Consider the following 72,089-nt stretch of genomic DNA (forward strand, 5'->3'; position numbering starts at 1 on the left):
TGGGTGGGAAGATTATAAACACCCTACGAAGATGTTTATTTTGTTTTTTCGGAAGCGTATTTAATAGAGTACGAAATTTTGGTTTAATTGAAATAGAATTGAAATTGAAATTATTGCATCGGAGAAATTCTAATTTAGAGTTTTCTCAATTGATTAAAAACCAATGCGCCACCCAGGTTTCGAACCCAGGCCATTCGGCTTGGCAGTCGAGCGCTCTATCACAGAACCACCGATAGCAGCTTAGCTTCACTGAAAATAAGACACTCATCGTAAGCAAAATAGGTAATAAAGTCTTGAATTTTTTATGAATGAATTTATGAAGGCCTAATCTGGTTTTTTTACGAATGAAATTATGTTGATTTAATCTTGTTAAAGTCTACATTTTTTACGTATGAAATTTGAAAGGTCAAATCTTGTTTTAAAATATAAAAAGTATCTGGGTTTCAGGCAAAGTAAGGGTTTTATGTTATTTTTACTGATCGAGATAACGTTGTTTTTTTGTCTATTCTTGGGTATTGTTGGTTTTTTAAGCTTATTTTTCGAAATCGTTCAGTTTTAGTGGAACCTTTAAAGTGGTTACATCGTGGCTTAAAGCTTATCCGGTTTCATTATAATAACGTCGAAAATTCGTATTTGTGAATGGTAAGGTGTTGCGCTTCTTGATTTTCTATTTTCTATTGCTTGGTTTTGAATTAATTTATTACTCGACTGCGTAATAATATTTTTCTATGAGCTATTTTGATCCTGAAGTCTGATTGATTGGGATATTATTATAAATTTTTTCTATTCCTTATTTTTGCTCTGAAGCCTGATAATTTGGGATATTATTGAATATTTTTCTATTCTTATTTTTGCTCTTAGCCTGATCGATTGGGTTGTTATTATATATTTTTCTACTGGTCGTTTTGGCTCCAAAGTTTGGTCGATTGGGTTTTGGTATTTTAATTTTTTGATTGTGTTGAACTTTTGGGCGGTATTGTTGGCTTTTAATTATCATTTTTTCGTGTGAAGTGGTTTAAAGAAGGTTTTTTTGTGTTGTTATTTAGTAAGCGAGAAAAATACAAATACCCTCTGTAGATATTTATTTCATTAAAATTTGCTTCGTATTACATTTAACTGATAAACTTGTTCTGTAAATAGGGTTAAATTCAATTGTGCGTTGTTCTAGTTCGTCTAACTCACTGTTGTAACTACTTAATTTATAATATTCTGAATAAATTAAACTCGGTTATTTCGTCTCAATTATTTTAATTATAATTAAATTATATACCGTGCGGGATTGAACCGGGATTACGTTTTCAGTAAATAACTCTGAATTGCGGAGATATATCATTAAGGGTCATCTCGATAAATTAATACAACTAGGGACAATTCTTCCGAGGAGAGGCATATTTTGGCTTGCCAACTTGTTATCAATGCGTCGTGTGTTTGTATCGTAGTATTGAATGATATTTGTGTTTTGTATGTAATAATAATCAGCTAGGCTAATACCCAAGGCACCGTAGCCTAAGTCATCAAGCGACTTTTAAAGCCATTAATTCAGGTGGCCGGGTTACACTGTGTAGGAGGGTGGTGGCAAGCCCTTCACGCCACGCGAGTCAACAGTTCCCTACACTAACTATTCCCGGTAACCTCGACAAGTTTTGATGGAAGGGAAAACTGAAGTGCTCGGAGAAAAACCACTTAAACCAGTGGGGAGAGAACCCAAAAAAAATATAAATTTGTAGTTTATAAAACGAAATATTAAAAAAAAACTTTATATTTTTGAAATTTTTTAAATCTGTGATTTTCCGATGTTATTTTAAATGACAAAAATCTCAACCATACATGTCAAAAAATATTGGTTGCTATAGCAAAACGAAAGCCCATGGACAAAATTCCCTCGAAATAAAGGTGGATCAACGTAAATTATGAGTTTACCCAGTTTTCCCGGATGTTGATGGACTAACCGCAACTCCTTAATTCTACCTACTGTTGTTATTTTTCCGGAAAATAAATTCCTTAAAATTTTCCGCAAATCGGAAAAATAAAAAATTTAAACATAAATTACTTTTTAAAGATTTTTAATGTTTTTAACTTTTTTCGATAAAAAATGTCTAATATCAGTAGTGGTCGGCATTATCCATCCGTTATCCGCATTATCTAGAGTTATTTACAGAAAATTTCGATATTCAGTTATTTTTATCCGTTTGGATAACTTTATGACATTTGTAAATAGATTTATTTATGGATAATATTTTTGCACGTTCTAACCATTTTATTTTATCCACGGACAAGATTTCGCGATAAATCTCTATCCATTAGTATTCGTTAAACGTTTTGAACGTTAACTAATATATCGCGACATCTTATGCCGGATAATTTTATTTGATTAGAACGTTCAAGGGTTTTATCCAGAAACAAACTTCTTTGTAAATGAAATAAATTTCTGCCAAATTATAAAAGTATTTGAAATTAAAAGATTATCCGTAAATAAATCCAGATAATGCGGATAAGGGATGCAGTGGCACAACCAGGCTTATGGTTGTCTGCGGCGGAAGACAGAATTTACTTCCCTTCCGTAGGGCCCAGCAGAGGGCGCAGGGGGCCAAATCGCCAGGGCTCAGCTGAAAAGGGCCCATGAGGAACTGATTAGAGGGAGCGCAGTCGTAGGGGTCGATTGTGAAAGTTCAAGGGGGGCGTGGTGATATTCCGACAGATTTGAAAGAGGAATTTATAGGTTGAGGGGGGGGGAATCGAAGTGACATGAGTATTTTCGAAGCGGTCACTTAGTCAAAATATAATATAAATATATAAACCCGTAAGGGGACGTCTAATTTAGTTGTTTCGTGTATATTTTTAAATATTCCCTGTAGGTTTCACTTAAAGGGCTCCATCAGTTTTTGAAAAATCCACCTAGCTTTCCCAATGTCCGCAATTCACGCGGGAAACTGACGAAATTCAAACGCCGGTGGGGCCCTTTAACTTAATGGGTTAGGTGAGAGCAACCCAGGAAAAGTAACCTTTAGGAGTTTCAATTACCCATCTAAAGATTGTAGACAGTTTTGATTAGATACTAACTTACTGTAGGCTTAATTCAACAACACTTAATAATAATTCCACACTTTACTTAAGAAATAATTTGACTGTTACTGTGATAACCAACACCTTTTACATGGCATACTTACATATCGCAATGTTTGCATATGGCTATTCCTCCATCGGTGGTGTAATGAGCCCAGACTGGGCTACGCCAAATTCGTTTCTTGACTTCTTGCAACGTAGGTTCATCCGCCATAATTTCCGAACACGTTTATTCGTTATAGCAACAACAACGCTTTCATCTACGGCGCTTTACTCACGCTGAACGTCCTATTATACTAGTAAACTAAATTCCTATTACTGACAGATAACTAACAAATAATTCAATTATCACGCTTTCTGACACGGAGAGAATATCTAGTTTGAAGACAAAAGTTGGTATGACGCATCAATCAAAATATAATCACCGATAAAAAAATAGACGAAAGTCGAATAAACAAGTTGGCAAGCCAAAATATACCTCTCCTCGGAAGAATTGTCCCTCGTGGTATTAATTTCTCGAGATAACCCTTAACTCTAAATTGCGGAGATATATCTTTATTTGTTAAAAATATTAACCCATTTCTATCCCGCCCGGTATAAAATTTTAATTATAATTAAAATAATTGAGACGAAACGACCAATTTTAATTTATTCAGAATATCATAAGTTAAGTAGTTACAACAGTAAGTTAGACGTACTATAACAATGCACAATTGAATTAAACCCTTTTACAGAACAAGTTTATCAGTTAAATATAATACGAAGCAAATTTTAATGAAATATCTACAGAGGCTTTTTGGAATTACTCGCTTACGAAATACTTGCCGCATCTTTAACGCTCATTTTATTTCAACACTCGCCCTTGATGAAGATACCGTAGATATCTGGTAGTGGACGACTCGTTCACTTCCTGTTGACGTTGTGACGCATACCACATGAAAAAGACCAATGCCGTCCAATTTCCAATATCATATAATGACTCGCACACCCAAGAAATCATTGACTGCGTTAGAAATCGTAGATATCCAAATATCCACACCAAATGTATTTACAAGAAGCAAAAACCTTACCATCAACAAAGCACAGAGAGCCACTTGACTAACCGCCAGCTTTTAAAGCAATTAACGTTAAATTATCTCCTTTGAATTAACAGAACTATATATAGGTCGTTAAGAAAGTGGACCACCCACAGGGTCTACCCTTTAACCCTCTAATCTCGGCTGACTGCGCTAAAACAAGATTTAACCTTTAAAAAATACCAGATTAGGCCTTCATAAATTCATTAATAAAAAAAGACTTTATTACCTATTATGCTTACGATGCCTGTCTTAATTTCAGTGAATCTAAGCAGCTATCGGTGGTTCTGTGGTAGAGCGCTCGACTGCCAAGCCGAATGGTCTGGGTTCGAAACCTGGGTGGCGCATTTGTTTTTAATCAATAGAGAAACGCTAAATTAGAATTTCTTCGATGCAATAATTTCAATTTCAATTCTATTTCAATTAAACCAAAATTTCGTACTCTATTAAATACGCTTCCGATAAAGCTGAAGGTCTAATTTTCAATAAGGCGTAACAAGTGTCGGTGGTTCTGTGGTAGAACGTCCGCCTGTGAATCAGGAGGTCTCGGGTTCAAATCCCGCCCGATGCGATCGCAAATTGATACTAAGACGAATACCGTGTACAACTGGTGGAAACCCTGCCATTGGACGTTGAGAGGTAGCATTACACTCAGCACTCGGTCCGTCCCAAAGTCATTAAGAAGAAGTTGGAGAGAAAACGCCCATATAAACACAACAGACTCAACATGCACATCCATCAGAACACAAACACAACAAATTCAACACTCACAACCTACGCATAAACATTACAAAAACCGTAATACACCAAACCGTCACGACGGTGAGCGAAAAAACACCATCCAAACCAAACCGCAAATGCATCCGTTAACGCTCACCGTCACACGGTGGTTTTGCCAACCCTTTGAGAAACTGCGTACGCAGTGATTACACTTTGCACCGAAAATGCGAACGCGTTCGCAGTCCTGACAGACAGACACACCCACAGACCCACCCACAGACAGACACGGTCGTTGTATAACCCCTCCTAGGGGACTTTGTCCCCTCGGAGAGGTAAAAATTCCACTTACACCTAGTCTGTAGACAAACTCAACCGAAGTAATGAAGTTGGGACAAAAAATGGTTAATTAAAAAAACATGCCGGCGCTTTGAAATCAAATAACTTTCACCATATTGGTCGTGGATAAGTTTTTAAATAATGCGCTATGGACAAATTATTTTAAAATATTTATCTATGGATAAAACTTGCATACTTTATCCGTGGATAACGGTTAACCGATCGCCGATCTCTAAATATCAGTAAACATACTACCCATCATTAATAGTGTTACATTGTTAATCAGTTTAAACTAGTCTAGAGGTTTAATTTTACTTTTAGATTCGAAAAAATTAGGCGAAAATGTCGCTTTATTTAAATTTGCAAACAATATATTAGACTAATCATGGAATGAAAATATTTAATTTTTCCGGGAAAATACGCCAATTTTTCCGGAAAAAAGAGCTCCGTCATTTTCCAGAAAATTATCCAACTTACAACTCTAATTCTACCCAAAATGCTTGAAATTTTTACAATTTATTAGAATTTGTTTAATTTTCCCAATAAACCTAAATTTAAAAGAATTACCCAGTTTCACCCATTTTTCATAAATGTATTGGATTTCACTCAAATTTAACTAATTTCACAAAATATAATTGAGTTTCATATATGTTTTACCTAATTTTATCCAAAATATATCACTATAGAGTAGTATCGCTCTGTAGCTTTGGGCTATGGCCGCCATTTTGAGGGCAGTTTTTTATCTATAGGAAAAAGCATGGGTGACGTCGACATACGTCACGCCGATATTACTCTATTCCTCATTAAGCTGTATTTCTATTTATTAACATTTATCAGACATTATAATAATTATTATAATTTACCTAAAATGGCACAATTTACCCAATTTTTGCTGTTTTAAATGGCCAAACTCTCAACCTTAGTAAGTTGTCAAAAACATTTTTGGTTGCCATAAGACGAAATTCCCTTCGGCCGTAATCAGGTTACATAAAGGTCTACCAATCCCCGGAGTTTCATCACAATCGGAGATAATCACGTCGGGTAGTTTCCTTGTTAGTAGTCTGGAAAACTTAAATGGGAAAATATTTAAAACCTGAAACTTGGCTGTTTTTAGTACCTTACGGCCAAATTTAATTTGAGGAAGATTTGCAAAAAATTACAAATACTGTGTTTAGTAGACGTAAATCCAACAGTATTTACGTAATTCCATGTAAACAAAAAGTCAAATGGAGAAAATTTGATAAAAATATAATTACCAAAATTATTTAGTTTAGTATTTTGATAGCACTTCTTTTCTCCGTCGCGAGTCCTACCTTATGGGTAAAATTTCTCAAGTAAAATAGTAAATACCCTTGAGCCGAAATTGCCGGGATTCGCGGACCGAGATCAAACTGCCAGAATTCTGAAACTTGGAAAAGATAATATTTACGGTGCGTGGGAGTTTTAAGAACTAAGCTATGGTCGTAACTACGGCGTAAAACATTAGAAACTGCTTTTAAACTTTAATAACATTACGTAAAAAATTATCTAACGCACTAAAAACCTTGATTAGTATTATAAATAAGCAAAAAAAAACAGAGTTATCTAACAATACGAGGAAAAACAAAAATTACAAATAAAACAGATGGCACTATTACCGGTGTCTTACATTTTTCGACCGTGTTTTTTAAAATTTCCTTTAATTTACTAAAATTTTGCATCGGAAATGTGACTGAAATAAATATAATTTTATTGGAATTAATATCAGTGATTCTACAATATGTGTTTAATTAAATGAATATGAAAAGTGATTGAGATTAATATTATTTTAATATTATAAGGGTAATGATCAATTAATTTGGGTGGACGGATCTCCTATACAAGATGAAATATTTAACATTAAACCTTACCAGATTATTCCGCGACAATGGCGTCTAAGACGTTTCGGGTGTGATATTTAAACCCGATTTAATTAAATATGACACGGTTAATCATAATTATATCACCACCATTTATAATGTTAAAGGAAAATTTAAAAAACGCGGTCGAAAAATAAAAGACATCGGGAGGCCATCTGTTTTAATTTTATTTGTAATTTATGTTTTTCCTCGTATTTTTAGATAACTCTGGCTTTTTTGCTTATTAATAATACTAAACAAGGTTTTTAGTGCGTTATACAAAGTTTTTTCAGTAATGTTATTAAAGTTAAAAAGCAGTTTCTAAAGTTTTACTCCGTAGTTACGACCATAGCTTAATTCGGTTTCTTCGGGTATTCCACGGTACCATAAATATTATCTTTTCCAAGTTCCAAAATTCTGGCGAATTGACCCTTGCCCTCGGTGATTCGAAGCTTTGCCCAATGTCCATTAGCTTTCAAAAATAAAGATTATTACTCTTAATTTAAAACAAATACCTGTACAAATACAAAGTATATCAATTTACTTAAATAAAGGTAAGCAAGATTAATATGTCCAATTTGTTGGGATAAATCTAATAGATAAGTATGAAAAGTTGCAAAACTTAAATAATTTTGTAGCTAACCCAAGGCTTCTTCACGAACCAGTGTTTCCACTCTGCGGTAGAGATTTTCGCCTATTTTAGGGGCAATTTTACCAGTTTTCGCCGGTTCTATAGTCGATTTTCGCCGCCGTTTTCGCCGCAATTTCCCCCCATACATTTACCTTAATTTTTTTAGTGAGTGTAACTGCATATTTTACTTATCTTTATTTCCAATCTTAGATTTGGGCAATATTTTTTTATATAAAAAATACATTTTATTTCTTCAAATGTTATACATTTTTTATTCGTATATATAAAAATTGAATGGGTGGAAATAGGGGGCAGAGTAGAGGGACTACAGAGACGACGATTTTTTAGTTTTTCTGACGGAAAATATCGAAAAATATTTTCGCCGCAATTTGCGCCGTTTTCAATGGTTTTCGCCGCTTTTTCGCCTTTTCGCCGGTTTTAAAATTTATGGTGCCCACCGAGACAGTTTTCGCCGAAAACGCCCTTTTTCGCCGCAAAGTGGAAACACTGTCACGAACCGCCGTCAATTCGCCGAAAAAGGTTCCAGGAAAGAGATTTTTGAATACAGTAGAACTCACGAAACTCAAAAGAAAAGTATTCGAATGTTAGACAATACTAAATCTCGTATAACTTTCTTAGATGGCACCAGTTTCACTATTCAAAAGCAATTAGAACTAGACTAGCTTCATATAAACAAAAAGATTAAATCTAAGCCTGAATAACGCAAAGAACTCTGAAATTAACAAAATAATGATAAACAAACTTTACAAATATTTAAATATAACGAAACCTGACAGTAATTGATCAAATTAAAAACTGAATACTACCAAAAAAAGTGAAATGAACAATATAATCAAAAGATAATATTAACGAATTAACATTAATTACACCAAAGTTCTCGAGAAATATCGTCTTGAAAATCGGGGAGAAAAACGACTAATCTTTGTTTTTCCTACAAATTGGTGACATAATTTCGCGTCATATCTCGCTAGAAATATAAGAGTCTAATTTTTCTTTTAATCGAAAGGTTTACTAACGTAGAGTAGCATATATCAATATGAACGAGCTCTACAAGGTCGTTATGGAGATATGACGCGAAGTTACGTAACCTACTTGGATGAAAAACGAAGATTTATAGTTTTTTTTTCCCGGTTTTCAAGGCAATATTTCTTTTGAACTATAGGAGTTACCAGTCTAATTTTTCCTTTAATCGAAAGGTTTACTAACGTAGAGTAGCTTATATCAATATGAACGAGCTCTACAAGGTCGTTATGGAGATATGACGCGAAGTTAGGTAACCTACTTGTATGAAAAACGAAGATTTATAGTTTTTTTTTTCCCGGTTTTCAAGGCAATATTTCTTTTGAACTATAGGAGTTACCAGTCTAATTTTTCCTTTAATCGAAAGGTTTACTAACGTAGAGTAGCTTATATCAATATGAACGAGCTCTACAAGGTCGTTATGGAGATATGACGCGAAGTTACGTCACCAATTTGTAGGAAAAACAAAGATTAGTCGTTTTTCACCCCGATTTTCAAGACGATATTTCTCGAGAACTTTGGTGTAATTAATGTTAATTCGTTAATATTATCTTTTGATTATATTGTTCATTTCACTTTTTTTTGGTATTATTCAGTTTTTAATTTGATCAATTTCTGTCAGGTTTCGTTATATTTAAATATTTGTAAAGTTTATTTATCATTATTTTGTTAATTTCATAGTTCTTTGCGTTATTCAGGCTTAGATTTAATCTTTTTGTTTTACATGAAGCTAGTCTAGTTCTAATTGCTTTTGAACAGTGAAACTGACGCCATCTATGAAAGTTATACGAGGTTTAGTATCGTCTAACATTCGAATACTTTTTCTTTTGAGTTTCGTGAGTTCTACTGTATTCAGAAATATCTTTCCTGAAACCTTTTTCGGCGAATTGACGGTGGTCGTTTTAATCCAAAAGGTGGCGTGGCCAATGTGAAGAATAGCCCCCCCCCCTCCTATTATTTTTCGGTTTTTTTAACTATTTATTGATAGCATTTTTTTACGCTGAATTTAATGGTGTATTAATTATTATCCGCAAACATGTAAATAAAACGTTATCGGGAATTTGAGATTTCACTGTTATTATACGCAGATTTCACTGGCTGTTCTATACTTCTGCACCCCAGATAGAGTAGGACACACGAAAACCAAATTTCATTTTGGTCTATACTAATTGAACACCAATGAATTATTTGGGCCAATGTGAAGAATTGAACATCAATAGGCGATATTATAAAGTCAGATATGCTTGCTCAACATGTTAAAATGGGATAACGAAATAGTACAGTTAAAGCCTACGGATGAATTCATAGGCTCTTTGGTGGGAAAGCTAATGGAAGCATAGTGGAAGGTGGCTTTTCCCATCAAAACAAGAAGGCCACGTTACTTTATTATATCGCCTATTAATTATTTTCGTTTTCCGCGTATTGAGCACTTGGAAAAGTTATCGGGAATTTTTCGTTTTCGGCGTATTGAACACTTGAAAACGTTATCGGGAATTTGGACAATACTTGATGCGTTATGGCTAGGTACTGTCCTCTAGGTCGCGTTATAAACGGCCCATCGTGATAGCAAGAATGGGGTTGGGGTGGCGCCGCGCGCCCCCAGCGCTCGAGCGAAGTGAGTGCGCGGCGCCGTTAAGCGCCAATATTCTGTTTTCGATTGCACAAGTTGAGATGTTTTTTTCTCACTTTGTCACTGTTGTGCATTAATTCTTTGGCCAAAAATTTTCTTTCAATAAAATGCTTTGAAATTGTATATTTTAGTTAACTTCACTAAAAACATTTGCGGAAATTTAAAAAAAAATCCAGCTAAATGTCGATGCTCAAAAAACGGCACGTGCATAACGTGTTCCAAGTGCTCAAAACGCGGAAAACGAAGTACTTTGAGGTACATATCATTTACATATTCAGTTAACACCGAAATCCCTTATTTGTAAGAGTTAAGTATAGTCTACACACTTATTTCTACGTCATGTAACCTACTACCACTACAAATTTCATTTTCAGTATTACTACTTACAAGGAGACGATCCGAGGTGATAATCACCGATTTTGTTCAAATTCGGGTATAGTGTACACCTCCATGTACATTCAAAAACCTGCAAGGAAATATTTGCGACGGGCTTTCGTTTTGCCATGGCAACCGAAAACGTTTTTGACAACATGATTTGGAATTATTTCCATTGAAAATAACATGGGAATCTGAAGGATTTTAAGGGTCCCCCAATTGACCAAATTGCATTTAATCTTGATAAAATTCAATTTTTGAAATAAATTAAAATGTTTTTTAAAGGTTTCAGATGGGGGACCCTTAAAATCCATCAGATTCCCATGTTATTTTCACTGGAAAAATCCCAAATCATCTTGTCAAAAACGTTTTCGGTTGCCAAGGCAAAACGAAAGCCCGTCGCAACTTTTTCCTTGCAGGTTTTTTAAGGTAGATGGAGGTGTACACTATACTCGAGTTTGAACAAAATCGGTGATTATCACCTCGGATCGTCTCCTTGTTAGTACACACCAAACACATTTTGATTCGGGGGAAAAAGTATAGAACTTCCATTAAACTAGTTACGAAAATGCATTGAAATTGGCGATTTTCAAAACGCGTTCACTTCACTAATTCTCATTTGCGGTACCTGAAAAAAATACCATCGTACTCCTTACACACTGGGATTTCATCTAAAAACAAACAAACAAAAAAATGTGGCTGGACTGTTCTTCACTTTTGCCGGTGGTGGCGTTTGGAAATCAGTGTCTATTTGCCAGAATTCCTAAAGGTAAATTGTAGGATAAAGTCTGAAAAGCGAAAAACAAACTTTAAATATGGACGTATCTAAACAACGAAATATTTTAAATTGGTTTTCCTTTTCACCTTTTATTTTGAAATACTGTTATCATTTTAACCGGAAAATATAGACTAGTCATATGCTGGACAAAGACTAGATAAGCTAGCGATAGCTTAAATAGTCTGGGTTAAAAATATTTGCACTTCTCTCAGTAGTCCGCTCCTACTCTGAACACAAGATATTTCTTGCCAACAAATAATAAACCATTCCGGGATAATTTTCATATAAAAAGACATAAAAATTATTATTATTCGCAAATTTATACTCTAGAACAGAACCGTATTTGTGCGGTTTCTGACTCGTGTTAGCCAACCATGATTGTGAAAAATGTTGGCTCGGAGAGTTGAACGTAAATGTTTTATTTTGAGACTTGCAAAGCCTGGTCGCCAAATCGGTTTTAACGAAAAATTGTATTATTTATTTTGTTTAAATTTTTCCGTTTTTTAGAAAATTCTAGAAGTGGTTTTTTTAGATACCAAGATACAATATTTCCGGGTTGTATTGCGAAACCAAATTCACAATTCAAAAAGAAACTTTGAACCAAACTTGTAAAACGTGACTCTGACAAAATGAGTGGCCGAGAAGAAAATAAGTTCCAGTGCGCAGAGTGCGTTTACGCAACGAGCCACAAGGGTCAATTCATTCGCCACAGAAGAACTCACTCGGGTGAAAAACCTTTTTCAGTGTGATCAGTGTACCTACGCATCTGTAACAAAGGCTCATTTGATTATCCATAGAAGAACTCACTCGGGTGAGAAACCTTTCCAGTGCGGCCAGTGTACCTATGCATTTGCAAGGAATGGGGATTTGCTTCTCCACAGAAGAACTCACTCGGGTGAGAAACCTTTCCAGTGCGACCAGTGTACCTACGCATTTGCAAGGAATGGGGATTTGCTTCGCCACAGAAGAACTCACTCGCGTGAGAAACCTTTCCAGTGCGGCCAGTGTACCTATGCATTTGCAAGGAATGGGGATTTGCTTCTCCACAGAAGAACTCACTCGGGTGAGAAACCTTTCCAGTGCGACCAGTGTACCTACGCATTTGCAAGGAATGGGGATTTGCTTCTCCACAGAAGAACTCACTCGGGTGAGAAACCTTTCCAGTGCGACCAGTGTACCTACGCATTTGCAAGGAATGGGGATTTGCTTCTCCACAGAAGAACTCACTCGGGTGAGAAACCTTTCCAGTGCGACCAGTGTACCTACGCATTTGCAAGGAATGGGGATTTGCTTCTCCACAGAAGAACTCACTCGGGTGAGAAACCTTTCCAGTGCGACCAGTGTACCTACGCATTTGCAAGGAATGGGGATTTGCTTCTCCACAGAAGAACTCACTCGGGTGAGAAACCTTTCCAGGGCGACCAGTGTACCTACGCATTTGCAAGGAATGGGGATTTGCTTCTCCACAGAAGAGCTCACTCGGGTGAGAAACCTTTCCAGTGCGACCAGTGTACCTACGCATTTGCAAGGAATGGGGATTTGCTTCTCCACAGAAGAACTCACTCGGGTGAGAAACCTTTCCAGTGCGACCAGTGTACCTACGCATTTGCAAGGAATGGGGATTTGTTTCTCCACAGAAGAACTCACTCGCGTGAGAACCCTTTCCAGTGCGGCCAGTGTACCTATGCATTTGCAAGGAATGGGGATTTGCTTCTCCACAGAAGAACTCACTCGGGTGAGAAACCTTTCCAGTGCGACCAGTGTACCTACGCATTTGCAAGGAATGGGGATTTGCTTCGCCACAGAAGAACTCACTCGCGTGAGAAACCTTTCCAGTGCGGCCAGTGTACCTATGCATTTGCAAGGAATGGGGATTTGCTTCTCCACAGAAGAACTCACTCGGGTGAGAAACCTTTCCAGTGCGACCAGTGTACCTACGCATTTGCAAGGAATGGGGATTTGCTTCTCCACAGAAGAACTCACTCGGGTGAGAAACCTTTCCAGTGCGACCAGTGTACCTACGCATTTGCAAGGAATGGGGATTTGCTTCTCCACAGAAGAACTCACTCGGGTGAGAAACCTTTCCAGTGCGACCAGTGTACCTACGCATTTGCAAGGAATGGGGATTTGCTTCTCCACAGAAGAACTCACTCGGGTGAGAAACCTTTCCAGTGCGACCAGTGTACCTACGCATTTGCAAGGAATGGGGATTTGCTTCTCCACAGAAGAACTCACTCGGGTGAGAAACCTTTCCAGTGCGACCAGTGTACCTACGCATTTGCAAGGAATGGGGATTTGCTTCTCCACAGAAGAGCTCACTCGGGTGAGAAACCTTTCCAGTGCGACCAGTGTACCTACGCATTTGCAAGGAATGGGGATTTGCTTCTCCACAGAAGAACTCACTCGGGTGAGAAACCTTTCCAGTGCGACCAGTGTACCTACGCATTTGCAAGGAATGGGGATTTGCTTCTCCACAGAAGAACTCACTCGGGTGAGAAACCTTTCCAGTGCGACCAGTGTACCTACGCATTTGCAAGGAATGGGGATTTGCTTCTCCACAGAAGAACTCACTCGGGTGAGAAACATTTCCAGTGCGACCAGTGTACCTACGCATTTGCAAGGAATGGGGATTTGCTTCTCCACAGAAGAACTCACTCGGGTGAGAAACCTTTCCAGTGCGACCAGTGTACCTACGCATTTGCAAGGAATGGGGATTTGCTTCTCCACAGAAGAACTCACTCGGGTGAGAAACCTTTCCAGTGCGACCAGTGTACCTACGCATTTGCAAGGAATGGGGATTTGCTTCTCCACAGAAGAACTCACTCGGGTGAGAAACCTTTCCAGTGCGACCAGTGTACCTACGCATTTGCAAGGAATGGGGATTTGCTTCTCCACAGAAGAACTCACTCGGGTGAGAAACCTTTCCAGTGCGGCCAGTGTACCTATGCATTTGCAAGGAATGGGGATTTGCTTCGCCACAGAAGAACTCACTCGGGTGAGAAACCTTTCCAGTGCGACCAGTGTACCTACGCATCTGTAACAAAGGCTCATTTGATTATCCATAGAAGAACTCAGTCGGGTGAGAAACCTTTCCAGTGCGACCAGTGTACCTATGCATTTGCAAGGAATGGGGATTTGCTTCTCCACAGAAGAACTCACTCGGGTGAGAAACCTTTTCAATGCGACCAGTGTACCTATGCATTTGCAAGGAATGGGGATTTGCTTCGCCACAGAAGAACTCACTCGGGTGAGAAACCTTTCCAGTGCGACCAGTGTACCTACGCATCTGTAACAAAGGCTCATTTGATTATCCATAGAAGAACTCACTCGGGTGAGAAACCTTTCCAGTGCGACCAGTGTACCTATGCATTTGCAAGGAATGGGGATTTGCTTCTCCACAGAAGAACTCACTCGGGTGAGAAACCTTTCCAGTGCGACCAGTGTACCTACGCATTTGCAAGGAATGGGGATTTGCTTCGCCACAGAAGAACTCACTCGCGTGAGAAACCTTTCCAGTGCGACCAGTGTACCTATGCATCTGTAACAAAGGCTCATTTGATTATCCATAGAAGAACTCACTCGGGTGAGAAACCTTTTCAGTGCGACCAGTGTACCTATGCATTTGCAAGGAATGGGGATTTGCTTCGCCACAGAAGAACTCACTCGGTTGAGAAACCTTTCCAGTGCGACCAGTGTACCTACGCATCTGTAACAAAGGCTCATTTGATTATCCATAGAAGAACTCACTCGGGTGAGAAACCTTTACAGTGCGACCAGTGTACCTATGCGTTTGCAAGGAATGGGGATTTGCTTCTCCACAGAAGAACTCACTCGGGTGAGAAACCTTTCCAGTGCGACCAGTGTACCTATGCATCTGTAACAAAGGCTCATTTGATTATCCATAGAAGAACTCACTCGGGTGAGAAACCTTTTCAGTGCGACCAGTGTACCTATGCATTTGCAAGGAATGGGGATTTGCTTCGCCACAGAAGAACTCACTCGGGTGAGAAACCTTTCCAGTGCGACCAGTGTACCTACGCATTTGCAAGGAATGGGGATTTGCTTCGCCACAGAAGAACTCACTCGGGTGAGAAACCTTTCCAGTGCGACCAGTGTACCTATGCATCTGTAACAAAGGCTCATTTGATTATCCATAGAAGAACTCACTCGGGTGAGAAACCTTTTCAGTGCGACCAGTGTACCTATGCATTTGCAAGGAATGGGGATTTGCTTCGCCACAGAAGAACTCACTCGGGTGAGAAACCTTTCCAGTGCGACCAGTGTACCTACGCATCTGTAACAAAGGCTCATTTGATTATCCATAGAAGAACTCACTCGGGTGAGAAACCTTTCCAGTGCGACCAGTGTACCTATGCATTTGCAAGGAATGGGGATTTGCTTCTCCACAGAAGAACTCACTCGGGTGAGAAACCTTTCCAGTGCGACCAGTGTACCTACGCATTTGCAAGGAATGGGGATTTGCTTCGCCACAGAAGAACTCACTCGCGTGAGAAACCTTTCCAGTGCGACCAGTGTACCTATGCATCTGTAACAAAGGCTCATTTGATTATCCATAGAAGAACTCACTCGGGTGAGAAACCTTTTCAGTGCGACCAGTGTACCTATGCATTTGCAAGGAATGGGGATTTGCTTCGCCACAGAAGAACTCACTCGGGTGAGAAACCTTTCCAGTGCGACCAGTGTACCTACGCATCTGTAACAAAGGCTCATTTGATTATCCATAGAAGAACTCACTCGGGTGAGAAACCTTTTCAGTGCGACCAGTGTACCTATGCATTTGCAAGGAATGGGGATTTGCTTCGCCACAGAAGAACTCACTCGGGTGAGAAACCTTTCCAGTGCGACCAGTGTACCTACGCATCTGTAACAAAGGCTCATTTGATTATCCATAGAAGAACTCACTCGGGTGAGAAACCTTTCCAGTGCGACCAGTGTACCTATGCATTTGCAAGGAATGGGGATTTGCTTCTCCACAGAAGAACTCACTCGGGTGAGAAACCTTTCCAGTGCGACCAGTGTACCTACGCATTTGCAAGGAATGGGGATTTGCTTCGCCACAGAAGAACTCACTCGCGTGAGAAACCTTTCCAGTGCGACCAGTGTACCTATGCATCTGTAACAAAGGCTCATTTGATTATCCATAGAAGAACTCACTCGGGTGAGAAACCTTTTCAGTGCGACCAGTGTACCTATGCATTTGCAAGGAATGGGGATTTGCTTCGCCACAGAAGAACTCACTCGGTTGAGAAACCTTTCCAGTGCGACCAGTGTACCTACGCATCTGTAACAAAGGCTCATTTGATTATCCATAGAAGAACTCACTCGGGTGAGAAACCTTTACAGTGCGACCAGTGTACCTATGCGTTTGCAAGGAATGGGGATTTGCTTCTCCACAGAAGAACTCACTCGGGTGAGAAACCTTTCCAGTGCGACCAGTGTACCTATGCATCTGTAACAAAGGCTCATTTGATTATCCATAGAAGAACTCACTCGGGTGAGAAACCTTTTCAGTGCGACCAGTGTACCTATGCTTTTGCAAGGAATGGGGATTTGCTTCGCCACAGAAGAACTCACTCGGGTGAGAAACCTTTCCAGTGCGACCAGTGTACCTACGCATTTGCAAGGAATGGGGATTTGCTTCGCCACAGAAGAACTCACTCGGGTGAGAAACCTTTCCAGTGCGACCAGTGTACCTACGCATTTGCAAGGAATGGGGATTTGCTTCGCCACAGAAGAACTCACTCGGGTGAGAAACCTTTCCAGTGCGACCAGTGTACCTACGCATCTGTAACAAAGGCTCATTTGATTATCCATAGAAGAACTCACTCGGGTGAGAAACCTTTCCAGTGCGACCAGTGTACCTATGCATTTGCAAGGAATGGGGATTTGCTTCTCCACAGAAGAACTCACTCGGGTGAGAAACCTTTCCAGTGCGACCAGTGTACCTACGCATTTGCAAGGAATGGGGATTTGCTTCGCCACAGAAGAACTCACTCGCGTGAGAAACCTTTCCAGTGCGACCAGTGTACCTATGCATCTGTAACAAAGGCTCATTTGATTATCCATAGAAGAACTCACTCGGGTGAGAAACCTTTTCAGTGCGACCAGTGTACCTATGCATTTGCAAGGAATGGGGATTTGCTTCGCCACAGAAGAACTCACTCGGGTGAGAAACCTTTCCAGTGCGACCAGTGTACCTACGCATCTGTAACAAAGGCTCATTTGATTATCCATAGAAGAACTCACTCGGGTGAGAAACCTTTCCAGTGCGACCAGTGTACCTACGCATCTGTAACAAAGGCTCATTTGATTATCCATAGAAGAACTCACTCGGGTGAGAAACCTTTCCAGTGCGACCAGTGTACCTACGCATTTGCAAGGAATGGGGATTTGCTTCGCCACAGAAGAACTCACTCGCGTGAGAACCCTTTCCAGTGCGACCAGTGTACCTACGCATTTCCAAGGAATGGGGATTTGCTTCGCCACAGAAGAACTCACTCGCGTGAGAACCCTTTCCAGTGCGACCAGTGTACCTACGCATTTGCAAGGAATGGGGATTTGCTTCGCCACAGAAGAACTCACTCGCGTGAGAAACCTTTCCAGTGCGACCAGTGTACCTACGCATCTGTAACAAAGGCTCATTTGATTATCCATAGAAGAACTCACTCGGGTGAGAAACCTTTCCAGTGCGACGAGTGTACCTACGCATCTGTAACAAAGGCTCATTTGATTATCCATAGAAGAACTCACTCGGGTGAGAAACCTTTCCAGTGCGACCAGTGTACCTATGCATTTGCAAGGAATGGGGATTTGCTTCGCCACAGAAGAACTCACTCGGGTGAGAAACCTTTCCAGTGCGACCAGTGTACCTACGCATCTGTAACAAAGGCTCATTTGATTATCCATAGAAGAACTCACTCGGGTGAGAAACCTTTCCAGTGCGACCAGTGTACCTATGCATTTGCAAGGAATGGGGATTTGCTTCTCCACAGAAGAACTCACTCGGGTGAGAAACCTTTCCAGTGCGACCAGTGTACCTACGCATTTGCAAGGAATGGGGATTTGCTTCGCCACAGAAGAACTCACTCGCGTGAGAAACCTTTCCAGTGCGACCAGTGTACCTATGCATCTGTAACAAAGGCTCATTTGATTATCCATAGAAGAACTCACTCGGGTGAGAAACCTTTTCAGTGCGACCAGTGTACCTATGCATTTGCAAGGAATGGGGATTTGCTTCGCCACAGAAGAACTCACTCGGGTGAGAAACCTTTCCAGTGCGACCAGTGTACCTACGCATCTGTAACAAAGGCTCATTTGATTATCCATAGAAGAACTCACTCGGGTGAGAAACCTTTCCAGTGCGACCAGTGTACCTACGCATCTGTAACAAAGGCTCATTTGATTATCCATAGAAGAACTCACTCGGGTGAGAAACCTTTCCAGTGCGACCAGTGTACCTACGCATTTGCAAGGAATGGGGATTTGCTTCGCCACAGAAGAACTCACTCGCGTGAGAACCCTTTCCAGTGCGACCAGTGTACCTACGCATTTCCAAGGAATGGGGATTTGCTTCGCCACAGAAGAACTCACTCGCGTGAGAACCCTTTCCAGTGCGACCAGTGTACCTACGCATTTGCTAGGAATGGGGATTTGCTTCGCCACAGAAGAACTCACTCGCGTGAGAAACCTTTCCAGTGCGACCAGTGTACCTACGCATCTGTAACAAAGGCTCATTTGATTATCCATAGAAGAACTCACTCGGGTGAGAAACCTTTCCAGTGCGACGAGTGTACCTACGCATCTGTAACAAAGGCTCATTTGATTATCCATAGAAGAACTCACTCGGGTGAGAAACCTTTCCAGTGCGACCAGTGTACCTATGCATTTGCAAGGAATGGGGATTTGCTTCTCCACAGAAGAACTCACTCGGGTGAGAAACCTTTCCAGTGCGACCAGTGTACCTACGCATTTGCAAGGAATGGGGATTTGCTTCGCCACAGAAGAACTCACTCGCGTGAGAAACCTTTCCAGTGCGACCAGTGTACCTATGCATCTGTAACAAAGGCTCATTTGATTATCCATAGAAGAACTCACTCGGGTGAGAAACCTTTTCAGTGCGACCAGTGTACCTATGCATTTGCAAGGAATGGGGATTTGCTTCGCCACAGAAGAACTCACTCGGGTGAGAAACCTTTCCAGTGCGACCAGTGTACCTATGCATCTGTAACAAAGGCTCATTTGATTATCCATAGAAGAACTCACTCGGGTGAGAAACCTTTTCAGTGCGACCAGTGTACCTATGCATTTGCAAGGAATGGGGATTTGCTTCGCCACAGAAGAACTCACTCGGGTGAGAAACCTTTCCAGTGCGACCAGTGTACCTACGCATTTGCAAGGAATGGGGATTTGCTTCGCCACAGAAGAACTCACTCGGGTGAGAAACCTTTCCAGTGCGACCAGTGTACCTACGCATTTGCAAGGAATGGGGATTTGCTTCGCCACAGAAGAACTCACTCGGGTGAGAAACCTTTCCAGTGCGACCAGTGTACCTACGCATCTGTAACAAAGGCTCATTTGATTATCCATAGAAGAACTCACTCGGGTGAGAAACCTTTCCAGTGCGACCAGTGTACCTACGCATCTGTAACAAAGGCTCATTTGATTATCCATAGAAGAACTCACTCGGGTGAGAAACCTTTCCAGTGCGACCAGTGTACCTACGCATCTGTAACAAAGGCTCATTTGATTATCCATAGAAGAACTCACTCGGGTGAGAAACCTTTCCAGTGCGACCAGTGTACCTATGCATTTGCAAGGAATGGGGATTTGCTTCTCCACAGAAGAACTCACTCGGGTGAGAAACCTTTCCAGTGCGACCAGTGTACCTACGCATTTGCAAGGAATGGGGATTTGCTTCGCCACAGAAGAACTCACTCGCGTGAGAAACCTTTCCAGTGCGACCAGTGTACCTATGCATCTGTAACAAAGGCTCATTTGATTATCCATAGAAGAACTCACTCGGGTGAGAAACCTTTTCAGTGCGACCAGTGTACCTATGCATTTGCAAGGAATGGGGATTTGCTTCGCCACAGAAGAACTCACTCGGGTGAGAAACCTTTCCAGTGCGACCAGTGTACCTACGCATCTGTAACAAAGGCTCATTTGATTATCCATAGAAGAACTCACTCGGGTGAGAAACCTTTCCAGTGCGACCAGTGTACCTATGCATTTGCAAGGAATGGGGATTTGCTTCTCCACAGAAGAACTCACTCGGGTGAGAAACCTTTCCAGTGCGACCAGTGTACCTACGCATTTCCAAGGAATGGGGATTTGCTTCGCCACAGAAGAACTCACTCGCGTGAGAAACCTTTCCAGTGCGACCAGTGTACCTATGCATCTGTAACAAAGGCTCATTTGATTATCCATAGAAGAACTCACTCGGGTGAGAAACCTTTTCAGTGCGACCAGTGTACCTATGCATTTGCAAGGAATGGGGATTTGCTTCGCCACAGAAGAACTCACTCGGGTGAGAAACCTTTCCAGTGCGACCAGTGTACCTACGCATCTGTAACAAAGGCTCATTTGATTATCCATAGAAGAACTCACTCGGGTGAGAAACCTTTCCAGTGCGACCAGTGTACCTATGCATCTGTAACAAAGGCTCATTTGATTATCCATAGAAGAACTCACTCGGGTGAGAAACCTTTTCAGTGCGACCAGTGTACCTATGCATTTGCAAGGAATGGGGATTTGCTTCGCCACAGAAGAACTCACTCGGGTGAGAAACCTTTCCAGTGCGACCAGTGTACCTACGCATCTGTAACAAAGGCTCATTTGATTATCCATAGAAGAACTCACTCGGGTGAGAAACCTTTACAGTGCGACCAGTGTACCTATGCGTTTGCAAGGAATGGGGATTTGCTTCTCCACAGAAGAACTCACTCGGGTGAGAAACCTTTCCAGTGCGACCAGTGTACCTATGCATCTGTAACAAAGGCTCATTTGATTATCCATAGAAGAACTCACTCGGGTGAGAAACCTTTTCAGTGCGACCAGTGTACCTATGCATTTGCAAGGAATGGGGATTTGCTTCGCCACAGAAGAACTCACTCGGGTGAGAAACCTTTCCAGTGCGACCAGTGTACCTACGCATTTGCAAGGAATGGGGATTTGCTTCGCCACAGAAGAACTCACTCGGGTGAGAAACCTTTCCAGTGCGACCAGTGTACCTACGCATTTGCAAGGAATGGGGATTTGCTTCGCCACAGAAGAACTCACTCGGGTGAGAAACCTTTCCAGTGCGACCAGTGTACCTACGCATCTGTAACAAAGGCTCATTTGATTATCCATAGAAGAACTCATTCGGGTGAGAAACCTTTCCAGTGCGACCAGTGTACCTACGCATCTGTAACAAAGGCTCATTTGATTATCCATAGAAGAACTCACTCGGGTGAGAAACCTTTCCAGTGCGACCAGTGTACCTACGCATCTGTAACAAAGGCTCATTTGATTATCCATAGAAGAACTCACTCGGGTGAGAAACCTTTCCAGTGCGACCAGTGTACCTATGCATTTGCAAGGAATGGGGATTTGCTTCTCCACAGAAGAACTCACTCGGGTGAGAAACCTTTCCAGTGCGACCAGTGTACCTACGCATTTGCAAGGAATGGGGATTTGCTTCGCCACAGAAGAACTCACTCGCGTGAGAAACCTTTCCAGTGCGACCAGTGTACCTATGCATCTGTAACAAAGGCTCATTTGATTATCCATAGAAGAACTCACTCGGGTGAGAAACCTTTTCAGTGCGACCAGTGTACCTATGCATTTGCAAGGAATGGGGATTTGCTTCGCCACAGAAGAACTCACTCGGGTGAGAAACCTTTCCAGTGCGACCAGTGTACCTACGCATCTGTAACAAAGGCTCATTTGATTATCCATAGAAGAACTCACTCGGGTGAGAAACCTTTCCAGTGCGACCAGTGTACCTATGCATTTGCAAGGAATGGGGATTTGCTTCTCCACAGAAGAACTCACTCGGGTGAGAAACCTTTCCAGTGCGACCAGTGTACCTACGCATTTGCAAGGAATGGGGATTTGCTTCGCCACAGAAGAACTCACTCGCGTGAGAAACCTTTCCAGTGCGACCAGTGTACCTATGCATCTGTTACAAAGGCTCATTTGATTATCCATAGAAGAACTCACTCGGGTGAGAAACCTTTTCAGTGCGACCAGTGTACCTATGCATTTGCAAGGAATGGGGATTTGCTTCGCCACAGAAGAACTCACTCGGGTGAGAAACCTTTCCAGTGCGACCAGTGTACCTACGCATCTGTAACAAAGGCTCATTTGATTATCCATAGAAGAACTCACTCGGGTGAGAAACCTTTCCAGTGCGACCAGTGTACCTACGCATCTGTAACAAAGGCTCATTTGATTATCCATAGAAGAACTCACTCGGGTGAGAAACCTTTCCAGTGCGACCAGTGTACCTACGCATTTGCAAGGAATGGGGATTTGCTTCGCCACAGAAGAACTCACTCGCGTGAGAACCCTTTCCAGTGCGACCAGTGTACCTACGCATTTGCAAGGAATGGGGATTTGCTTCGCTACAGAAGAACTCACTCGCGTGAGAACCCTTTCCAGTGCGACCAGTGTACCTACGCATTTGCAAGGAATGGGGATTTGCTTCGCCACAGAAGAACTCACTCGCGTGAGAAACCTTTCCAGTGCGACCAGTGTACCTACGCATCTGTAACAAAGGCTCATTTGATTATCCATAGAAGAACTCACTCGGGTGAGAAACCTTTCCAGTGCGACCAGTGTACCTACGCATCTGTAACAAAGGCTCATTTGATTATCCATAGAAGAACTCACTCGGGTGAGAAACCTTTCCAGTGCGACCAGTGTACCTACGCATTTGCAAGGAATGGGGATTTGCTTCTCCACAGAAGAACTCACTCGGGTGAGAAACCTTTCCAGTGCGACCAGTGTACCTACGCATTTGCAAGGAATGGGGATTTGCTTCGCCACAGAAGAACTCACTCGCGTGAGAAACCTTTCCAGTGCGACCAGTGTACCTATGCATCTGTAACAAAGGCTCATTTGATTATCCATAGAAGAACTCACTCGGGTGAGAAACCTTTTCAGTGCGACCAGTGTACCTATGCATTTGCAAGGAATGGGGATTTGCTTCGCCACAGAAGAATTCACTCGGGTGAGAAACCTTTCCAGTGCGACCAGTGTACCTACGCATCTGTAACAAAGGCTCATTTGATTATCCATAGAAGAACTCACTCGGGTGAGAAACCTTTCCAGTGCGACCAGTGTACCTATGCATTTGCAAGGAATGGGGATTTGCTTCTCCACAGAAGAACTCACTCGGGTGAGAAACCTTTCCAGTGCGACCAGTGTACCTACGCATTTGCAAGGAATGGGGATTTGCTTCGCCACAGAAGAACTCACTCGCGTGAGAAACCTTTCCAGTGCGACCAGTGTACCTATGCATCTGTAACAAAGGCTCATTTGATTATCCATAGAAGAACTCACTCGGGTGAGAAACCTTTTCAGTGCGACCAGTGTACCTACGCATTTGCAAGGAATGGGGATTTGCTTCGCCACAGAAGAACTCACTCGCGTGAGAAACCTTTCCAGTGCGACCAGTGTACCTACGCATCTGTAACAAAGGCTCATTTGATTATCATTAGAAGAACTCACTCGGGTGAGAAACCTTTCCAGTGCGACCAGTGTAACTACGCATCTGTAACAAAGGCTCATTTGATTATCCATAGAAGAACTCACTCGGGTGAGAAACCTTTCCAGTGCGACCAGTGTACCTACGCATTTGCAAGGAATGGGGATTTGCTTCGCCACAGAAGAACTCACTCGCGTGAGAACCCTTTCCAGTGCGACCAGTGTACCTACGCATTTGCAAGGAATGGGGATTTGCTTCGCCACAGAAGAACTCACTCGCGTGAGAACCCTTTCCAGTGCGACCAGTGTACCTACGCATTTGCAAGGAATGGGGATTTGCTTCGCCACAGAAGAACTCACTCGCGTGAGAAACCTTTCCAGTGCGACCAGTGTACCTACGCATCTGTAACAAAGGCTCATTTGATTATCCATAGAAGAACTCACTCGGGTGAGAAACCTTTCCAGTGCGACCAGTGTACCTACGCATTTGCAAGGAATGGGGATTTGCTTCGCCACAGAAGAACTCACTCGCGTGAGAAACCTTTCCAGTGCGACCAGTGTACCTACGCATTTGCAAGGAATGGGGATTTGCTTCGCCACAGAAGAACTCACTCGCGTGAGAACCCTTTCCAGTGCGACCAGTGTACCTACGCATTTGCAAGGAATGGGGATTTGCTTCGCCACAGAAGAACTCACTCGCGTGAGAACCCTTTCCAGTGCGACCAGTGTACCTACGCATTTGCAAGGAATGGGGATTTGCTTCGCCACAGAAGAACTCACTCGCGTGAGAAACCTTTCCAGTGCGACCAGTGTACCTACGCATCTGTAACAAAGGCTCATTTGATTATCCATAGAAGAACTCACTCGGGTGAGAAACCTTTCCAGTGCGACCAGTGTACCTACGCATTTGCAAGGAATGGGGATTTGCTTCGCCACAGAAGAACTCACTCGCGTGAGAAACCTTTCCAGTGCGACCAGTGTACCTACGCATTTGCAAGGAATGGGGATTTGCTTCGCCACAGAAGAACTCACTCGCGTGAGAACCCTTTCTAGTGCGACCAGTGTACCTACGCATTTGCAAGGAATGGGGATTTGCTTCGCCACAGAAGAACTCACTCGCGTGAGAACCCTTTCCAGTGCGACCAGTGTACCTACGCATTTGCAAGGAATGGGGATTTGCTTCGCCACAGAAGAACTCACTCGCGTGAGAACCCTTTCCAGTGCGACCAGTGTACCTACGCATCTGTAACAAAGGCTCATTTGATTATCCATAGAAGAACTGACTCGGGTGAGAAACCTTTTCAGTGTGACCAGTGTACCTACGCATTTGCAAGGAATGGGGATTTGACTCGCCACAGAAGAACTCACTCGAACGAGAAGCCCTTTGGATGTAGAAAGTGCCAATATCGGGCCAACCATAAGAACAGCTTACTTCATCACGAAAGAGCACGTCACTCTCAAGGAGAACCGGCCAACAAATTGCACGGTTGCGACCGGAACTTCGCTACCAGTAAAACCCTCGAAGGTCACCTTCGAATTCATGGTCCACCTGGAAACGAAATTGGCGCTTCGAACAGTCACCACCGAGAATTAGCGCGCCAATCGCAGCCACGTCAGTTTGACCCCTCTGGTCATCAAACGGGAGGTAGCTATTGTTTGGTACGACTGCGACGTTTGACGAACGAAGAGATTGAATCTCTCACTGATAAACCCCACCGCGTCCGCGCCGTGAAAGCGGAAGTTGACCAACGTGACGCGGACCCCACAACCATCGAGGGAGTAAGGGTTTCCGCCTCTGGATGACTCAACTTCGACGTCAGCAGCGTCAAACTAGAGCCTTTTTACGATTTCATCGACCGATTCCCGATTTCGTCAGTCGTCAGGAGAGAAGAGTTGGAAGGTCGCCCAATAGGGGACAATAACGAGGGTGTCCCTAGTTACCCTGACACCCCTATCAAGATCGAGGTTTCTCCTGAAGAAGAAAACTTGCACGAACGTTTTGGACGAAACTAATAAAAGCCATTGTTCATTTTAATTTGGTTTTTATGCGTTTAAACTAAGTCCTATAAAATGTATTCAAAACGACTTATTTGTTAGACATATTTTGCAGTTTAAAACTCTCTCAGATATTATTCTTTAATTGAAGGCGATTTTTTGTTTTTTCACTTCGTTTCATTTTTAACTATACTAAGCCTTAATAAAAGTTTTTTTCCTTTAGATTTGTTCTTTTTAACGCGTTTACTTTCAAAGCAGGCGAAATGATGTAGTTTCTAAAGATTCTTTGTTAAGCCTTTATTTAGCAGGCGTTTGTTTCTAGCGGCTGGAGTGGTCCGCTAAATCATGGGCCAATAAAAGATCTTGGCCCATGGCTAGTTGAGACGTAGCTTAGTAGACGCTTTAATAAAACCAAGGATCCTATATGTTAGAAGGATATGAGGCGAGGGACGAAAAATAGGGTCATGCGCGATAGAGAATCCGTCTTTAGATTCCGTCAAGGACAAAACCATACTACGCACATACTGAACCCATATTTAGAACCTTTAATATATTAAATATTTTTTAATTATATGACTATTGCAGCCTGGTTTTCATTTTTAAATCTCTAACAAATAGTATCCATAACGTCTTTGAGTTAAGTTCGCAGCCCACTTATTATCATAGAAAATCTTATATTCTGAAAATTCCGTCGTCCAGAACAAATTTAAAGTTAAACTAAATTTTCTATAAAGCCACTAAAAACTTTAACGAACTGTATCCACCCCAACTGAAAATCTTAAGCTGTTTAAAAATCGCGCCAAATCCTTTATATTTTCCAAAAATTAAAACCTTTGTATAGAGTTTTGGAACATTAATATGTAATTTAATTCTTTTTTTTTTTAATTTTTTTCTCTCTTTCTCAAGTTGTTTTATTTTTTATTTTTTGTTGTATAAAGTTAACGGCTAGTATTTTTTTGTACTAGCTCAGGCTTAAAAGTCGTTTACGATTTAGCTTTGTACAATCTATTTGTAAAATCGCTGATTTTTTTGAAAATAAACACATTATTATTATTAAACATGAAGGAAGCGCCGCCAAAATTTGTCCTTGAGGGAATAGAAACAAGACGTCCCACGTTTAGAGGCTCTCTTGAAGGGGAACGGCCAAGATTTTCCAAATATGGCCTTATTTTCGTATCAAAAGATTAACAAGACGTTCAATATACTAACACGTACCTTTTTTTGTCTTGAAAAAATAGATTTTGGCCCAAAAAGTTGAAACGAAAAATAACGACAGATAGTTGGGTTTGAATTTTCGCCGCCATCTTAGTGGCTGCCGCCAGCGCCCCTAACCCCGTATGAGCGATTTGCGAACTATCCTAACTTTTAAAATCGCGCAATTTTGGGGTACGTTCAATAACAGTCAACGGAAAAAACCCGATGGATTTGATTTTTTCCACCGATGAGCTTTTTCGTCATAATGACGTCGTAAGTTGCTGAACGCTCTTATTCTGTCATCGGTGTTTTTTAAAATGCCGTAGCTTTTATAGTAGTTTTACGTCAGAAATGACGTCAGTCATCGGAAAAACCGACTCTTCCAGCCGATGACTATCGTGACGTCAGAACCGGAAACGCGACAAAGCGTACAGTAGGAAACCGATGTCACCGATTAATAATCGGTGAGTCCGATGAGCTCTGCTGAACGTACCCTAGGCTTAAGTCTCGTATAACTGAAACGCGCTGCGCGTGCAAAACATATTTTTCGCGTCTTCAGCAGCGCGCGCTTTTACGTTGTTTTTCTCTCTCATCGACTTCTCACCAGGGAGGCTATTCTCTAATTTATCTCGATTTCACTCTCGACGTCGACTGGAAGTCGATCTCGAAGGCGATCACTTCGATCGAGAAGTCATTTCTCGATAAACGCTATTCTATACTTCATCGAAATCGACTTCGAAGTGATACATCTCGACTCTCGACAAGCGAGTAGACCACGTGGGTCCTACATATTTCCGGTTGTAATCGCGCATAGGCTCTCTATTTTCCGACCAATAAGAATACACCATCACAAAAACAGCTGATTACAAACGCCCATGTTTTATAGTTTAGAGGAAGGATATTTATATTCATTGTAATACTGCAGTATATATTTAAAGTCCAAATAGAGCTCGGCGAAACAGCTAAATTAACCGCTAAAGTTTTGATTAACCATAAAAATTACGATTAACTGTTTATCCATGGATATTATCCACAGCTATATAGCAATTTAACATGTAAAGTAATCGGGTTTTTTTCGGATAATTTTCGTTTGTGTATAAAAATGAATAAAGTTATTATATCTTATCCAAACGCCTAAGAGAGGGGGATGTCTATCCGGTGATTGAGAATTTCATTCTCAATCACCGGATAGACACAAAGAGCTTGGCTCCAGCCGTTCACCCGCGCCTATCCCGTTCCTCCCCCACCCGCGCCCCCATCTCAATCACCAGAATTTCTAATCACCAGAATTTCTAATCACCAGAATTTCTATTCACCAGATTCTCCCGTTCACGGGTTGCTTTCCCCCAACCCCCATTCACTGGATACTTTATCTCTCGTTCACCAGCTCCTTTCCCCCCATTGCTTTCACCCCTTCTAATCACCAGTTGCTTTCCCCCAACCCCCATTCACTGGATACTTTATCTCTCGTTCACCAGCTCCTTTCCCCCATTGCTTTCACCCCTTCTAATCACCAGTTGCTTTCCCCCATCTCTAGGCAATAAAAACAACCATAATTGTTATCTCTCATACTATCGATCCCAATCGCTAGAAATTGGCTTTTTCCCCATTCGCTATAAATCGCAGCAGTTTGCCAGAATTAGTTTTATCTCTCCGAAATAATTAATGTACCCAAAATTGGACCGCCAGTTTATTATTCTTTTTAGGGGAATCTCTATGGGAGTTTAACATTACAATAAAGCTAAAAGGTCCAGTTTGGGGTACATTTGGTCCGAAATGGGGTACATAGGGCCGAAAATGGTGACTTTGGTCGTTTTTGGGGTACATTTGGTCCATTTTGGTCCATTTTTGGGTACATCCCTGCTTTCCCCCATCCCCATTCTCCAAAATTAGTTTTCCTCGCGCAGATATCTGGAGATTAGATTTTTACCCGTTTGCTTATCGCTTTCGAACCCCTTAATTTCTAATCTCTAGGCAATAAAAACAAGTTATTTACATTTAATTTTTTATTTTAGAACTTTGTTTTACATGTTAGTAGGTACTATCAGATATTCCATTAGATGGTTATCTTGTACATTACACAATTAAAACAAATTAAAGTAGTTAAGTTTACAGGCATTTAAATGGGGTGAAACGATCTCCTGCAACTTAATTTAATTAAAAGTTCTAACTCACGTATTTGTAGTGTTTAGCAACAGTATCGTCTGACATCCGAGGGACAGTTACAAACGTCTTCTTCTGGTACAGGTGAGAAGCTTTTGTCAGAGACCGTAGTTGCTTTTGGCGTCGGGGGAATGTCCCATTCTAGCGAAAGGTACTTTTTTTCCGATGGTGAATTATCCCTAGCCGGACAGTTTGGAAAGAATCTAGCATGTTCAAGTTCTGGTACGTCTCCTGATTTCCATCCTTCTAATACGCCATGGCATTTGTAACATCGTACTTCATCGCCCCGCTGAATATAGTAGAATCCAGCCTTCGCTCCTTAGTCGATACACTTCAATGTCCATAGCTGATCTAGACCAAATACGTTCTATAGTTTCAAATGATACATTCTCTAAGCCTACATTTACCCCTAAGTCTACTAAACCTAATTTTATCAATATGGTTAAATTTCTACGCTAAAATTATCAATATAAATGCTTTTTTCAATATGCAAATTGTTTTAAATATGTCTAAAAATATAGTCTATTACCAAGAAAAAATAGTTACTTACTTTATGGGTAGAAATCCTTTGTCAAGCTGTAGAAAAGACTGAGCGAACCGTCAGCAGGTCTTTACTCGTCAATGTGCCGTAGAGAAATGACGCACGGAAGATTAATTTATTCCTATCTTGTTGAGAATAATTCATCACGTGATCTAAACTTCAAATAACCCTCAAATTCTATTGGCTGTCTCTCTCTGACAGTTTAAACTACCTCTAATGATTGACGGCACATATTAACCCACTTGAGTATTTGGAAAAAACCCTTTGCTACTCAAGGAGAGTTTTGGAAATACCACGTTGACGATATCAAAATCGAGCTCTCACTTGAAAATGTTTACGGAAAACAATCCTCTTGGAAAATTGAGTTACGTAGAAGATTGCTAAAAAATGGCTATGTGTTAAGTTTTTTTCAATAATGAGTCTTATTTTTTACATTTTAAAGTATTTATTAAGAGTGAAAAATCCTATGACTACACTGACGGCATATCTTAAGTACCGGTGGAAAAATCCAGTGCTCAAAGTTCAGTTATCTTATTAAACGTGCGCGTGCACAGAAAAATGAACGAGTCACGTGATAGTAACTTAATTTCTACGCTAATCTTACCCCTACTAGACCTAATTTCTGTCTAATACATTTCCAATATATATATATAAAAGAATGCCTAAAAATTTCATTTTAAATATAATAAAATAGCCTAGCTGATTATTATTATTATAACTTACTTTTCAGCGTGACCTTCAATGACTATTCCCAATGCTAAGACTCTTTATTGAGATAACTAAGAATTGATTCCCATGACTACCCTGACGGCATATCTTAAGTACCAGTGGAAAAAAAAATCAATTGCTCAAAGTTCAGTTATCTTATTAATCGGGTGCGCGCGCACAGAAAATGAAAGTCACGTGAGAATCGGTACGTCACTGAAAATAGTGGAAGTGTCATCACTAGAGTTCTTTTATCAATATATTTAATTAAGGATTATTTCAAAGTTTAGATGGCGCCATGGTTCTCAAAGCAGTGATATTAAAAGATCTCAACGGGTGGAATTGGAGAAACGCTAAAAATATTATCGACATATTCATTCTCCCTAAGTATAAATAAATAAATAAATAAATAAATACATTCTTGGCATAGTAGTAGGATTTTAAGAAAAAAATTAAATACGGAAAATCAATTATTTTATTTTAAAGGTTTTGTGATTTCTCACCAAACAATTTCAACATCTTCAATGTAGGCTATCACATCAGGGGCATCTCAAAAATCTTTTTCCTCTGATCTCCTAGTTTCTGCCTCTGTCTTTAGTATTTATAAATATTTTCCTATCCATAAACCATTTCCTAACTGGTGGACATTGATAACACTAAAAGTTTACTTATAATAATATGCTGAAATACATTTTCCAATACGTAAAAAATTAAAGCTAGACCTAAAAACCTGTAAAGTGTAAATAGTTAAGACTAAATTTCTAAGCCTAGCCCATGAAAGTACATTTTCCGTAAATCATATCCTAACATGAATGCATTTGTTTTTTTTTTTAAAATATGCTAATTAATTTCGTAAACAAGCATAAATTTTAGTTCGCCCTTCCTCCAAAATATCTAATAGAGCTAGTACATTCTCGATAAATATACATGTTCTTGGGGAATAAGAGACGTTTTTTATCAAAGTAAGCCAAGTTTAAAGCTTATTGTCATTGGTTCCATAACAAAAACCACATTCGGATCAAAATAAATTTATTTATTTTATTTTTATACAGATTTTTTTTCATTTTTTTTGCCTTAATTTCAATTTTGGGAGTCGGTACCCGTTTCACCGAAGATGAAGATGCTTCGTTTTATTCAGCGTTGGGTAAATCGCCGTGTAAAAAACATCTAGCATTGCATTAACTTTTTCCTCGTCCTCGTCCGAGACCCCTACAATACGTCTCTCGATCTATAAAGTAAAGAAATCAAAATAATAAGCTAAAAGATAATCCATACCTTCTATTCACTAGTTCAATTTATCACTGTCTCATATATCCACTATCGTACATACATACATTCATACACTAACTTACTAACGCTTTAGTCTCCGCAAGTTTTTATGTTGTATAATCAAAGTTTTGAATCGAATAATAATAATAATAATAATAATTAGATCAAAACAAATTTCAAGCTTACGTTAATGTATTCCCTTGAGTGAGGGCCCAATCTTTGAAAAATCTTCTCAATGACGACATGGGTAGCTAGATGGACGTCGATGTAACCTTCGTCCTCTTGCAGGTTCAATTCACGTAAATACCAGTTTTTATATTTTCTTAACATTATTTCTAACGTTCTAAACGAAAATTGTTTTTCGTTTGGCATATCAGGCTTAAAAGAAAACCTAAGAACTGCTTTAGTTACACGCATATCCACGTTATTTTCCATAGCTAATATTTAGCCCTTAAACTTGCTCGTAATTACGAAGAATGTAAAAATGTAGAATGCTCGCTCCTATATTTATGCCAAATCAGAAATCACTTGAAATAATAACTTCATTTGGTACTTAAAAAACGGTGAGAGGTGGGAGGAGGGGTTTGGTAATTTATAAATTTTTATAATCAAATGTACCATAGCAAAAGTATATAAATAATACAAGAAGTGCACTAATTATTATTTTCGCTCGCCAGGTAATTTCGTTTGATTTCCGTTTCGCACGGACGCAGATAACATGGTAACGCGACTACAGCGAACCGATAAAGCTAATTAATAAAATATTGTCAACCATTTGATATTAGAAATGTTAAAATAAAACTTTTACAGATAAATCTAATTTATAAAATATTGCCAATTGAGGGTTTGCAAGTTAGTTTGATTATAGGTTTTGAGTGTTAGAATAGAAATAACGCTAAATACAGGGTTAAATTCAATTCAAAATAAAAGACCATGACAATAAAAAATAACCTTTAAAATATAAATCGCGAAGAAAATGAAGTAACGCGACTTTTAAAATTAGTATAAAATGTTTAATCCCTCTGAAAACGTGAAAATTCATATAGGACAAAACCCAAATACATGTTTACTGAGCTTAGCACTCTACTTTTTCAATCCTCTAGTCTCAATGGTGGCCTCTATTTTTACCATCGTCTGCTTCGTAAACTTTATGGATGCATTGGAAGGGCTCAAATTAAGCTAAGTGGGTACACTTCTTGTTTAATTTATATACTTCTAACCATATTAAAGTATCAATTTTAATAAAAGGAATTCAACTTAAGTGTTGTTTTGCTATCTGAAATTCGAAAACAAAGAAGGTAGTACAGGGGTACTTAAGTTGATTTTAATATTTTTTTTAGAAATAACTTAAGTATACAGCGAAATAATCATTAGTGGTATCTAATTTTTTAAGTGCCCACATACTTCTCATCTCGTATAAAAGAGGGTCATTTTTGTACTATAAAACCATTCCATTCCTGAAATCCGCTACAGGAAAAAAGTTGATTAAGCTAAGCAATTTACGAGCGACGTCCTAGCGTACTTGTAATTAAGAAAGTAAGTACTTAGTTTTACGATTTTGCTTAAAACTATGATTTTAAATCGATAAAGTGAAACACGTAAAGTGTCCCTGACCAAAATTGTTTCACAAACATCTGTACCGTTTAATAAGATACGAGTATGATAACGATTTCTAGAGCCCTATGTTCGATAATGATTCATTAGGAAAATTTGAATATAGTTTAAATTTTTAATTACTTATTTTTTGGTTTGACTACCAATTTGGAGGACTACTGTTTTGATTTTGATATAACTAAATTTGATTGGTTTTCGAAAAGTTTTCTCTTCTACCCCCAGCCCCCAGTTTATAATTATGATGTCAGTTGTAAATTGTTTTTTTCGAGTATAAAAAGGGTAAACAGAAAAATTGAGAGATAGTATTAAGAAAACAGCCAATTCGAATTGTTTCGGAATCGGCTCGAGGGACTAAGTACGTAGATATACGTCAATTGTAAATTCTAAACTTTGTATATATATTATATTCATTCATTCATTCTTACTAATTTTATAGTAATGGATCCTATTTCCATAACTTTGGCCTCGGGAAATGAGTACGTCGGTACGACAACCGAATCTATGATTTGCTTTCACTGCGGCGAATGTACGGAAGAATTGGCAGTAAGAGGCGGAGGACTCTTCTTTTGCTGGGGTCGAGAGTGCGCACATTATCAAATGGGAGTAATTTTTCGACATGGTAATGTCTATACCAAACACATCCCAGGGCATCTTATAAAGGAGTTCCCGCCCCATCTCCGCTGTACGTACTGTGGAAGAAGAGGGTCGAAGAGAAGCCGTCGACGGGAGGAGTGCTCAGCGTTCGATTTCATGGGATGCTGTCATTACCCTAAGCCTCCCAGAGACCGAACTGTAGTTCGTTTTATAAATAGATAAATAAATAAATAAAATTGCGAATAATTTACAAATAAATGTCTATTGACTTTTCTTCATCCTATAATATAAGTTTATTCCTAAATTTTTAAGCTTATTACAATAAGATTTCTTTAAGAGAGAGAGAGAGAAAAGAATTGCTTAAATTAGGAAGTAATAATGAATCTATTGAATCCAATGTAAAGAAAATGCATCAAGATATTAACTTGGAAAATCCAAAAGATGATTCACCAGTAAGCAGTATTCAGTTAATTAAAAATCATAAACAAAAACCGACTGATTACGGTGCATCAAGATATAATATTTGTATATCTTCGAAAAAAGGTGAATCATTAAACATCAACAATGCGGTAATTTACTTATAATATATTTTATATGAAAATAATTAAAGGTTTTATAAATGATAAATTATATTATAGATTATAGGTGGATCTAAAAGCAAAATAGTATACGTCCAGGTAAAGTATTGTTTTATTTAGAAGTTTAAATATTAAGTTAATGGTTTATTTTAGAATAACTATATGTTAAATGATTTATTTTAGAATAGCGTTGATACATATGGTGGTAGGACAACATTAGAAAGTAGGTATATTGATTTAAAAAAACTATCGATTAATTAAACATTTTAATAATATTTTTACATAGCTTCGATAGTATCCAGAGATTGTACGATTGTTATTACGAAATGAAACTAATTTATTTTATAATAAATATAGGTAGTAAAATGCTGCAAAAACCTCTGACTCTACGTTCAATACGTTAAAATAGATTACAATACGTAAATATAGGTGAAAAAATACTAGAAAAACACGCATACTATTATTTTTTTAATTTTTGGAAATACACAACATCCACCAGTTACTTCGCAATGACGAACTGGCTGCTCTCTTTGTCCCAGGAGACATGACCAATGAGTTGGCAAAGTACGGAAAAGACTCGTACATCCAAGAATTGGCAACAGGTGGCGCAAAAAATTACGTGTTCCGTATAAATCAAGGCGTAATTTTTTGCGCCACCTGTTGCCAATTCTTGGATGTACGAGTCTTTTCCGTACTTTGCCAACTCATTGGTCATGTCTCCTGGGACAAAGAGAGCAGCCAGTTCGTCATTGCGAAGTAACTGGTGGATGTTGTGTATTTCCAAAAATTAAAAAAAATAATAGTATGCGTGTTTTTCTAGTATTTTTTCACCTATATTTACGTATTGTAATCTATTTTAACGTATTGAACGTAGAGTCAGAGGTTTTTGCAGCATTTTACTACCTATATTTATTATAAAATAAATTAGTTTCATTTTGTAATAACAATCGTACAATCTCTGGATACTATCGAAGCTATGTAAAAATATTATTAAAATGTTTAATTAATCGATAGTTTTTTTAAATCAATATACCTACTTTCTAATGTTGTCCTACCACCATATGTATCAACGCTATTCTAAAATAAATCATTTAACATATAGTTATTCTAAAATAAACCATTAACTTAATATTTAAACTTCTAAATAAAACAATACTTTACCTGGACGTATACTATTTTGCTATTAGATCCACCTATAATCTATAATATAATTTATCATTTATAAAACCTTTAATTATTTTCATATAAAATATATTATAAGTAAATTACCGCATTGTTGATGTTTAATGATTCACCTTTTTTCGAAGATATACAAATATTATATCTTGATGCACCGTAATCAGTCGGTTTTTGTTTATGATTTTTAATTAACTGAATACTGCTTACTGGTGAATCATCTTTTGGATTTTCCAAGTTAATATCTTGATGCATTTTCTTTACATTGGATTCAATAGATTCATTATTACTTCCTAATTTAAGCAATTCTTTTCTCTCTCTCTCTCTTAAAGAAATCTTATTGTAATAAGCTTAAAAATTTAGGAATAAACTTATATTATAGGATGAAGAAAAGTCAATAGACATTTATTTGTAAATTATTCGCAATTTTATTTATTTATTTATCTATTTATAAAACGAACTACAGTTCGGTCTCTGGGAGGCTTAGGGTAATGACAGCATCCCATGAAATCGAACGCTAAGCACTCCTCCCGTCGACGGCTTCTCTTCGACCCTCTTCTTCCACAGTACGTACAGCGGAGATGGGGCGGGAACTCCTTTATAAGATGCCCTGGGATGTGTTTGGTATAGACATTACCATGTCGAAAAATTACTCCCATTTGATAATGTGCGCACTCTCGACCCCAGCAAAAGAAGAGTCCTCCGCCTCTTACTGCCAATTCTTCCGTACATTCGCCGCAGTGAAAGCAAATCATAGATTCGGTTGTCGTACCGACGTACTCATTTCCCGAGGCCAAAGTTATGGAAATATGATCCATTACTATAAAATTAGTAAGAATGAATGAATGAATATAATATATATACAAAGTTTAGAATTTACAATTGACGTATATCTACGTACTTAGTCCCTCGAGCCGATTCCGAAACAATTCGAATTGGCTGTTTTCTTAATACTATCTCTCAATTTTTCTGTTTACCCTTTTTATACTCGAAAAAAACAATTTACAACTGACATCATAATTATAAACTGGGGGCTGGGGGTAGAAGAGAAAACTTTTCGAAAACCAATCAAATTTAGTTATATCAAAATCAAAACAGTAGTCCTCCAAATTGGTAGTCAAACCAAAAAATAAGTAATTAAAAATTTAAACTATATTCAAATTTTCCTAATGAATCATTATCGAACATAGGGCTCTAGAAATCGTTATCATACTCGTATCTTATTAAACGGTACAGATGTTTGTGAAACAATTTTGGTCAGGGACACTTTACGTGTTTCACTTTATCGATTTAAAATCATAGTTTTAAGCAAAATCGTAAAACTAAGTACTTACTTTCTTAATTACAAGTACGCTAGGACGTCGCTCGTAAATTGCTTAGCTTAATCAACTTTTTTCCTGTAGCGGATTTCAGGAATGGAATGGTTTTATAGTACAAAAATGACCCTCTTTTATACGAGATGAGAAGTATGTGGGCACTTAAAAAATTAGATACCACTAATGATTATTTCGCTGTATACTTAAGTTATTTCTAAAAAAAATATTAAAATCAACTTAAGTACCCCTGTACTACCTTCTTTGTTTTCGAATTTCAGATAGCAAAACAACACTTAAGTTGAATTCCTTTTATTAAAATTGATACTTTAATATGGTTAGAAGTATATAAATTAAACAAGAAGTGTACCCACTTAGCTTAATTTGAGCCCTTCCAATGCATCCATAAAGTTTACGAAGCAGACGATGGTAAAAATAGAGGCCACCATTGAGAATAGAGGATTGAAAAAGTAGAGTGCTAAGCTCAGTAAACATGTATTTGGGTTTTGTCCTATATGAATTTTCACGTTTTCAGAGGGATTAAACATTTTATACTAATTTTAAAAGTCGCGTTACTTCATTTTCTTCGCGATTTATATTTTAAAGGTTATTTTTTATTGTCATGGTCTTTTATTTTGAATTGAATTTAACCCTGTATTTAGCGTTATTTCTATTCTAACACTCAAAACCTATAATCAAACTAACTTGCAAACCCTCAATTGGCAATATTTTATAAATTAGATTTATCTGTAAAAGTTTTATTTTAACATTTCTAATATCAAATGGTTGACAATATTTTATTAATTAGCTTTATCGGTTCGCTGTAGTCGCGTTACCATGTTATCTGCGTCCGTGCGAAACGGAAATCAAACGAAATTACCTGGCGAGCGAAAATAATAATTAGTGCACTTCTTGTATTATTTATATACTTTTGCTATGGTACATTTGATTATAAAAATTTATAAATTACCAAACCCCTCCTCCCACCTCTCACCGTTTTTTAAGTACCAAATGAAGTTATTATTTCAAGTGATTTCTGATTTGGCATAAATATAGGAGCGAGCATTCTACATTTTTACATTCTTCGTAATTACGAGCAAGTTTAAGGGCTAAATATTAGCTATGGAAAATAACGTGGATATGCGTGTAACTAAAGCAGTTCTTAGGTTTTCTTTTAAGCCTGATATGCCAAACGAAAAACAATTTTCGTTTAGAACGTTAGAAATAATGTTAAGAAAATATAAAAACTGGTATTTACGTGAATTGAACCTGCAAGAGGACGAAGGTTACATCGACGTCCATCTAGCTACCCATGTCGTCATTGAGAAGATTTTTCAAAGATTGGGCCCTCACTCAAGGGAATACATTAACGTAAGCTTGAAATTTGTTTTGATCTAATTATTATTATTATTATTATTATTCGATTCAAAACTTTGATTATACAACATAAAAACTTGCGGAGACTAAAGCGTTAGTAAGTTAGTGTATGAATGTATGTATGTACGATAGTGGATATATGAGACAGTGATAAATTGAACTAGTGAATAGAAGGTATGGATTATCTTTTAGCTTATTATTTTGATTTCTTTACTTTATAGATCGAGAGACGTATTGTAGGGGTCTCGGACGAGGACGAGGAAAAAGTTAATGCAATGCTAGATGTTTTTTTACACGGCGATTTACCCAACGCTGAATAAAACGAAGCATCTTCATCTTCGGTGAAACGGGTACCGACTCCCAAAATTGAAATTAAGGCAAAAAAAATGAAAAAAAATCTGTATAAAAATAAAATAAATAAATTTATTTTGATCCGAATGTGGTTTTTGTTATGGAACCAATGACAATAAGCTTTAAACTTGGCTTACTTTGATAAAAAACGTCTCTTATTCCCCAAGAACATGTATATTTATCGAGAATGTACTAGCTCTATTAGATATTTTGGAGGAAGGGCGAACTAAAATTTATGCTTGTTTACGAAATTAATTAGCATATTTTTTAAAAAAAAAACAAATGCATTCATGTTAGGATATGATTTACGGAAAATGTACTTTCATGGGCTAGGCTTAGAAATTTAGTCTTAACTATTTACACTTTACAGGTTTTTAGGTCTAGCTTTAATTTTTTACGTATTGGAAAATGTATTTCAGCATATTATTATAAGTAAACTTTTAGTGTTATCAATGTCCACCAGTTAGGAAATGGTTTATGGATAGGAAAATATTTATAAATACTAAAGACAGAGGCAGAAACTAGGAGATCAGAGGAAAAAGATTTTTGAGATGCCCCTGATGTGATAGCCTACATTGAAGATGTTGAAATTGTTTGGTGAGAAATCACAAAACCTTTAAAATAAAATAATTGATTTTCCGTATTTAATTTTTTTCTTAAAATCCTACTACTATGCCAAGAATGTATTTATTTATTTATTTATTTATTTATACTTAGGGAGAATGAATATGTCGATAATATTTTTAGCGTTTCTCCAATTCCACCCGTTGAGATCTTTTAATATCACTGCTTTGAGAACCATGGCGCCATCTAAACTTTGAAATAATCCTTAATTAAATATATTGATAAAAGAACTCTAGTGATGACACTTCCACTATTTTCAGTGACGTACCGATTCTCACGTGACTTTCATTTTCTGTGCGCGCGCACCCGATTAATAAGATAACTGAACTTTGAGCAATTGATTTTTTTTTCCACTGGTACTTAAGATATGCCGTCAGGGTAGTCATGGGAATCAATTCTTAGTTATCTCAATAAAGAGTCTTAGCATTGGGAATAGTCATTGAAGGTCACGCTGAAAAGTAAGTTATAATAATAATAATCAGCTAGGCTATTTTATTATATTTAAAATGAAATTTTTAGGCATTCTTTTATATATATATATTGGAAATGTATTAGACAGAAATTAGGTCTAGTAGGGGTAAGATTAGCGTAGAAATTAAGTTACTATCACGTGACTCGTTCATTTTTCTGTGCACGCGCACGTTTAATAAGATAACTGAACTTTGAGCACTGGATTTTTCCACCGGTACTTAAGATATGCCGTCAGTGTAGTCATAGGATTTTTCACTCTTAATAAATACTTTAAAATGTAAAAAATAAGACTCATTATTGAAAAAAACTTAACACATAGCCATTTTTTAGCAATCTTCTACGTAACTCAATTTTCCAAGAGGATTGTTTTCCGTAAACATTTTCAAGTGAGAGCTCGATTTTGATATCGTCAACGTGGTATTTCCAAAACTCTCCTTGAGTAGCAAAGGGTTTTTTCCAAATACTCAAGTGGGTTAATATGTGCCGTCAATCATTAGAGGCAGTTTAAACTGTCAGAGAGAGACAGCCAATAGAATTTGAGGGTTATTTGAAGTTTAGATCACGTGATGAATTATTCTCAACAAGATAGGAATAAATTAATCTTCCGTGCGTCATTTCTCTACGGCACATTGACGAGTAAAGACCTGCTGACGGTTCGCTCAGTCTTTTCTACAGATTGACAAAGGATTTCTACCCATAAAGTAAGTAACTATTTTTTCTTGGTAATAGACTATATTTTTAGACATATTTAAAACAATTTGCATATTGAAAAAAGCATTTATATTGATAATTTTAGCGTAGAAATTTAACCATATTGATAAAATTAGGTTTAGTAGACTTAGGGGTAAATGTAGGCTTAGAGAATGTATCATTTGAAACTATAGAACGTATTTGGTCTAGATCAGCTATGGACATTGAAGTGTATCGACTTGAAACGTTTCGTCACTGGAAAAATCCGCACGTCACTAAGGAGCAACTAGCGAAGGCTGGATTCTACTATATTCAGCGGGGCGATGAAGTACGATGTTACAAATGCCATGGCGTATTAGAAGGATGGAAATCAGGAGACGTACCAGAACTTGAACATGCTAGATTCTTTCCAAACTGTCCGGCTAGGGATAATTCACCATCGGAAAAAAAGTACCTTTCGCTAGAATGGGACATTCCCCCGACGCCAAAAGCAACTACGGTCTCTGACAAAAGCTTCTCACCTGTACCAGAAGAAGACGTTTGTAACTGTCCCTCGGATGTCAGACGATACTGTTGCTAAACACTACAAATACGTGAGTTAGAACTTTTAATTAAATTAAGTTGCAGGAGATCGTTTCACCCCATTTAAATGCCTGTAAACTTAACTACTTTAATTTGTTTTAATTGTGTAATGTACAAGATAACCATCTAATGGAATATCTGATAGTACCTACTAACATGTAAAACAAAGTTCTAAAATAAAAAATTAAATGTAAATAACTTGTTTTTATTGCCTAGAGATTAGAAATTAAGGGGTTCGAAAGCGATAAGCAAACGGGTAAAAATCTAATCTCCAGATATCTGCGCGAGGAAAACTAATTTTGGAGAATGGGGATGGGGGAAAGCAGGGATGTACCCAAAAATGGACCAAAATGGACCAAATGTACCCCAAAAACGACCAAAGTCACCATTTTCGGCCCTATGTACCCCATTTCGGACCAAATGTACCCCAAACTGGACCTTTTAGCTTTATTGTAATGTTAAACTCCCATAGAGATTCCCCTAAAAAGAATAATAAACTGGCGGTCCAATTTTGGGTACATTAATTATTTCGGAGAGATAAAACTAATTCTGGCAAACTGCTGCGATTTATAGCGAATGGGGAAAAAGCCAATTTCTAGCGATTGGGATCGATAGTATGAGAGATAACAATTATGGTTGTTTTTATTGCCTAGAGATGGGGGAAAGCAACTGGTGATTAGAAGGGGTGAAAGCAATGGGGGAAAGGAGCTGGTGAACGAGAGATAAAGTATCCAGTGAATGGGGGTTGGGGGAAAGCAACTGGTGATTAGAAGGGGTGAAAGCAATGGGGGGAAAGGAGCTGGTGAACGAGAGATAAAGTATCCAGTGAATGGGGGTTGGGGGAAAGCAACCCGTGAACGGGAGAATCTGGTGAATAGAAATTCTGGTGATTAGAAATTCTGGTGATTAGAAATTCTGGTGATTGAGATGGGGGCGCGGGTGGGGGAGGAACGGGATAGGCGCGGGTGAACGGCTGGAGCCCAGCTCTTTGTGTCTATCCGGTGATTGAGAATGAAATTCTCAATCACCGGATAGACATCCCCCTCTCTCGCCTAGCTCTAAGTCGAAAGGATTTATTGTTTGGTCTCTTATAACTCTTTATCTTTGAAAATTACGCCTATTATCGATTTCTAAGGCTATATTTAACAATACAAGCCGAGCTATAGCAAGCGCCATTGCTTTTTTCCCTAAGAAAGACGGTTTGGGTAGTGGTAGCTTTTTGGAAACACGGGAGAAGGGGGAGGGAGGTAATTAAAAAGAACTACTAGCTCGATGATTGGTTGAAACCTCTGTCGAAAGCGATCTCGTAAGCTTCGGACACGACGAGATCGACTTCGAGAAGTCCATCGAATTCGAGTAGCATTTTTCGACAAATATTTTATAGAATAGCGTTTTTCGACATCTCGTGAGAGCGATTCGAGATCGAGAGAGATCTCGATCGAGAAGTGCTTACAGAATAGGGTCCCAGGTGTCGCGGCGGACGCGCGCTTTTCGATTTCCCGAAATTTCTTTATTTTATTAAAAATTAACCACTCAATATTTTTTGATGCGGTTTTCGCCATAAATTTTAGTTTTTAATGGGCTATAGGGCTATCTAACTGGTTAAAGCTTGACCGTTCCCCTTTAATATCGACGGCGCTGCCAGCGTTTTGAAAACACGGGCTGGCCGGAGGGCTACCTATCCTTCTAACATATAGGATCCTTGATAAAACCAGTTCAGGGATTTGCCTAGAAGTAGTAATTGAGAAAACCCGGACATATTAGCAAAAGCGTTATATTTGTTTCAATATTGAAGGGCTCGTTCAAATTCGCACGCGCCTCCTGAAAGGAAAAAATAGCGCGTGCTATGTCAACTCAAGCCTTACAAATAAATCTAACATGAAGACGTTATTATTTTATTCAGTGACTAGAAAGAGCGGCTTTTATTTAAACCTTGGAGCAACAAACACAAGGAGAACGCAGCTAGCCTTTAAACGCTAACGCAGTGTTGTGTACAAATTTCATTGGATGAACCTTAACGCTGAACGTTTTACGGGCGGGGGGGGGGGAGATAATTTCGAATTTTCCCCTTCCGACGGCAGCAGGCGCTAAAGCGTCTTACCAATAAAAACTTTTGACGGTTTGTTTCTGATAGTGTGGGGTTCTGTTCTGTGTTGGTTGCTCTTAGATTTAAACGCCTTTTGTGGCTAGGCCGTTTACTCTACGCATTTTCTAGCGTGTGCTGAACCTGTCTTTTAGGTCAGCAAGGAATCTAGCGAGGCGCTAGTAAATCTTGTTTATATTTTTAGATCCACATGATATACAGGGGGTTACGGATAAGAGTACCGAAACTTTCTATATGCATTCTATGGGTCTCTATGAGTAAAAAATGTCAAATAAACATGGGTCCTAAAGTGCTTCGTTTCAGAGATATGGGCTCCCAAAAAAACTACCCCAAAACCCGGACACAGCCTTAAATCTGGCAAACCATATTGTTTTCATTAAACTATCAATTGTTTTTTATCCGTGAGGCGAGAAACTTTAATAACAAGTGGCAAAAGTTCATTAATGTCCTTTTAGAAGTAAAATGAGTTTGATGACCAATACAAGTCATTTTAATTTATTGATACGATTTTAATTATTTAATCTAAAGATACAAATAACATAAAAATTCTAAAGGAATGGTTTTAAAAATGTCTAATTCGTTCTGTAGCTAATATGGCACATTGGTCTAGGAACGCATATTACACGGACGGGCTCAAGAAAAATGGAATAGAAGCTCAAAGATTCAACCAGCAGTAGATTCCTAAAAGACTACTGTCAGATCGACTGGCGTTTGAGTCTGTAGATAGACGGCTAAGAGAAATACAAGAAATTTGTATGCTTAAATTAAATTATTAAAATCGTATCAATAAATTAAAATAGCTTGTATTTGTCTTCAAACTCATTTTAACTTCTAAAATTACATTAATGAACTTTTGCCACTTGCTTTTAAAGTTTCTCGCCTTACGGATAAAAAACAATTGCTAGTTTAATGAAAACAATTTGGTTTAAGGAAGAATATTGGTTGCCAGATTTAAGGCTGTGTCCGGTTTATTGGGGTAGTTTTTTCGGGAGCCCATATCTCTGAAACGAAGCACTTTAGGACCCATGTTTATTAGACATTTTTTACTCATAGAGACCCATGTTTATTAGACATTTTTTACTCATAGAGACCCATGTTTATTAGACATTTTTTACTCATAGAGACCCATGTTTATTAGACATTTTTTACTCATAGAGACCCATGTTTATTAGACATTTTTTACTCATAGAGACCCATGTTTATTAGACATTTTTTACTCATAGAGACCCATGTTTATTAGACATTTTTTACTCATAGAGACCCATGTTTATTAGACATTTTTTACTCATAGAGACCCATGTTTATTAGACATTTTTTACTCATAGAGACCCATGGAATGCATATAGAAAGTTTCGGTACTCTTATCCGTAACACCCTGTATACATGTGTATCGAGGGGTACTATTGTTTTCGTTAGAATGTTGTGAAGTGTCGTCGTCGTCGTTGTTGTTGGCGTCCACATTTGAAATACCTTCCATATCTTTTTAATGGGGTGACATAACCACGGCGTTTTTACTAAGAATACTTAATAGGGTTGCCACTATCTGCAAAACCAAGTTCCGCGGGTTAAAAGTAGTTAGCGGCGATTTACCAGCCCCTTCTAACCGACCCCCCTTAAACACTTTTAAAACAAATACGCAGTCTAACAATATTGGATACGATTGACTTTTAAATTCAGTTTCTCTTTTAATCCATATTACTGCTATCCCTCTACACTTTGTGCAAATTTCAACTCTGTAATTTATTTAAACGGGGGGTGCTACATCCCCCTTTTCCGATTTTGAGCGTTGATTTACGCACTCTAATTATTACCGAACTAAGCGACATAAAAAATTTATTTCTTTTTTTAAATTACGTATTTCTCAAACTTTTAATTGTGTGCCAGGTTATGGTGCCATAGAAAAATTACGGGCCCTTGGGCGCCACTTAAACCACATTTCTGCAGAGTGCGTTACTTACTTCTCGAAGCCGCGTATGGCCAGAAGAAATAAATAAGTGTGACACTTACGCAGAGTGCGTAACTTACTTATCGAAGCCGTGTATGGCCAGAAGTAACAAATAAGTGTGACACTTACTTATCGAAGCCGTGTATGGCCAGAAGATATAAATAAGTGTGACACTTACTTCTCGAAGCCGCGTATGGCCAGAAGAAATAAATAAGTGTGACACTTACGCAGAGTGCGTAACTTACTTATCGAAGCCATGTATGGCCAGAAGTAACAAATAAGTGTGACATTTACTTATCGAAGCCGCGTATGGCCAGAAGATATAAATAAGTGTGACACTTACGCAGAGTGCGTGACCTACATATCAAAGCTGTATATGGCCAGAAGTAACAAATAAGTGTGACACTTGCTTATTCGAGCCGTGTATGGCCAGAAGTAACAACTAAGTGTGACACTTACTTATCGAAGCCGTCTATGGCCAGAGGTAACAAATAAGTGTGACACTTACTTATCGAAGCCGCGTATGGCCAGAAGTAACAAATTAAGTGTGACACTTACTTATCGAAGCCGTCTATGGCCAGAGGTAACAAATAAGTGTAACGCGATTTGAGGTATAACTTGGAAACTTGATGTAGTTATTACGATGGGCATTGCCGATATTTTACCAGACTTAATTTTAAGGCTTAGCATTTTTACGCAGTGTTATCATTTAGGATCCGATTGACTTTTAAATTCCGTTTAATTTTTAATCTATATTACTGCTATACCTCTGCACTGTGTGCACGTTTCAGCTCTGTTAGGTAAACAGGGGGCGCAAAAGCCCCCCTTTTCCGATTTTGAGCGTTGATTTACGTGGAGTACGAAAGTTCCCAAAAATCTCCCGGGTAAAGCGTTATTAATAGATTAGTTTCTATTGGATTTGAGATACTGAACCCAAACTTAGAATACAGATAAAGAAGCTAACATCTGACGCTATGCTTAACCCTTTTGACAAACGCCAAGGCTTAGAGAAAAATTAATAATCTTAGTAGTTCCTATTGGATTTGAAATATGGGGCTTAAACTTTGAATATAGGTAAAGGTGGTTACGTTTGGCACTATGCTAAACCATATTTACACCCGCCAAGGTTTATAGATCCTACACGAATTTTCTTCGTAGTTTGGACTGGATTTGAGATACGGGGCTCAAACGTTTAATACAGTTAAGAAGATGAAGTCTGACCCTATGTTTAACTCTTTTAGCCCGCGCCAACGGTTAGTGAGCGTATGCGAATTTTCTTCGTAGTTCCTATTGGATTTGAGATACGGAGCTCAAACTTAGAATACAGATAAATAAGCTGAAGTCTGTCATTATGCTTAAACCTTTTGGCACGCGCCAAGGCTTAAAGAATAATTAATTAATTCATCCATGCGGAACTAATATTACGGCCTTGGCCGTCTTGTTTGACCTGTAACTGAGTATAATTTATGTTATAAAGGCCTCTAGCGGTAAAAATAAGCAACTTATCTTGTCGGTTATGACGTTCATTCCACGTCACTTGACACATAGCTACCAGTAAATATTTCTCCTACAAACACACTTATGGAGTTATGGTCTTAGGTGATAGCTAGCCCCAGAATGAAGGCTTTAATGCGAGATTTTAAAGCGTATTTAAAATAATAACGAGCACTTTCAATGCGCGAATCCCGAGCGTGACTTATCAGTCCCGCGTTTACATTTATAGTTTCAATAACGCGTCGTGGTCCCAGCGACCATTATCCAGACGCATACATCATACCAAAAAATAGTAAAAATGCACCCCCCACTTCTATTAACCTCCGTGTTTTATTATTTTTAGCAAGACAAAATTTCTGCGGGGGTGCCGCCAGAGGAGTGTACCGGTAAGTAGCGCAGCTTCAAAGTAAGATAAAGCGCTATTTCTCGAGAAAGACCGAGAGAGAAAAAATCTCGAACAAGCCTATAAATTTCAATTTTTGCTTTGACTCTAAGAAGCCGCGTGCCTTCCATAACCGAGCGGAAAGCCTCAAGCTGCCGGCTTGGCTCCGGAATCGATCGTCAGCGCCATCTTCTTTCGGTTCACTACAACTCTCTCCCTCTCTCGATCTTACGAGGCTGACGGACGCATTTGCCAGATGAAAGTTCACATCTATCCCACCCAAATCGAAATTAAAATAGCCCAATTAATTAAATTGTATTTGAAAAAAAAAGTCCAAAAAGTAGCGACCTTTTTCAAATTGTATTTTAGAAATAAACCAAATTGTGGGACATTTTATATAAGAAAGCAGACTATTTACTAGTCTAATATCAGAAATATATAACAAAGACTTACAAGATAAGTATAAATTTAGGATGTTTATATCTTACAAGATAAGGATAAATTTAGGATCTTTATATCTTACAAGATAAGTATAAATTTAGGATGTTTATATCTTACAAGATAAGTATAAATTTAGGATGTTTATATCTTAAAAGATAAGTATAAATTTATGATGTTTATATCTTACAAGATAAGTATAAATTTAGGATCATTATATCTTACAAGATAAGGATAAATTTGGTATGTTTATATCTTACAAGATAAGTATAAATTTAGGATCTTTATATCTTACAAGATAAGGATAAATTTAGGATCTTTATATCTTTACAGAAAGGAGCGAATTTAATAGACAAATATTTCGGACGTAAAAATGAAACAAGTAGCTTCATAGGGTTCGAAACAGTTTTCAATTGAAGCTCATAATTTATTTCGTGTGGAAACCTCCCCCATAAATGTAAAATATAAAAACTACACTGACTAGAAATATTTACTAATTTATCAGTCACAATTTAGGAATTATTTTTCCAAAATGCATTTTAATAAAATCCACATTAACGTGCGAAATTACATGTTTCAAACCAATAACATTAGAAGAATACTCTTGATAGTCTCAAAGAAAAATTACATACTTTTAAAAAGACTCGCGTTATAAACTTTTATAGAACCAATAATTTCCCAAATTATTTTATTTGCATTAGTATCATCAATATAATTATTTTGAATTCAGTGGCTAAAGCATACATTACCTGATTGGGAAATATTGATTGGCTTACTTATAAAAACCTTCTAATGATATGGTAATTAAAATAATACGAAGTTATTGGTGTAGTTATTAATTATAATCTAAACCAGGTGTGTCCATCTTTCAGCTTTAAAATTCGCTATTTTGAAGGATCAAGTCGAAAAAAATTACTAATAATCTTCCTTTTCGTTCTAAACCCTTCTAAACAACCCCAAAACCCTTCTAAACAACCCCAAAACCCTTCTAAACAACCCCAAAAGAATCACTCTCCACCCAATCATTTAATTTCCGCGAGTTACTTAGAAAAGAAGCCCAATTGGGCGGGAAAATCGTCCAACTGGCAACTCTGTTGGCGAGAGAGCATTCGCCTTTGAGGCTAACTAGGCTCTCTTTTTTCTCCAGCTTTGATTTTCTTCTTTGGTCGAATAACCGTTTTTGTCTTTTGTTCTTCGGTCGGCTGAGGAGACACGTCTAGCTGATTAAAATGTCAATATGCATTAAATTTTAATAGTTTTTCTCCTTTCGAAAATGGCTTTCACTGGACGCGCATTAAGATAGCGCGTGATGCCCCGATGCCTTTTTTCACTCTCTTTCGGTCTGATGAAATGAAAAGGACTCTGAGAGCGGGAAAGACGCGAAAAAGTTTCGCTCTTTGTTCGGCGCCGGGCCCGCTAAAGGCCGCGCCAAAGGGCCCGCTCGCTTGTCTGGACGACGCGCCATTTATTCATCTTTACATTTTTGTAAGTGCTCTAATAATGGCAATCGGTTTTTCGACTTCTTTAATCTCGTTCGAAACATCGACGCTAACTTCTTTCCGCTCATTAAAGTAACAGCTTACGCTCATTTCATAAGTCTATCATATTGTGTCATAAGTATGAAACATGTCAAATATTTTATACTGCGTTGAAATATCTGTTTGCTTTAAGAAAAATAAAACCAATTTTTTTGGTAGAACACAGTTTTTTTTATTAAATATAGTGGTTGAATCCAGTTTTTTTTTTTGGTTGAAACACGTGGTTGAATCTAGTGATTTTAGTTAACACTAGTGATTTAATCCAGTATTTTTGGGTAGAACCCAGTTTTTGGTTGAAACTATTGGTTGAATCCATTTTTTTTTGTTGAAACCGGTTTTTCTTGTTTAATTCAGTTTTTTAGTTGAAAGCAGTAATTGTATCCAGTACTTTTTGGTAGAAACTAGTTTTTTTGTTTTGAAAATATAGGTTAAATCCAGTTTTTTTTTTGTTGACACCAGTGACTTAGTCTAGTACCTTTTGGTTAAATCCAGTTATTTTAGTTGAAACCAGTATTTTTTAATTGAAACCAGTTTTTGATTTTAACCAGGTTTTTGGTTGAAATCTGTTTTAATTTCAAATACTGGCTTTCATTAATTTAAATTAATTGCAGCTTCTGTTTGATTGTTAAAACCTACAAGAAAAAACTTCAAAAGAAAAGAACCAAAATACCAAATAGATTAAATTTAACACATTTTTTATTTAAAAAATAGTCAGTTTTATTTAATCTTAGACGCAAAAGTTTGTTAGCAGATGATGTAGCAGACAGCTAACTATAATATTACTTCCTGTTAATCAATTTGTTCGTGATTATATTGCTAAGTGTGACGGAACATTTTCATTTTTATCATGTTTCGACTCAAAAACAGTTGGAAACAATAAATTTTGTTTAAAAATAAAAACCATTGTGTTTGTTATTTTTTCAGAGGATAAATCAGATTTTGTCAATCAGGTTTGCATTCGCTGGCCACGAATTACGTTTTGAACCTTCATTCTCGCTTACTAAAATCATGTTCTACTCATGATTTGTTAAAAATGACGGCTTAAAGCTAAGACTGTAGTGACGTTGGATAAATTAGGATAACACATAACATTACACAAGATTGACAGTGTTTTTCGGATAAAGGAAAAGTTCTGTCTTCGGAAACCAAGCGATAGTGCGCAACAGGTAATTTTATGTTCACATTTAATAATAAATAATTATTTTCCCAAATAAGATGTTATTTTACTTGGCCGCTCCGTATTATGAGAAATAAGAAATCTTTGTCTTAAAGGCCTAGGGTTTCTTCTGTCTGTCCCCCTTTAAATTAGGCCAACATGTTCAGCGGTTGGCCTACCACCAGGGTATTTGCGCTCCACTAAGTTAATTTAAAGGGGGACAGGCAGAAAAAAACCTAGACCTTTAAGGGACTATCAGACTATACAACCGTTCAATTAGTTTGGAGACCAAACTTGTCCAACACGTAATATTTTTCGGTTTGGTAACCGATTTTTGATTGTGCAATTTGATTGGACTTTACTACTTCTTGAAATTCAGCCAATAAAATTAAGCTATTCCGTAACTTCACTAACGCGGAAACTTTGAAACCTTTGACCAGTTGACTGCCTACTTTATAACATTGTTATTATCAAAATAGCAGATATAAATAATTTAGACAGGTAAACTTAATTTCTAAATATCATTAAGGTTTTAAAGGAACAGACTTGGAAATAGTGATATTTTTTACGGGGGCCCTTCAGGCTCCCTACCCCCCCCCCTTTAAGTTTATTATTATTGAGGGCCAGTGGCCCAGGGGAGGTGAAATGGTGGAAAACATTTTAAAATAGGGAGATAAAATACAAGAATAAGAATTGGTTACGTTACTTACGCAAACATTTACTGACTTTAAAACGTTAACTTTAACGCTAGATTTCGCTCTCGATTAGGGTAGGAAAACAGCGTTTCAGCAACGGCGTAAAAAATATGTTTAAGAAATTTCCGTTAAATTTTTATAATATTTTTCTTTAATTTGGGAGCCCAGTTGGCCCGCAGCTCCAGTTCGAATGATTTATTTTAAGGGCCCCTGATTTTTTTAAGAGCCATTGGCACAAAAAAATTAATATAAACGTTTTATTTCGTGCAAAAGAACATACAGTAGGGTAACCAATTGATTGAAATGTTATGTTAAGAAAAACCACATATGGACAGCAATGCAGCACATATTATTATCCACTACTCTCCCCATTTCGGCTTTCCGTTGCTACGCAACTCGGTTTGAAATTTTTAATATTTAGGCTTACTTTCTCTTTTCGGTGTAATTGTCGGCTTTTAAAATTCATTTTGCGCGTGAAAATACCACTACATGTTATGGTTAAAAAAGCACGCAAAGAAGCCTGTGTGCCCAAGACATGTACCTGTAGTGTCGCGCGCTAAAACGTCATTTCAAAATGACTGACGAGTCCCAAATAGGACGAAACCGGTCTAACGTTGGAATTTCTAGCTATTTCATTTTATTTAATTTAGTTTTCACTCGAAGATCTATTTGGTCCGAGTTTCGCGTCTTTTTGTTAACTCGAAGACCTATCGGTACGAGCTATTAGAAAGTTTTTCAATTTCTTCAAATTTATTTAGAATGGAGCTTTTTTGTCCTTTTTTCGTTATGGACTAATTGATTGGAATAACTAATTTGGCACCAATAAAATTACGTAACCGAAAATGAACGTTGCTTTAACAAGAGCACTTAAATGTAATATAATGATTACTTTGACTATCCAATGATAAAACCTACTAAACGCCATTTATTATTTTAATTATTTAGTTTCTTTATTTTGATTAACATTATTTTTTATGGTAACGTAAGCAATATTTACTGGTATAACTCATAAAGTATTTTTTGTTGACATGAAATTTTCCCAGTTAGTTAACCGTTCGCCTATGAACTGGAATTTACTACTAACTCGAAATTTTCAAAATTGGTGTTTACTTGGTTTTGCCGTGAGAAAGTCGACCTCCGCAACAAACCAATAAGTAGCGCTGAAAATGTCAAATCCATAAGAGGGAGAGACCTACATTGGAACCCTTCGAAAGCAACAGAAATTCTACAAGTTTCTTGTAGCTTTTACAGAGAGACAGTTGTTGATCAGAATGTACCGTGGGCGGAGGAACTCCTGTGGGTTGATTTGTTTTATTTTATTTTATTAGTCTGATGACCTGATGACGTCATTCCACGACAAACCTTTCTGAAAATAATTTAGTTACACCAATAACGTATTTATTTCTACTTAGAGATAACGGCTATGGTGAAACCTAGGAGCAACAAACACAAATAGAACGCATCTAGCCATTAAACACGCTAACGCAGTGTTGTGTACAAATTTCATTGGACGAGCCCTTACGCTGAACGTTTTATGGGCGGGGGGGGGGAAGACAATTTCCTAATTTTCCCCTCCCGACGGCCGCAGGCGCTAAAGCGTCTAACCAATGAAAACTGTACGCAATGCCACAGTTGTAGCTTTAATAATGTACGTCATTACTTGGAAATTATTTTACTTAAAACAAAACAACAAAGCCATTGACGTCACACCGTGAAACTCAATAACACCTTCCTTTCGAAACTTCGAAATAGGATACATAAATTGAACCTCACTGGAAATAAATCTATCTACCAATATCCGGAAAAATCCTGAAAGAAGCGAACTCCCTCATTGATCCATATCCCGAAGCGATTGAATTATTCTGTTAGTGCCGCCATCTATCTACAAAATATTAATACATGGTTTATTAAAGACCTTAAAATTATTTTATATGTTAATCTAAATTAAGCAAAATAACTATTAATTTATAATAACAGAAATATCTTTTGAAGTAAACTTTATTTTCAATGCAACACTGAATGAGCAGATTGTAAATTTTCCGTTCGATTTTCTGATCGACTCTTTGATGAATGGCTGGCTGCGTTCAGTAATTCCCATCTAACTCAACGTTGGATAATCGTGTGATTAATTTTGAGACTGAACATTGGATAGACATATCAACAAAATTTAAACACTTTGGCCGATTACCGTGAGAATCTCAGAAACTCACCTTTCAATTAATGTTGTTTGGGGTTTCTTATCTGTAGCTATAAGAACCAGAAATAAACTGTATTTTTAACATATTAAATAAATGATAATTCCATGTTGTTTTATATCGTCAATAGAATCAAGAATATGTTTATTTATGTTACATTCTTGATAGAGTGCAATAAAAAATGAAGATAATTTATAAAATTTAAAAATATTCCAATTGAAAATTAAATAAGCCGGAAAATGTATTTTATTAAGTTGAATATTTAAGGTTGGTCACGTAATTTGACATTTATAACACCTGGGTTACCAGAATCTAAGGTAACTGTCGCTAGTTACGTTAAAAACGAGTCGTCAAGATTACAATTTTTCAATTTAGAACTCAGCTCAGCTCATGGAGCTTTAACAAATGGTTTTACCACGATTCCATTTTTTTTCAAAACCTTTACACGTTATTCTCAATCTATCAAGCGATATTTACTCAAAGGGCAGGTCATTTTACTTTAGGGTGCCCTATTAATCATGACTAAATTAATAAGATTTTTATTAATGACGATTTAATCCTTTCAATCTCGATTTAATCATTTCAATCTCGAGTTAATCATTTCAATCTCGATTTAATCATTTCAATCTCGATTTAATCATTTCAATCTCGATTTAATCATTTCAATCTCGATTTAATCATTTAAATCTCGATTTAATCATTTAAATCTCGATTTAATCATTTCAATCTCGATTTAATCATTTCATATCACCATTGAAAATCTTCGCAGACTTGGGTTTTTGGCGAAATGATGTCAAGGTGGGGTGCTGTTGGAGCGTTTCGAGCAATTAAACAATTTAATTACAATTTATTCGTTCAAAATTCGATTTAATCAATTAAAATTTCTATATAATCATATTAATTTCAGTTTAATAAATTCAAATTTTGATTTAATCATATAAATATCAAATAAATTCATTCAAATTTCGATTTAATCATATAAATATCAAATAAATTCATTAAAATTTCGATTTAATCATATAAATATCAAATAAATTCATTCAAATTTCGATTTAATCATATAAATATCTATTAAATTAATTCCAAATTCGATTAAATCATATAAATATCAATTAAATTAATTCAAATTTAAATTTAATCATTTCAATCACGATTCAATTATTTAATCCTTATTAATCATGATTTAATAAATTCAATTTTCAAATTAATGATTTAAATTTCGCTTAATCTTTATGTAATGAAATTAATTATAATATAATCTATTTAATCGTTTCATTCATGATAAAATCAAAATTATTATTATAATATAATAATGTAATTATTATTAGGTTTATTAGCGTTTTGTTTAAATTGAAGGTGTCCACGTTTTGTAGCGAAGCAATGTCTATAACTGAAAATATTTTTGGTGTTAAAAAATGTCTCTACTGTTTAAAGAGTGAAAAAACCTTTTATTTTTACGAATCGTATGTATTACTTTATAGGTTTAAAAGCGTTTTCTACAAATTGGCTGCGTCCATGAAATAACGTCTACAAAAGTAAATATATTTGGTGTTTAAAATGTGTCGACTGTTTAGAGTGTAAAAAATAATTTCATATTTACAAATTGTTTTTTTTTTTGTCAAACTGGCATTTTTTTTCTGATTGAAAAATCCTATTTAAAGTACGATAAAGTTATTCGAATCATAGATTCTCTCCAAGTTTCCAAAAAGAAGTTTCAAAATATTCGTCCGTATTACTGCTTAGGTTTCTACACACTTTCTATGTAAGTATTGGTCGTTGATTGTAACCCGGCCACCTGAAATTAAAGGCTTCAAAAGTCGCTTGATGGCTTAGGCCTAAGGTAGTGCCTTGGGTACTAGCCTAGCTGATTATTATTATTATTATTATTATTATTATTATCCGTATTAGTAATTTTCATTTATGGTTATAGTCGTGATGAATTATGGATTGATCATATCTCTTGCCATCGGATTGTCCCTTGCCTCGTCCTTAGACGCCCTGATGGCATTCACAGCCATCAATGGTGTAGTTCAAAAGCCCAATATCGGATTCACGACGGTGGTTACTTCTTCCAACGCCAACTTACTGAAGAGCCTGGGAGTCTTCAAAGCAGACATGGACGGATTCTACTACTTTGTATTCACAGCTTTAGCGACTGAAAACGTCGGTTTTCGGGTGTCTTTGAGGAAAAACCAGAGGCCCGTCGTCACTGGGTTCGCCGATAGCAACGGTTTCAACACCGCCACCGTGTCGTGCGTCGTTCACTTGCTCAGCGGTGACCTGTTCTATCCTTACCTCGAGGAAGGTGGTATTTACGAATCTAAACAACAAGACCGCAGTTACACGACCTTCACCGGCTTTCAAATCGACCAAGGAAGTTCTTGGGGAGGTCCAGATGGCGTGGACAACGTCAACCCTGGCTTGTTTGAGGGATTCGATGGAAGATCGGCTACTGGCTCCCGTCAACCGGTACAGCGATCGAACGAAACTGTCATCGAACATTTACCGATTGCTGACCCAGAAGACGATATCCTTCAGTTAGTTAAGCAAGAAGAAGTCAAGAAAGAGCCAAAGAACTAGCCGTGTCCGTAATAGTTTAAATCTGGCAATAGATTTCGAGGTTTAGTTGCCACTTTTATTGTTCATGTAAATTCATCTATACATAAGAATGTGTTTTTTAATATATTAAAGTAATTGGAGGAAGTTTGACGTTTGTTTCGATATTATTTCAATAGATCTTTCAATTATCCTTACTCGTGTATCCGTTTAATTTTTATCGAACCATGGCATGAAATAAGGATAATGCGTTTTGCAAATATTACATTACAGTAATTTGGAGTTGTAGTCTTTCCACGTAATTTATCTTAACTACGTATTAGACATCGGCCTTTGGCTGAGGCGTTGGAAATTATCAGTAAATATGAACTCAACGTAAGCTGAATATCCAAAACCAAGGTGTACTCTCGATTGCAAGCGCTAATGGAGAAATATTGAGGGGCCTGACCTATTAAGTTTCTATCTTATAGAGCAGTCAATTATGTATTCCAAAAAATTAAAAAAAAGGGTTGGAGTGGTGAGTACATAATTTTATGGCACGCCGCGAGAGGAGTCTAGTTCGATTCCAGCTCCTGGCACTAGGTGAAAACTTGGAGATACTCTTTCCGTGTTGAGTTGGCAAGTTATCTCCTAACTGATTAAAGGAGTGTCTCCCGAGTTGTTCAATCTCCCTTTCCATAGAAACTCGTTGAGGTTAACGGCTATTAGCCTAGCTGATGATTATTATCATTATTATTGCTTATTGTACGTTTCGAGGAATCAATGTTATTTCCTCCTAATTTTAGTCATGGTGGTCGGAAAGCCATTACTGCTGAAACCCATATATTATTTTTCCTTTGGTACGTTTCAAACCTTTGTAGAACTTTCAATTAAGATTTGAATGCTTTGGGATATTTTTAAGGTTTATTGGAAACAAGTCTGGCGTACGCGATGTGGCTGGCCAATTTGGCATTGTAGAAAGTTCTTTCTTTAGGGTTTAACAACAAGTGCTTAATTTTTTTGTTGATATTGCCCCAACCGTCATCAAATTTCCGTCAACCCGAGAAGGGAAAAATGAAATAGAACAAGGTTTTAAAGAGGTGATTTTGATAAAAAATATTTCATAATTGACTATATATTTAATAATGAATTATTAATATTGTGACAGGTTTCTGGGTTTCCAGGTGTGCTAGGCTGTATTGATGGATCATACATAAGTATTAGAACGCCAGCACACAAAATTAATACACATACACAAACAGGCATAACATGACGTCAATAAAGTGGCAAGCAATTTGCATTCCAATAGAAAGTTCCCAACGATGCTAGAGTTTTAAAACTCATTTATTGACAAAGAAATTCCCAATATGTGAGACAACAAATCCCCTAAGAGAGTGGATACTTAAAGCAACTGTCGGCTCGTTCATTGCCACCTGTATTATGAAAAGGCCCCTGTTATTAGAGATGGCCATGAATCTATCCGAGTCTTCGAAAAAAATGACTTTCGTGGAGAGCGTGGAGCCATCTATTAATGGAAACGGAAGCTAAAATTCAAAAAAGCGAAACAATAACGTCGTCAGAGAGCCATTATAGAGTATTATATTTAAACCACTTTTACTCTGCTTAGTGAACTTTAACCTAAATTATACATCCCATATAAAATATATTGTAAACAATTACTATAATTGAAGTTATTTACAAATTTACAAGCGAGCCAATCAACGCGAAGCATACTTTTATGTCCCGCCTTTTGGGTCAAAATGTAGCTTCAGCATCTTTTTTTATTTCGACGCTAGCGACATCTGTTGAAAAAAGAGCTACTTCACCTAGAGCCGACACTTGCTTTAAACTTTACCCAGATTCTAAACCTTTTGCGCTACCAGGGTCTGAATTGAAAACACTTTTGGCATTTTAAAATTAAGATTTCGACAATTAACTCGAATAGATTTTCACGGCGTTAATCAAATGTCTAAGTTAATTATGGCATGTTGTGTTTTACATAACCTCTGCATTGATTACAATTATGAATGGGAAGTTGAGGATTTTGATGGTGATGAAGATGATTGTGCGAACTATACCCGTAATCACAGTTAACCAAAATCAACGAAGGATTAATTCAAACTTGGTGAGAAGAAGAGGGACAGAATCTGTGATTAAATCACTTGAAAATTCATTGGCCAGTCAGTTTTTGTTTCGGAAAAATTCCCTCGTCAGTTTGGTTTTAAAAAGGTTGCCTAGTCAGTGTTATTAGGGAAAAGTTCTTTTAAGAGAGACATTTTTTCATGATGGCGTTTTTCTCTTGCAGCCTCCTTCATTTCGTTTATTTTAATTAAAATAACACTTACACTTTCACTTTCAATTTTTTTTCATCTTGGGCCATCGATATTTGAATTTGGCATTTTTTTTAATTTCACCATTATTAACTCCTCTTAAAATCTCAGGTTCAATGCTATCAAGGATCCTATATGTTAGAAGGATATGAGGCGAGGGACGAAAAATGGCAGTGCCGTCGGTGGGTCAGAGAATCCGTCTTTAGATTCCGTCAAGGACAAAACATGGGGGAAACACCGCCAAATTTTGTCCTTGAGGGAATAGAAACAAGAACTCCCACGTTTAGAGGCTCTCTTAATATCGACGACGCTGCCGGCGTTTTGAAAACACGGGCTGGCCGGAGAGCTACCTATCCTTCTAACATATAGGATCCTTGATGCTATCAACATGTGCTGTGATTTTAGCCAACTCTGTCTCGAACTCAACGTCATTTCGTGTAGACCCTGAAGTTTTGTTACTTTGATCATTGTTTTTCTTTTGTTCCAAAATAGTTTTACATTTAGTCGCACATTATTCTCCAGTCCATTCGCTTCCAAGTAATTCTTGGACATAACCTTTTTGTTTTTGAATTTATTCATTGGTCCTACCATGGACATATACGTTTAGTACCTTTCCAAAAGGAGTTTTGATTCTCTGGGGCTAAATTTGAAAATTTCCCAGAAAAATATTTATAATGCATTAATTTAAATTAATCTAGGGTATTTACCAATCTTTGATTTTTCCTGTGGAGATTGGGGTGACGTTAAATTTGAACTAGTAGGTGGTATGAGGATGACATTGACAATTTAGTTTGATGATATTCGAAGCCAGCAGTTGAAGATGAGGTTGACGGTTGGCATCATAGAGTAAACCACTCACGTAGAGTGGAAGGCTATCAGCGAAAATTGTTAACACTTTTCGTACGCAACGTCTGGTTTTCGAGGCGTGAAATAAACAAGTTGGCCTAAAGGTAATGTACAATATCCGGATAAAAAAGTAAGTTTATACTCTAAAAAATGTAAAAACAACAACATCGCTCTTCGGACTTCATTTATTCACGCCTCGAAAACAAGTTGGCCCTTTAGTATTAATGTTTCATGCTCTTCCATGGGGCCTTCCACTCTATGCGAGTGGGTTACTCTATGGTTGGCATGCAACTTTTAACAGTCCACATTGCACAAGATGTTCTTGGGTAAATCTCATAACTTGCCTTTTAGCTATCCAATCAATATACAAACTATTTTAGAAATAACTATAATAGGGAAAGATTAAACACGAAGAAAGTGAAATTGTGAATTAAGATGGTTTTTATACACGTTAAAATATTTAGTTACGGGTTTAATCTCTCTAATAACATAATAATATAAATGAAATGATAGTGGCATCGTGTAAACGAAACTCATGTCCATATTCAACTTAGTTCTGCAGAGAACCAAAGAAAGTCAACATTATTGTTGATAAAAATAATATGAAAACAAAGAGAAATTCAAAATTAAATAACTTTCCATCTTTTATGACGAAACATAAAATTTCTTCGTTTTCATTTTGTTGCAATAGACCATTCTATAAAATAAAACTTATGTGATTATTTACTTTTGTGTATAGAGAGGCAGAAGGTTTCGCCTGATTTTTCATGAACCAGGGAGGCTCATAAAAGGATTATCTGGCAAACAACCTAGTTGTCTGGATAAATAGTGATGATAAAATTAGCGAATAAGTAGATTAGTCTATTATGAAAATGGATAATAAAGCTAAACCCAAAAAATTTGAAGAAATTTAAAAATTTACTAATAGCTCGTACCGATAGGTCTTCGAGCAAACAAAAAGACGCGAAACTCGAATCAAATAGATCTTCGAGTATATGCAGTCCATAAGGTGGTTCCTTTTAACTTAACATTGGATAAATAGTGGATTTTTGATCAAAATCCTACTCATTTAACGGTTATAGTTTAATACAAACCATTTTAAATAGTTAATTAACTATATCTCATTGATTTTGTAAATAGTTCAGTTATGGACTTACTATATTTTGAATTTGAGATATACTATCTTCACGTAGGCTACATTAGCTATATTTTGAAAACCCAGTTTATGGGTAACGCTTCAGAAAGTACCAATAAAATGAGAATGAGCATAAACAAATTTTTTTAAACCAAAGAGTATATAAAATTTGCAAGTCCTACTGAAGTAGCGCTAAGTTGTCTTTGGGAAAGTGTTTGGCCCGTGGAATTTATAGAAAGGTCTATTGATTATTATTATCCAAAAAAAAGATTCGATAATAAATCGGATATTCCGATATCACAACCCCACGTGCTCAAAATGGCTGCTCCGTAAAAGCGTCGTATTCTTTTGAAAGTTAGGAGAACGGATCCTCCAAGCACCTCCTAGCGAGAGTGATGACGTAGTATCTAAATGCAGATCAACCTCCGAGCAGACCAATGGAAAACTCTATAAGCTACAGTCCGGCTCGCTAAGTGTCCGGTACGAAAGATATATCTTCCAGTGTCGCCCACGCCCCTTTTTATAGTGGGCCCCCTCGGATGACGCTACCGGTCTCCAACCCAATTGGCTGGAGAAGAAAGCCCGCCAAGAAATCTTTGCGGACTCACTGTGGTGCAAACCGTGCAATAGTAAGCGTCACCGGTAACTTTATCCCGCTCTTAACCCTTGGGGTCAGAAGTCGCCACTTTCGGAGAATTCCGAAGGTGGTCGACGCGAGCGAGGATGAGTCATCCCTACCTTCCCCGGCAGCGATGGCCCAAAACAACGAGACAACTCTCTGAAGTAAAGGGAAAGGCTGTTAGGGACAAAGTCCGCATTTGCCATTGCAAATGCGGGCTTTTCAATGTAAATGCGGATAATCTGAGATCTGTGCTTCCGGGTCAGAAAACGCGGCTGTGATCTGCGTATCGTTCGGAAGCAATAAACCAGGTAAGCGAATTATTTCAGTTTCAGAACGGAAACGGATTAAGCCTCAGAAACCAATAACTTGTGTTACTATACTTCAAGGTGTCCAAGTAATCATAATCTGAAATTACATTCCCCCTATCTTGTGAAGACTCACTTCCCGTACATCATTACGTCGTCTGTTCCATCGTCTTCCTTTAGCTTGGGAGGGTAGGAGAGAAGACGAAAGAGCAGACGACGTTATGACGTAGTCGAAGTAGTTCTCCAGAAGATGCATGGAAACGAATTTTTCACTCACTGACTCTCGCAATCGATCTATTGAGATTAGAAAATTATTCACGGTAGTATTAAGTCGAGGCACTAAACGGGAAAACCGCTTAAAAGGCGTAAAGTGCTCAGCCCACTCGCTGTTTTCAACTTAACTGAGATTGCACATTTTTTGCAGACAACGGAACAATGAAATAATTTCCAACATTTAAAAGTGATTTCCTTTGGAATATTATTCCGACAATCCCCAGTGAGGTTTAAAGAATATTCTTGAGAAAAAAATATTTAAAAACGTTTTGAAATAGATTATTCGGCGATTTTTCGGGTAAAAGTAATTCATTTCGTGGCAATTTGAAGCCGTGAGCCCATAAAAGGAGAAATGGCAGACTCGTCTCATTTCGTACGTATGGTTGGAATTAACGTAAGTTTATTTAGTTTCTAATTAAAGTAATTTAATATAATTAATGACATAAGTACTATAACAATAATAAGTATGGCACAATAAAATATCATTGATCGAGCCCGCGATGTTAGAATTAAGATCGTTTCACACGACCCAACATTTTTGCCCAATTTTGTTGGTGAGTAAACTACTATAAATAATGGTATCATAATCATTTAGTTTTTCATAATCAAAAGGGTGTGTACCAAACTAATTTTATTGAAATATTTGGAGTGAAGCCTCGGTCAGAAAAATTGTGTGGTTAAGGGGGAAGAATACAGTAAAAGTCTCATTTTCGTTCAAGCTGAACGTTTCTGTTTTAACAATTACACAATTGAATTACATTTTTCTTATTAGGCTGAACCTTCCTCTAGTGCTTAAAATAATTTTGATAATTCAAATATTAATAGTTAACGAGATAAAAGGTTCTAACTAAAGGGTAGTTTGGGCGCTTGCCCAACTTGTTTAGCTCCGGGGTTCCGAATTAAAACGTAATAACTTAATTACTTTTAAATTTAAAATTGTAAATATTATTTTAGGCACTAAACAATAGGCTGTTCTACACTTAAATATTAATTTTATAAGGTTAAATACAAAATTAGAAGAGTTCAGCTTTAAATAGCGCGAAAGTAGACAATGGCCACAGTAGTCTTCTCCCTTAACAAGTGATTTAACTTTGTAATTTAATCACACAGAGCAGCACTGTTTTGAAACATTTTGGCTCGTTGAATAATCCTTACGTGTGTTGGTCCTGATGCGATAGTTAACGCTTGATTTGAAGAAAAAGGTTCGCATTTTAGCAGTAGCAAAACTGTACGTTAATTAATATATTAATGTTACATACTTTTTAAAAACTTAAATTTATGTGTAGATAGGCACCTATTACAGGGTTGCCACACGTCAGGGAAAATAGGGAAATCTGTGAAAGTCAGGGAATTTATAAATGGTCGTAAAAAGTCTAGGAAAAGTCAGGGAATTCAGTTTAATATTGACACTTTTTTAAGGTAATTTTACCCCAGATCTATGAAAGATTATGCTGTAATTATTTAGATTTTTCAACTTTTGTACTGAAATATAAGTTGATTAATTTATTAACTTCCGATAAATGTTAAGTTAAAAACTCTCTAATTTTGATCTTAAGAAGTCAGTGGAAATAACTTAAAATGGTCAGGGAAAACAAGGAATAGTCAGGGAATTTGAATCTGATAATATTGTGGCAACCCTGTGTTAAATATTTTGTTTTGTACAAAATAGAAGACTTAAATAAAAATTGATCGATCCATATTAAGAATATATTCAGGCCGAAAGTAATATTTTGGCCGCACCTTGTTCGATCCGTGGTTCCCGGAAGAAAAACCACGCCCATTGGCCTTTCCTGGGGTAATCTTACTCCTGGTAGGCGGTGTATATCTTGTAACATCATGAAAACAAAGGATAAAGCTATAGTAAGAGCGCATGGTTACAAAAAACACCCGAATAGTTCGGAATGGGTATACAGCTCTGATATTTGGTATACACCTGCCTTGAACTATACTTTCAACTTCCTTTTTTTTTTCAAATAAAACCTACTGGAAAAAAGTTTATAAGCAAAAAAAACCCACTTGTTGCCGAGGACGCGCGCATCTTCGTTTGATGGTGTTTTTCAAATAAATATTCTAAGTTGCACCGCATCTCAACTTTACGATTAAAAAATGGTAAATCTCGTGTTGCTCGGGTGGTAAAGGTAGTAAAGTTATTAATTTATTTATGGTGATACGTGTCATAGTACTACATTAAACCTGATATGGAACCATATCGAGATATTTTCTTTACTTGACGTTTTTTTTACGATTTTACCTTTTTTCTATGGGGAAAAATCGTAAATCACGTGTAGCTCGGGTAGTAAAGGTGGTAAAGGTATGATTTTTACCTCTCCGAGGGGACTTTGTACCCTAGGAGGGGTTATACAACCACCGTGTCTGTCTGTGGGTCTGTCTGTCAGGCCTGCGAACGCGTTCGCATTTTCGGGGCAAAGGGTAATCACTGCGTACGCAGTTTCTTAGAATCAGGGAAAAGGTTTTTCCAAAAGCGCCCCCTTTTTGTCATTGGGTGTAGTATAATTTTTAATCGGCTGGGATTCGAACCCGAGCCCTCTTGAACGACAGGTGAGCGTTTTACCGCAGAACTCTTCCGAGGAGAGGTATATTTTTGCTTGCCAACTTGTCTTATTGTGATACGTGTCATAGTACTACTAAAAACCTGATATGGAACTACATGGATATTTTTTATTACTTGACGTTTTTTACGATTTTAAATTTTTCTCTATAGAAAAAAATGGTAAATCGCGTGTAGCTCGGGTAGTAAAGGTGGTAAAGGTATTAATTTTTTATGGTGATACGTGTCATAGTACTACCAAGAACCCATAGACGTACTAAGAACACGTAATCATAGCTTTAGCCCATCGTGGAGCCTCCAAATCTATATTTTCAAAATAAGCCCCACCTTTTTATATTTTCCGCCTGTAGTAACTTAAGCAACCAAAAAAATAAGCGGTCTAAGAACTACTTAAACTAACTAAAAACCTACTTAAAAACCACTTAAAACCAACTCTAATTTCGCTTAATGGAGGACACTTAAAGCCAACTTAGAGCCAACTTGAAACTTGAAGACTCAATAGCTCCGCCTCTTTCAAAAAAATCGATTAGGAGGTGATCCAGCAAAATTTCCTTTCCTCTGTTTTTGGTACGTCTATGTGTTCTACTTATAAGGAACCACATCAATATATTTTTTCCCGCTTTCTTCTGATTTACAAAACATTTAACTACACCACCTCTAAACAGGGCCGTAGCTAGAGAAAATGGCGCCAGGGGCGAGCTGCAACTTTGGCGCCCCTTAATATAATAATATGGACCAATTTTGGCACCCCTATACCCTATCGCGCGCACGACACCCGGGGCGGATACCCCGGCCGCCCAGCCCTAGCTACGGCCCTGCCTCTAAATGCGCGAAGGCTAACCTCAAATGTACCGTTATGTGTACGCGTGAAGGAATTTTGATGCCAGGTCGCGAACATGGAATTTCCCTTTCCACCCCTTGAAACTTCCCTAGTTTTCCAAACACTAAAAATAATGATAAAACGAAAATAAAAATAATAATTTTATTATCATCTCGCAATGAATAAAAACTAGGAACAATTTTACCAGTATAAAAATCAGTTTCTACTACGAATGGAGCGGGGGAAAGTCGTTCGAACTCGTTCCTGTGGGCCAGTTATTTAGCAGATGACTTTCCAAATTGCCATAAAAAATTGCATAGGTGCCAGCTAAAGCTAAATCCGACAAAATACTTATGATTGTATTAATTGACTGGCCCTAAATGGGTTAGAGTGTGCAATAACTGGTGGCTTTACCGGGGAGTCGGGGTCCGGCTCTTGTAACCCATAAGGGCGGTGGCGCACTGGGAGATGTTAGCTCTGATCAAATTGTCATATCTCCACCTCCGACTTCGGTCAGGTTTGGGCTGAATACTGAGTTTTGGTTCAGGCTAACGGATAGGGTCCAAGCAAACTGGCCGCCTGCTGTGGGGTGGCGGGCCTCCATATGCGGGCACGGCGGTCCTGTTTCCCGGCCTTTTGGAACCACACTGGGATCTCCGGTGCCGGCTGTGCCGGCTTACTTGGGCTGCTGTGTGCTCGTCGTTCCCCTTTAGGAGCTCTCTCCAAAGGGTTTGAGTCCTTACCTACGTAGGTAGGGTGTCGGCTGGAGTTGCTATAGCATCCACTCTTAATCCCACTGCTGTGTGCGAAGTGGGGATTGGTCCACCCATTGCTGCACCTTCTGCTGGGTTGAGTGGCTTGCGTCTAAGGTGCGACCATCAGTAGTTGGGTTCTGCTACCCATGCTGGATTTGTCACCTGTCCGGGCTTGGGGACGCTGGCGTAGGGCACTATGATGATATGGTCTTTGTTACTAGGTACACCGGGCTATAAATTCTAACACACTGTATTAATTGACTCTTTCATAATAAGTCAATTTAATGAAGGTTAGCCATTTTTTATGTTAGCTTGGATTAAAATATTTTCCCCCTCGAACTTCCCTAGATTTAGCTAATTTTTGTTCGGATTTTCATTATCACTTTTAACCGTTTTTAGGGGTCTAAATTTCCCAAGGTGTGGGAAATTTCCCTCAATCTGGCATCACTGGAAGGAAATTTTGATACTTACCCGTTGAATATGTTCAAGTAATGCAGTTTCCCTAAATGCAATAGAATTATATCTATATTTTCATATTTCTGTTTTATAATTATAAATTTATAATAATTGTAATTTTTTTATTTAGAAAAAAAATCATATTTCATTAAACGTAGACAATTTTAGTTGAATTTGAAGATTTTTTTATTTATTGGGTAGACGTATTACTCAAATATTTAAAAACAAAAAAACCTAGAAATTTAAGAAAAAATTCAAGTAACAAATATCTCCATAAGGTTCCATATCATGTTTTAAGAAGTACTGTGAGACGGCCAGGAGCAGTGGCTCACTCCTGTAATCCCAGGCGTCCGGGAGGCAGAATTCGTGGATGGCCGTGTGAGAACGACCACCAATCCCCCAACGGGTGGTCGGAATACTTCCGCCACGGGTGTCCCCACCCCTGTCCCCTCGTATCCCCCCGTTGGCGTGGCCGTTACACATATCTCGCCCTGATTAATCAGATGGTGTCTTCGCCAGGCTCGCGGTCTTCTCAGACTCAATTCAGCCCTTTCTTCTTTGAATAATAAAAAAAAGTACTATGAGACGTATCACCATAAACAAATTCATAACTTTACCACCTTTACCACCCGAGCTACACGTGATTTACCATTTTTCCCTATAGAGAAAAAGGTCAAATCGTAAAAAACGTCAAGTAAAGAAAATATCTCGATGTGGTTCCATATCAGGTTTTAGGTAGTACTATGACAAGCATCACCATAAAAAAATTCATAACTTTACCACCTTTACCTCCCGAGCTACATGTGATTTACCATTTTTTATTCGTAAAGTTGCAACTTAGAACATTTAATTTTAAAAACACTGGACGGGCGAAAAAGAAGAAATCAGGCGATAGTATCGGCACCTGGTAGAGATAAATTGAAGCTTCTTCCTTCCCCCTTTCTCTCTCTTACCAAAGCAGCTGGCATCATGCATTGCGGGACGCGTTACGTTTCTCTTTTCCGCCACCTGGTGGATTTAGCGCTGTACTTTCGCCAGTCGTTTGCTTGAACCAACACTGCCTTTCGATTCAAACTTAGGGTTGATAGGCTTATGATGGCACTGAACAATATCGTTTAACTTTAGTTTGTAAGTTTTTCAGTTTCGTTAGAAATATAATTGTCATGCTAGAATGATGATAATAACTATGAGTGAAAATAGTTTAGCCCCCCAATTTCAAAATAAACTACCTTCAGAAACGTAAAGATTGTCTTTAAAATATTAAAATTTGTGTTCCGATTTCATAATTTATCACTATTTTTACAAAGTAGGTGTAATTTTCCTTTTGAAAACGTTTGAATTTCCTCCCAAAAAAGGAGCGTATATTGTTCGGTGATCGTTAAATAAGATATAAATCCTGCCATTCCCGCGGCAATGCACGGTTCCCGGGACAATGGGTCAAAAGCCCTTTTCAACGCGGCTCGCTAATCCTCCCAGGAAAACTGAGGAAATCGCCAAGAAGTAATATTCTAGAGAGCCAGGACCTGCAAGTCACTGTTTATATAGCACTTGTTAAAATAATGGAAATTTTTCACCTGTACGGAAGGCTTTGGTCCAATTCGACCGAAATCCCATTCGTTCGAAAACGATTTAACATTGAGTCCCAATCGATCGAAAATACCCCAATTGTGCGGTTTACAGCCCAATTTTGCTACAAACTTAACCATTCACATTAAAAAATGAAATTGTTCGAATTATTGTATTCTTGATATAAATAAAAAGTTCAAAGCATAAATATATTTATAAAAGCGCGCCACCCTAGGGAAGTGAGAGACTAACCTAACCTAACCTAACCTTACCGTTAGTACACCTGTAACAATTTTGTTTAGCTATATCTCGGGGCAAAAGTAAATAACAAAACAATAGGTTCCAATGAACCGAATCCGCCTTTTGGGCTATATTTCGGAAACATATTGAATTCGGTCGAATGGGAATATACCGTACGGAAGCAATAAGCGTTCCCCATGGCGTTCACTTTTAACCAGGTAGCTTATCTGACATATTAAAGCAACTGTCGGCTCTATCATTGCCACCTGTATTATGAAAAGGCCCCTGTTATTAGAGATGGCCATGAATCTATCCGATTCTTCGAAAAGAAAAACGACTTTTATTTATGCCAAAGGAAGCTAGCATTCAGAATAGTCAATTGATAATGTCGTCAGCGAGCAATTGTAGAGTATTAAAGTTAGAAAACGTATAGTCTATTTTGTGGGCTTTAACCTATAGACTATATATCCCATGAAAAAATATTTTATGAAATTACTGTAATTTATGTCATTGACCAATTTACAAACGATCCAATCAACGCGAGGGGTACCTATAAGTACCCGCCTTTTGGATAAAAATGTAGCTTAACTAACTTGTTTTGATTACGACGATAGGTGGAGAGCGTGGAGCCATCTATTAAAGGGAACGGAAGCTAAAATTCAAAATAGCGAAACAATAACGTCGTCAGAGAGCCATTATAGAGTATTATATTTTGACCACTTTTACTCTACTTAGTGAACTTTAAACTAAATTATAAATCCCATATAAAATATATTGTAAACAATTACTATAATTGAAGTTATTAACAAATTTACAAACGAGCCAGTCAACGCGAAGCATACTTTTATGTCCCGCCTTTTGAGTCAAAATGTAGCTTCAGCATCTTGTTTTGATTTCGACGCTAGCGACATCTGTTGGAAAAAAGAGCTACTTCACCTAGAGCCGACACTCGCTTTAAGGCTGGCCAAAACCAGACGTTCTGTTTCCAGGTGAAAAGTTTCCGTTATTTCCACAAGCACTTTATAAACAATACCATACAATACCATGCGGGTACTGACTCTACGAAATATTACTTCTTGGCAATTTCCTGGGAGGATAATTTATCTAAGCGCCTATTAATGCATATGAAATCGGTTTCATTTCTTTCGTAGGTTCAGCCATGGCTGATGTTTCCCGCCAACAACGACAAAGATTTGACTTTGAAAGAAGTCAGCGGAATTATGTCAACTATATTTCAAGACATTGTGCCTCGTTTACAACTGAAGTAAATGGATTTACACAGTGGCGTCGGAACAGAGTGGGGTAGGGGGGCTAGAACCCCCCCGGTCTAGCACCCCCCTTAGATTTAGCTTTCCATATTTTAATTCAAAAAGTTTAAAGATTGTATTTTTTCATAACTTGTATAACTAAAAGTTTTATCATTGCGCGATTCGGGAAATTTTCTCAAAAAGCATTTACTCTAAAAAACGGAAATTTCTTAAAGGGGAACGGCCGAGCTTTTCCAAATATCGCCTTATTTGCATATCAAAAGATCAACAAGAAGTTCAATATTCTACACGTACCTTATTTGGTCTTGAAAAAATAGTTTTAGGCCCAAAAATTTGAAACGCATGATAACGCTAAATATTTGGGTTTGAATTTTCGCCGCCATCTTAGGGTGTATCGCCAGCGCCAGCCCAACAACAGTAAGTGATTTGCGAACTAGCTTAACTTTTGAAATCGCGCAATTTAGGCTTAGGTCTCTTATAACTGGAACGCGCCGCGCGTGCAAAATAAAAATAAAACTTAAAATCTTTCGCGTCTCCAGCAGCGCGCGCTTTTATATATATTTTATTTTCAATTTTAAACAAGCAGGGAGTGTCCCACCGGTTTCTCACCAGGTGTCGCAGCGGACACGCTCTTTTCAATTTCCCGAATTTTATTTATTTAATTAAAAAAAAACGCTTAATAATTTTTTATGCTGTTTTCGCCAAAACATTTTAGTTTTTAACGGGCTATAGAGCTCTCTAAAAAATTTGTTTAGGGTTGAGCTTTATTATCCCTTTTCATAATCTACTTATTCGCTAATTTTATCATCCTTTACAATGCAGTCCATAGGTGGTTCCTTTTAACTTAACATCTTGCATATAGAGCTATCTAACTGGTTAAACCTTGACCGTTCCCCTTTAAGAAAATGTATTATTGCTTTTTGAAAAATGAGCCTTTCCCTACCAAACCAACGTTACTAGTAGGTTTTCGAGAATGATCTACAAGTTTATCCGAGGGGTCGGACATTTACCAAAATCCCGTACACTTTGTCTAAAATCGCAAAATCTTTTAACTCTCTCTATGGTAAATTATCATTGAAATCACAATTCAACAAGTTGGCAAGCCAAAATATACCTCTCCTCGGAAGAATTGTCCCTAGTGGTATTAATTTCTCGAGATAACCTTTAAAGATATATCTCCGCAATTTAGAGTTATTTGTTAAAAATATTAACCCATTTCTATCCCGCCCGGTATAAAATTTTAATTATAATTAAAATAATTGAGACGAAACGACCAATTTTAATTTATTCAGAATAGCATAAGTTAAGTAGTTACAACAGTAAGTTAGACGTACTATAACAATGCACAATTGAATTAAACCCTTTTATCAGTTAAATATAATACGAAGCAAATTTTAATGAAAGAAATATCTACAGAGGCTTTTTGGAATTACTCGCTTACGAAATACTTGCCGCATCTTTAACGCTCATTTTATTTCAACACTCGCCCTTGATGAAGATACCGTAGATATCTGGTAGTGGACGACTCGTTCACTTCCTGTTGACGTTGTGACGCATACCACATGAAAAAGACCAATGCCGTCCAATTTCCAATATCATATAATGACTCGCACACCCAAGAAATCGTAGATATCCAAATATCCACACCAAATGTATTTACAAGAAGCAAAAACCTTACCATCAACAAAGCACAGAGAGCCAATTTACTAACCGCCAGCTCTTAAAGCAATTAACGTTAAATTATCTCCTTTGAATTAACAGAACTATATATAGGTCGTTAAGAAAGTGGACCACCCACAGGGTCTACCCTTTAACCCTCTAATCTCGGCTGACTGCGCTAAAACAAGATTTAACCTTTAAAAAATACCAGATTAGGCCTTCATAAATTCATTAATAAAAAAAGACTTTATTACCTATTATGCTTACGATGCCTGTCTTAATTTCAGTGAATCTAAGCAGCTATCGGTGGTTCTGTGGTAGAGCGCTCGACTGCCAAGCCGAATGGTCTGGGTTCGAAACCTGGGTGGCGCATTTGTTTTTAATCAATAGAGAAACGCTAAATTAGAATTTCTTCGATGCAATAATTTCAATTTCAATTCTGTTTCAATTAAACCAAAATTTCGTACTCTATTAAATACGCTTCCGATAAAGCTGAAGGTCTAATTTTCAATAAGGCGTAACAAGTGTCGGTGGTTCTGTGGTAGAACGTCCGCCTGTCAATCAGGAGGTCTCGGGTTCAAATCCCGCCCGATGCGATCGCAAATTGATACTAAGACGAATACCGTGTACAACTGGTGGAAACCCTGCCATTGAACGTTGAGAGGTAGCATTACACTCAGCACTCGGTCCGTCCCAAAGTCATTAAGAAGAAGTTGGAGAGAAAACGCCCATATAAACACAACAGACTCAACATGCACATCCATCAGAACACAAACACAACAAATTCAACACTCACAACCTACGCATAAACATTACAAAAACGTAGAACACCAAGCCGTCACGACGGTGAGCGAAAAAACACCATCCAAAAGAAACCGCAAATGCATCCGTTAACGCTCACCGTCACACGGTGGTTTTGCCAACCCTTTGAGAAACTGCGTACGCAGTGATTACACTTTGCACCGAAAATGCGAACGCGTTCGCAGTCCTGACAGACAGACACACCCACAGACCCACCCACAGACAGACACGGTCGTTGTATAACCCCTCCTAGGGGACTTTGTCCCCTCGGAGAGGTAAAAAGTAATGATAAAATCGCCAAAATCTCTACGAAATCCCGTACAAAATAATGGCCCCCTCGACTTTATCATTGAAACCTTTCAACTAGCACCTATCGGTAAAAAAATTTAAACCACGAATATGTTTCCGATTGTTCTGAAATTTAGAAAATGACGCCTTCCCTACGTAAAAAGTAAATCCTGAAACTTTCATTATTCTTTGGTTTTAA

The 72,089-nt window shown here is 37.9% G+C and overlaps 2 protein-coding genes across 2 annotated transcripts; both read left to right on the top strand.

Annotated features, from left to right (window-relative positions):
* The first annotated feature begins 13,211 nt into the window (after positions 1-13,211).
* Positions 13,212-16,962, top strand: LOC149949777 (uncharacterized). The gene is made up of 5 exons (XM_090169499.1): positions 13,212-13,262; positions 13,364-15,067; positions 15,800-16,153; positions 16,538-16,706; positions 16,892-16,962. Exons 1-5 carry the CDS (start codon positions 13,212-13,214, stop codon positions 16,960-16,962), a joined length of 2,349 nt encoding a protein of 782 aa, XP_090025625.1.
* A 113-nt stretch (positions 16,963-17,075) lies between these two features.
* LOC149949778 (uncharacterized) lies at positions 17,076-26,041 on the top strand. Its single transcript, XM_090169500.1, has 3 exons — positions 17,076-17,126; positions 20,924-22,082; positions 25,701-26,041. The coding sequence occupies exons 1-3, from the start codon at positions 17,076-17,078 to the stop codon at positions 26,039-26,041; spliced, it is 1,551 nt and encodes a 516-aa protein (XP_090025626.1).
* Positions 26,042-72,089: the final 46,048 nt, after the last annotated feature.

The sequence above is a fragment of the Leiobunum rupestre genome, chromosome 3, assembly GCF_980474605.1.
Source record: "Leiobunum rupestre chromosome 3, qqLeiRupe1.1.hap1, whole genome shotgun sequence".
Lineage (NCBI taxonomy): Eukaryota > Metazoa > Arthropoda > Arachnida > Opiliones > Sclerosomatidae > Leiobunum > Leiobunum rupestre.

Bases quoted from the DNA above. Each gene is read 5' to 3' on its own strand.
- LOC149949777 (XM_090169499.1), top strand. From the start codon at position 13,212: ATGCATTTGCAAGGAATGGGGATTTGCTTCTCCACAGAAGAACTCACT. The intron at 13,263-13,363 runs GTGAGAAACCTT...AAACCTTTCCAG, and splicing joins CCACAGAAGAACTCACTCGG to TGCGGCCAGTGTACCTATGC. The intron at 16,154-16,537 runs GCATTTGCAAGG...AGAACTCACTCG, and splicing joins AGTGCGACCAGTGTACCTAT to GGTGAGAAACCTTTCCAGTG.
- LOC149949778 (XM_090169500.1), top strand. From the start codon at position 17,076: ATGCTTTTGCAAGGAATGGGGATTTGCTTCGCCACAGAAGAACTCACT. The intron at 17,127-20,923 runs GTGAGAAACCTT...AAACCTTTCCAG, and splicing joins CCACAGAAGAACTCACTCGG to TGCGACCAGTGTACCTATGC. The intron at 22,083-25,700 runs GTGAGAAACCTT...GTCACTCTCAAG, and splicing joins CCATAGAAGAACTCACTCGG to GAGAACCGGCCAACAAATTG.